The sequence below is a fragment of the Orcinus orca genome, chromosome 16, assembly GCF_937001465.1.
Source record: "Orcinus orca chromosome 16, mOrcOrc1.1, whole genome shotgun sequence".
NCBI lineage: Eukaryota > Metazoa > Chordata > Mammalia > Artiodactyla > Delphinidae > Orcinus > Orcinus orca.
The window spans coordinates 76,709,034-76,781,122 of NC_064574.1; positions in this window are offsets into that span (position 1 = coordinate 76,709,034).

Sequence of the window (72,089 nt, forward strand, 5' to 3'; positions counted from 1 at the left end):
GCAAAGTGTAATATTTTTATTTGCTAAATTCAAATTTTAGTACAGTGATGAAATATTTTATTAAGTGGGAATAATATCTTTAAAATTAAAATCTAATTTTTTAAAGTTGTTATTCTTATTCATTATTAAACCATAATGTTATTATTCATCACTGTGTCAGACCAATAAATAGATGTAAGTCTTCCCATTTTGTAAAAATGGGGTAGTGTAATTAAGAAGTATTAATACAGTACTTTGTTTCCCCCTTTTTAAAATAGATTTTATTTATTTATTTAAATTTTTAAATTTATTTTTGGTCTTCATTGCTGCACGTGGGCTTTCTTTAGTTGTGGCGAGCAGGGGCTACTCTTCGTTGCGGTACGCGGGCTTCTCATTGTGGTGGCTTCTCTTTGTTGTGGAGCACAGGCTCTAGGCGCACGGGCTTCAGTAGTTGTGATGCGCAGGCTCAGTAGTTGTGGCGCACAGGCTTTGTTGCTCCGCGTCATGTGGGATCTTCCCGGACCAGGGCTCGAACCCGTGTCCCCTGCATTGGCAGGTGGATTCTTAACCACTGCGCCACCAGGGAAGTCCTTGTTTTCCCTTTTTGTACTGTAATATTATTTACTTGTTTGTCTTCTTATGGCCTGATTTTATTTTATTTTTATTAAGGTATAACTGACACACAATAATATATTAGTGCAGGTGTACAACATAACTGTTCAATATTTGTATATTTTATGAAATGATCAAAACAATAAGTCTGGTTAACACCCGTCACCATACATTGTTACAGATCTTTTTTGTGTGTGTGATGAAAACTCTTAAGATCTACTCTCATAGCAACTTTCAAAATACACAATACAGTACTAACTCTGGTCCCCATGCTGTATATTGCATCCCCATGACTTGTTTATAACTGGAAGTTTGTACTTTTTGACTCCTTTCACACATTTTGGCTATCCCTCTTTAAATGACGGCACTCAAATGAATTTAGCCAAATAAATTCATATTTGAATACCCACGGAGGCGTTTAGTGTAAACTCGGACATAGAGTTTTCCCCCTACATTCAAAAGAGTTGTGGCTTCCCTTAACCATTCACAGTGCTAAGCATTACGTGTGAACGTGGGCAGAGACCAGTTCTCTCCTCTGGTTCCTCAGGCACCTTCCCCTGATCCCTTCCCGCAGATGATTCCGTGAATGACTCCCCCATCTCTGTGGATGATGGTCCCTTTCATGCCTCCACCAATCATGAGCCAACTGAATCCCTAGGGTGTTGTCTCTAAAACAGGATGGATGTTTCAGAATGGAAAACGGATCCCCAGGCTGTCAGAGAAGGGTCAGGTTTCCACAAATGTTTTAAATCCCGATTCCCCCCTCACAGCTCATTAGAGCCAGGTCCCCACGTGGAAAGTCCACCCACAGAGTGAGCAGAGCGGATGTCACCAGGCAGGTGTTAAATCAACAGTCCCTGTGCTCAGAGAGCCCCTTTGACCTGCACTTTTTGGAATGACCTGAGATCATTACAGACTCAATCGAGTGTGGCTGTGCGGATCTGGTTGGTGTCAGGAACCCTTATGCCCATTTATAATTCCTCATGTAGCTCTTCCCTTGTCCCCAAATTGGCCATCAAGTGGTTCAATTGACCTTGAAATGTAGATTGTAAATTGTGACTTGAGAAAACCAGAGATTCCAGAGTGATTTTTCCTCTGAATTTGGCCTTAACATGCCAAGCATTTTTTTTTTGTTACCCCAAGGATTTTTTTTCCTGCTCAGAAGGATGCACGGCATCTTACTCAGGCCTTATTAGCAAGATCTCTTGTTCAGAGTGTTCCAGCAATCCATTAAAATGAATGCATCCAGCTTCCTAGACCTTGATTAGAAGTTCACACAGTGTTAGAGAAAGTTTATCATAATTGCTATTGGAACGGGAAAATTTCTCCAACCTCTCTCCCCGGGATGGTAGAAATCTATGGGGAAACTTTTTCCCTTAAGATTCATCAGAAGATTTGCTGGTGTGTTTGGGAAGCTGAAGAGTTAAGCTAGGACGGTTCACTAGTTAACGCTTGGGCAGAGCTAACACTGTGTTTAAGGTTTCCATTAGAAACCTTCCCCCATGCTCTGCCTTGTCTGCCCCGATTCAAGAATTAGCTTAGATGTTTTCTGGTGCACTCTACCATCACCCAGGTAGAGATACCTTTTCTCTGCTTTTGCCTGTAGCCTGCCTTCTATAGTCCTTTATGCTCTGTCAGCTTTCAGGAAGTGGTCTCCGTACGGCATTTATGTCTGTCTCACTTGCACTCAGAGCCTGGCAGGTAAATTCTATTGAGTGGAAATGCATCCTTCAGTGCCTCCAGTTCTTCTGAATTAATCCAAGGGAGGGGGAATCCCAAATAGGAACTTGAATAATAATTCACGGATTCCTGGACCTTGAAAAATCCGGAGAAGGAATCTAGCCCTACCTTGTCATGTAACACGTAAGGAAACTGATGCACACAGTGGAGATGTGATGGGCCCAAGGCCACTCGAGTTGCCGCCAGGACTGCCACTGGGCCCCTCTGTCCAGTTCTCTCTCCATCTTTTCATGTTATGTATGAACGCTGGGCCACCGTGATTTGAACCCCGAAGCACTGAAGTTTATAAATTGTGGCAACTTGTAATTCAACAGAGATATTGGAAAAATCCCATTATAGTTGGACTTCATTTTGCCTGAGAGAAGTTGCATGTAAATCTAATCATATTTGAAAAACAGAAGGAAATTGCTCTATTTAAATGAACCCCATAGTCAAATCTTTTATGAAGCCAGGGATCCTTTTGTTATGGGAATAATTGCAGCCTAATTAATCTATTTTTGTTATGTTCAGTTTCTGGAAAGTAAAGTCCTCCTTATGAAAATGATCAAGAGGTGGAGGCGGGAGTTTGGGAAGCTCCACGACCTTTTTGGCACCAGGGGCTGGAACACAATTTTTCCACAGATGGGGGGTGATGGTTCAAGTGGTAATGCAAGCGACGGGGAGGGATGGGAAGCGGCAGATGAGGCTTCACTGGCTCACCTGCCACTCCCCTCCTGCTATGCGGCCCGGTTCCTAACAGGCTGTGGACTGGTACCAGCCAGTGGCCCAGGGGTTGGGGACCTCTGCTCTGAATGGTCTGTTGTAGGATTAGGGTATTTATTGGGATACCTTTCTCCCCTTCCCTTCCCTCTCCTTTCTTCTTCCTTCCCGTCTTTCTCTCTTTAATGGTATAAAGGTGAACATGTTACATGAAGCTTTTGTTATTTTCTGCCTCTAGTTTAAAGATAACCCCTGTTTTCTGCTCAGCTGAGGGGCAAGGAAGGGTGAAGGATGCAGGCACCTGGTACCGGCTGATGTGGCAGCCTCCCTGCGAGTATACAGTAAGTAATCATTAGTGCTGTTGTAGCTGGTGATCCAGAAAACTCCCACCTACCTCCAAAAATTCCAGAACCAGCATCTGTTTAGCATCTCTTCACACAAAATGCTTTGCTGAGGACTTTAGAAAGATGGACTTCCAAGGCTTCTTTCCCAGGCTTGTAATTCTATCCTTTCCTTCCACCTTGGAGGACTTAGGTCAGTAGATTCTCCTGAGGATCTGTGTCCAGTTTCATCACAGCCAAAGACAAAGAGATCTGGAAAACCTCAGACCATGTGTGAATGGGCAGAACCTCTCACCCAGAGGTGATGGCAGGAATTAAAGTGTAAACTGTGAAGCTGGACATAACATTCTTAGCAATTATCTCAGTTGTAGGAGTCACCCCGAGCTTTCAGCAACCACATATGAACTATCTCCTTTAATCCTGGTGGCTTCTCTTCCCTCTTTACCTACAGCTTCCCTACTTTCTAGCCTCTATCGCCTCTGACTTTGTTGCAGGAAGGGGGGACCCCTTCCAGCACCTGAGAATGAGCTCTAGTCTAACACTCGGAAATGAATTGTCTGAGGAGGCACACATTCTGACAAAGCAAGAGACTTTATTGAGAAGGGGGCCCCGGGCGGAGAGCCGCAGGGTAAGGGAACCCAGAAGTGTTCTGCCATATGGCTCACAGTCTAGGGGTTTATTGTGATGGGGTTAGTTTCCGCGTTGTCTCCGGCCAATTATCTTGCTTGGCCCACATTTGGTCTGACTTAGGGTCCTTCCTGGTGGTACGCACATCTCTCAGCCAAGATGGATTCCAGCACGAAGGACTCTGGGAGGTTGGTAAGACATATGGACTAGCGCCTCCTCCCTCCTTTAGGCCCCTCCCGAATTCTCCTGGTTAGTCTCTGGTGTCAGCACCATGTTCCTTATTGGGACCTCTTGTTTTGAGACAACTCATGCAAGTGGTTATCATCCTGCCTGCTCAAGGCAGGCAGTTTCGGCCAGGGGTTCCCTAACAGCTTTGCTCGTAATCCTCACATTCTATCCTTCCCTCTCCCTGCAACTGCACTAGTAGAAACTCAAAATTGCTTCAAGTTTAGGTGAACTAGGCCTGGACAGATGATGACCCTTTGATGCCAGTACCCAGTATCTTGTGGCAGAACTGTGTCAGCCATTCAAGAACACCCAGTAATGGTTAGGGTGAGGTACACTCTGGGAAGGGCAAAATGTCTCCTAGTCACACCGTTACTAAATGCATGTGCCTGACGCACAGTGAGGCCAAACAAACGGAAACGTTGGAGTTTGGAGCCGAGAAAGGTTTACAGCAGAGCCAAGCAAGGAGAATGGGTGGCTTGTGCTTAAAAAAAAATGAAATCCCCAATGGTTTTCAGGGATAAGTTTCTATAGACAAAATCTGGGGTGAGGGCTGCAGGGTGTGTGACTTTCTTCTGATTGGTTGGTGGTGAGGTAACAGGGCGGTGCTCCAGGAATCTTGTGCTCAGCCTGAAGTTTCCATCCTCCACCTGGGTGGGGATCTTAGTTCTTGCAGAAGAACTCAAAGATATTGCTTATGTCTATTCCTTGAGGAGGAACCAGGACCCTGCCCCATGCTGCACTCTTTCTTTATTGCTCTTCCTTTCTATCTGGATTCCCTCACTTCCCTGATTAGCGACTCTTTGAACCTGCCCTTTGGTACTCAGGGAAGGTCTAAGAGGCGGAAGTCTTTTTCCTACAAGCAAGAAATGGGGAACATGGAAAGGATTTGTACCCAGGAGGGTCCCACAGGGTCCTGCTTGGTTTCAGTACCAGCGCTCCTTTAAAGATTCCAATCAGGGAACAAGTCCATGGGAACTCTGGGCTGAGCAATGGAAAACCAGCTGTATTTTACATTCTTAGTAACAAACTGTGCTCCGTCTCCTTAAATCATATGTGTGCTGCTGGGTTTTCTCCAGTTTCTAAGTATGGTTCAGCGTGCAACCTGCTGGAAATGATGCTGGTGCCTAATTGTTCTCTCACTTCAGAATCCAATTGTTCCTCTTATTCTTTAACAGCTTATTCACTAAAGGACAAAGAGTGCCCTTTGATCTCCTGGAGGACCTGGGGACTCAACTGCTTTCCTAAAAGCAGAACATCTCTGTGACTTGAGTGCATTTTTTTTTTTTTTTCTTTGCGGTACGCGGGCCTCTCACTGTTGTGGCCTCTCCCGTTGCGGAGCACAGGCTCCGGACGCGCAGGCTCAGCGGCCATGGCTCACAGGCCCAGCCAATCCGCGGCATGTGGGATCTTCCCGGACCGGGGCACGAACCCGTGTCCCCAGCATCAGTGGGCGGACCCTCAACCACTGCGCCACCAGGGAAGCCCTGAAGTGCATTTTTAAGTGACTTTCAGCAGAGCGATCTCTGCCCTGGGCTGGTAATGTAGGTGCTAATGGTTGAGGACTCTGACCTTTTGGCCTGAGCCTATTGTTTTATTTAGTCTTTGCTCATCTCTGCTGCTCCGATGCTGAGTGATGTTAAGGCTAGCTATACAGCAAGATGCTCTGTCTGGGAATCATGGTGCAAACTTCCTAGAGCATTCTTCTTTAGGAATATTTTTTCTTGGATTGTTCAACAGAGATTCTCAAATCTCCTTGTCCAGCCTTTAGAGAAAACCAGTCTTCAAAGGTACTGCAAGGATGGAAGTTGAGCCCTTCGCAGAGCCAGGCCCAGGGGGCAGGAATCCAGAGGCTGGGAGGGGTGCAGCTGGGCCGTCAGGCTTTGCAGGGCTGCAGTGGGACAGAGGCAGGGCACAGGGGTGAGCATGAGCGATAAAGTTTAGAAGGCGAACTTAGAGCCCAAGGAGAACTGGGCAGAACCGAGCAGGACTCCTGTATGGACAGATTTGAGCAATGGGAGTTTTGAGGCAGAAATCCAGACAAACAGGCAAAGACAGCCATCACCTCCTGGAGGTGTGGACTCTGGTCAGACAGGGACTAGACCCACGTTGATGAGATGCCCAGCTGCTGCACAGGTAGAGGATTCCTGGAATTTTCTCCGACCCAGGGCAGGACTGGCTCTCAAACCTGGGTCAGCAGAGAGCAGGCAATTGCTTTTTTGAGCTTGTTCACGACCCTAAGTTTGCCATTGAGAGATGTGGAGGGAGGGAAAGGAGAAGGGTACCAACAATTAAATATTTCTGTGCTCCAAACCTGATTTTTTAAAATCGTAGATAGTTGATTTTTAAATACACGTCCTCTTCTACTGTTGTAAAGACCTGTAAGCTGCATGTTATCATTCCTATTGAATAAGTAGGGAAACCAAGGCTCAGAGAAGCTGAAGGTCATGGTAAAGTTGGAAAGTTCTTTTTAACATTTCATTCTTTTTAGAAACAATAATAACTAACAATGATCATGCTAACAACAAAGAAAATAAAACTAAAATGTCAAAGCCATTGTTTTTTCTGGCCCTGTGTTCATGACAGTAACCAACATTTGTTGAGCACGTACAGAACTCCAGGAATCATGCTAAATGCTTTACATGCTTTATTTTAACACAACCCAAAAAGACAAGTTCTCTCTCTCTCTGTCCCCCTGTCCACTATTGATGGAAGATCTGAAGATTAGTGGTGTACAATATCTTGCCAAGGGCCACAGTGGTAAAACCAGAATTTGAACCCCAAAAAGTGATTCAAAAGCTAGACTACTAAACACTATGCAATAAGCACGCATTTATTGTGTGTTTACTACGGAGACCACCAGGATTAATACACAATTCCTGCTCTTGTGAGCTCACAGCCTCTCAAAGGGAAGGGCATGAAAAGGGTTACCATTTTATCTTTTCCCACATGACTCTCCAGTTGTTCCCACATCACTTATTTGCAAAGCCGTATTTTCCTTAGAGATGTGAGATGGGTTTTTATCACGTACTGAATTTCCATATGTAGCTGAGTCTATTCTAGGTTCTCTATTCCGGCTCATTGGTCTATCTCTGTATTTGTTGGCAAGGACCACACTGTTTTAATTATACAGGCTTTACATTATGTTTTGATATAGGGAAGAGCTAGTCCTTATGGACTAAAATTAGATTAGGTGATAAGGGAAGGTACCTCCGAGGAGGGTGTAATTTAAGTTGAATTATGAATAACAAGAAGGAGTCAGTCCTATGAAGAAAATTCTATGCAGACGGGAAGAGTCAGAGTGAAGACAGGAAGAAAAGAAAAAGCTTGGAAATTATATCAGTGTGGAAGCCACTTTCAAATATTGTAGGGAGTTGGAGACTCCGCTCAAGAGTCTGGGTTTTATTGCAAATTCAATTAAAAAGTCACTGAAGTGTTTTAAATAAAGGGAGTGGGGCTAGAGGAGGAGGTGGGGAGTGACTCAATCTCATTTACATTTTCAAAAGCTCCTTTTGACCAAAGACTGGAGGATGGAGTCTAGGAGCCAGGAGAAGAAGCAGGGAAGCCAGGAAGAAGGCCATTGCCGTAGTCCACGGGTGACTTGGACGAGGGATTTGGCATTGGCAGTGAGGATGAATGACCAACAGGAGGGTACCGGGGTAGATACAGGGGAGCTGAGGATGCCTCCTAGGTTTTTGGTTGAGCAACTAGGGAGAGGAAGGAAGAGCAGTTTTGAAGATAAAATCTAAGTGTTCTGTTCTGATTATGTTAACTTTGTGATTTCTTCTATTAATACAGGTGGAAGTAGAAAGCCCAAGCAGGCAGTGAGGAGCACATGTTTGGAACTTAAACGAGAGATCATGAAAGTATAAATTTGGGAGTAACTGTTGTGCAATAATATCTGAACCATGGGACAGGGTGGTGTATCTAGGGAGACTTGAATAGTTAGTAGCTATTTTAATACTCCTATTGATATAGCTCAAGGCCACTTAACAGAATAGCCATCTCATTCATTCACGATAATTCAATGTATTTTGATGGGGTATAGATTTTTTTTCCGCATAAATATTTATTGAAAGCCTACTTTTCAAGAGACTGTATCTTCCTAAGTATCTGGCACTCTGCTAATCCCTAAAAGCAGGACTTAGACGAAGATGCTAAAAAATTTTGAATATGTATCCATGTCCTTAGGAAATTATATTCTATTAAAACACTTGAAAAGACATGAAGAAGCTCAGTGACGTATTTTTCTGTGGAACTTCAGCATTCAAGAAAAAAAAATGTGTACTAAGTTCTGGAAATAGGGGACTCTAATGTCTTCTCCTATCTCTTATTGAGCTTGCCTAGGCAAAGCCACAATGCCAGCCACTCTCATAGCAGCAATACAGTCAAGGGTCTCGGAAGTGGCTTCCTGTCCTGGATCTGTGAAATCCCCTGAGCCAGTTGGTTCAGGCGAAAGGCATTTGGTTTGGCAGTGGGGGTAGTGGTTGGTGGGGGGTGCGGGGGTTGGGATGAGTCAAATGAGTTTGTGTCAACATGCAGACTAAACAATGTGAGTTTCAGAACCAAACACTGATGAGTCCCAAGATTCCGTACTTGGCTCCATGTCTTGCTCTCCCTTTGGAATTTCAGTCCGCTCCCCTGGTTTTGATTACTGTCTATACACAAATGATTCCCAAATATGAACACCGTCCTGCTCATCTCTGAACTTAGAGCTCATGTATCCTGCTTATTCTCTAGGGAGCCTATCTATGTGAAAGTCACATGGGCCTCTGCAGTGTGCAGCCTATCCATGATGAAATTAATATTCCCTGCCACATGAACACACAAAGGGTCTGCCTCCTAAGCTCCCAGATTCAGTTTGTGTGGTCACCAGCCACGCTCACCATCACCAAAGCCCGGACTCCCTCCCCTCCTTGCCCAGATGGAGTTAATCACCAAGCTCCGCCAGGTTTTATCTCCTAAGCACTTCTTGAATTTCTTGGATTCTCTATCTTCTCTCCGAGCTTCCAACCACTGCTCTAATTTAGGCCTTTATTACTCCCACTTGGTCTATTGTTGTAACTGACTAACTGGTTTCTTGATGTTCATTTTGTTACCTTTACATCCATCCTTCACACTGCAGCCAGAGTGAATGGTCTCAGTGTCAGTTTGGACCACGTTTCATTTCTCCTCAGCGCCTCCCGTGACTGTCCGTTTTGCTCAGGACCATCCCTAGGCTTCTTGCCTTGGCTTTTAAGACTTCACTGATGGGCTTCTGCCTGCCACTCGTGCTCCATCTTTGGTCCCTTCAGAGTAATACCAAGCAGTTTGGTGCCTTGAACACGTCATGAATCGATGCTGTTCTTTCTGCTTCCTTCTGCTCCCCACCTTCCCTCTGTGCTTCTGCTCATTTTTGAGACTAAATGGGGCAAAGAGGAAACGCCTCCTGGGAGTCTTCTCAGAGCTACTGGACTCACCTCGTTACACTTGTATCTTAGCCATCTGCTGTAATGCGTTTAAATTTGCCTTTCATATGCTTCTTGGACCCCTGTAGACCTGGGCTGCCTGATAGAGATCTAATGCATGCCTCATAGGTAATTCTATTAAAACTTAAAAAAAATTTTTTTGGCTATTTTATTGAAGTATAGTTGATTTACAGTGTTGTGTTAGTTTCTGCTCTACAGCAAAGTGATTCAGTTATACATATATATGTATTCTTTTCCATTATAGTTTATCACAGGATATTGAATATAGTTCCCTGTGCTATACAGTAGGATCTTTTTGTTTAGCCATCCCTCATAGGTAATTTTAAAATTTCTGGTAACATTTTAAAAAGTAAAAAGAAAGGGGTGGAATTTATTTTAGTGATGCGTTTTTATTTGACCTACTATATCCAATTATCATTTCAACACGTGCCACTAGCCACATTTCAAGTGTTCAATAGCCACGAGGCTCTACTATGTTGGACAGCTCAGCTCCAAATGGAAGCTTCACAAGGGCTGGGTTGCATGCTGTTCTCTTAGTGATGCTGTTTCGCAAATTACACTTCCCTCATTACCTGCTTCAGAGTCACCTGGCCCTCAGTCGCCTTCCTGAACGTTTAAAAATGCTGATGCCTGAGTCACAGCCCATATCTACTGATTCTATTGGTGAAAGCCTAGGAGTAAGGCATTTGAAGCTAGTGACTCAAGAGATTCTTTTGCACACCCAGGTGTGAGGACCATAGGTCGTTGGAGCCATGTGTTTGTGTGCTGGAGTTCTTGCTTGGCTGTTTATTAGATGATGGACTTCAAGGCTTGGAGGTGATCTTGTCCAGCTTCCTCAAAGTGGGGATGATACTATTAGCCCAGCCATGTCAAGTGATTATTGTGAGGATTAGCTGAGACAGATGGGTATGAAAGCTCTTCCTACAGTATAACATACTCCATAAAAGTTAGTTTTTATGAGGCTGCCAGCTCCCAGTTGCAAGTTATAAATATCAAAGTAGAAGTGTGACACTGCTATTTACTTACCTCACTCGTGAGCCTGTTGTGAAGATTAAAGGACAAAAAGGATGGGGAGTGTGTGGCATTTTGTGTGCCAGCTCTCCATCAAGGCTCTTTCCAGCAGTCTCTGAAGGTTCCCATCTTTTGGGACCTGTGGGCTCCTGTAGGTCCGTGTGGGCTGCCCTCAAGGCAGAAACTGCTGCTGTGTGTCCTTTGAGGACTGGGTTCCCCCAGCCCCCTCTGGCTCTAAGTGGCCTCCCCTGAGCCCAGAGGCTCTGCGACCTGTGATAGCAGTCCGCACTGTGGAGACGAGAGACGCTGAGCTGCTGTCGCCTGGATGACAGGCTTAGCACCGAGCAGCGCGCAGCGGGGCTGGCAGCCTGCCAGCTCCTGGTTCTCTCTGTTTTGTGTTCCTCACTCATAACTGTTTATTGTGACAGGTAAACACTTGTTTTGAAAGCTTGCAGGCATACTATTAAAACACAAGTGTTCTTGACACAGTCAAGCTGGGCTGTAAAATGTTTATCTTTTTGAATGACAGACGCTGGCTTTTCTTCTTTCTTTCCTTGCTTGCTTCTCTTCGTTCTCTTTTCCTTTTTCCGTCTCCCCTGTCTTCCTCTTTTTCTTTCTTTGCTTGATCTATGTCCTTCTCCTGCCTCCATGCCTTCCCTCCCACTGAAGGGGTGGCCACCAGTGGCAGGTTTGGGTCTGTCATCTCGTGAGGGGAGGGTGACAGAGGAGGTGGACAGAGTGTGTGGGGAGGGACAGCCGATTACTTGTCTTGGTGTCAGATATATTGGGCCTGTGTAAGTGTGATTGATAATTGAATCTATAGATTGTCAAAGATTTTGTAAACATTCTGCTGAAAAATAAAGGAAATGAAAAAAATTAAATTCAACTAAAATCAAGGTTTTTTAAAAAAACTTATTTTGAAACAGGAGGTTGCAAAAAATAGTACAGAGAGGTCCTGTGTACCCTTCATCCAGTTTCCCCCAATGGTAACATCTTGTGTGACTATAGCACATCAGGAAATTGACGTTAGAACAATGTCATTGCACAGATTCACCTATTTTACATGCACTTGTGTGTGTGTGTGTGTGTGTGTGTGTGTGTGTGTGTGTGTGTATAAAGCCAAGAGGTTCTCTAGAGCAGTTCATCTTGCAATGGAAGGGGGTATGGTAGAAATCCCTCTTGTCTGCAAATGGGGCTTTGAAGGAAGAACTTTCAGTGGGTGCCTCTTTTTTTTTTTTTTTTTTTTTTGTGGTACACGGGCCTCTCACTGTTGTGGCCTCTCCCGTTGCAGAGCACAGGCTCCGGACGCTCAGGCTCAGCGTCCATGGTTCACGGGCCCAGCCGCTCCGCGGCATGTGGGATCTTCCCGGACCGGGGCACGAACCCGTGTCCCCTACATCGGCAGGCGGACTCTCAACCACTGCACCACCAGGGAAGCCCTCAGCCACGTGCTTCTTATCGAACGTGTTCCTTGCTCCCAAGCTCTCTCCCTGGAACACACCCCACTTTGCAGGTTCCTCTGTGCTATATTGATTGGGTGTCCCATTCTTTTAGGGGCTTGTTTTCTGCTTTGATAGGTGACAGCTAGTTTATGAAACTAATCTGTGCAAATGTGTGTGTAGGAACTAATAGTTTGAGGTGTTATGTTTTCTAGATCATTGGTAATAGAAATCCTCTGGAAAAGCTTCCCTTATCCTGAAGAAGTGACACGAATGGCAGGGACTCTAAGCAACATAGAAGACCATTTGGGGACATACTGGGTTGGCCAAAAAGTTCGTTCGGGTTTTTCTGTAAGGTGTTTCAAAAACGCGAATGAACTTTTTGGCTAGTCCTGTATTTGAAGCAGGCAAGTCCTAATGAGACTCAGTCTTCTTTTTATGGAGCCAAGTGGTCCATTGTCTAACATCCATCACTGATCTTAGCTCTAATTTCTGCAGATTGATTTACTCTTACTTCCACATGACAGCCCTTGAAATACGAGAAGACGGCTCCAAAGCCCTGTTTACATATTGATTTCTCCAGATTAAATATTTCTTCACCAGTTCCTTATGGTGAGAACTCTTGTCATTCTCCGTGGTTTCAGCTGCTGTTAATTGATGTCCCTCTTAAATTATGGTGCCCCGAAGTGAAGATGATGATACTGTGGGTACTGTTTGGCTCGTCTGGGTGTAAACAGGTCATGGTCTCTCTCTGGATGAGCTTTGTTCTGTACCAGCCCTCCTGGCAGCCGTTTCATATGGAGACTCACGTGTGGCTTCAAACACTCAAACCCTTGTGTGCACGCTTAAAGTGTAGCCCTGCTAAATGTTATCTTATGTCACCCCTTGCTGTAATCTTTTGAAATAATTTTCCATTATATTTCATGGAATCGTACTATGGGATTTTGTTGTGGTAGTTTTAGAATTCATCAGTAAAAAAATAATTTAAATAAGACAAAAGTGTGCCATTGTTTCCCTCATGGAGTGGAGCAATGCGTTATTGTGTGTGTGTAATTGACAGTGGAATCCATTATTTTGGTTTGGGTTTTGTTTTGGCTTAAAACAGCAGAAATGTATTCTTTCACAGTTCTGGAGGCTGGAAGTCTAAAACCAAGATGTCAGCTGGTCCATGTTTCCACTGACGGTTCTAGGGGGACAGTCCCATACCTTTCTCAGCTTCTGGAGTTGCCAGCTGTCTTTGGTGTTCCTTGGCTTGTAGACGCATTTGTTCTAATCTGTCTCTTTTATCACATGGCCTTCTCCTGGTGTGCACGTCTGTCTTTGCATCTTTTCTCCTCTTTGTCCCCCGAGAAGACATGTCCCAGTCCTAACCACTTTAATCTCAGAATGTGGCTTTATTTAGAAATAGGGTCATTGTAGACGTACTTAGTTAAATGAGGTCTTACTGGAGTAGGGCATATCAATATTACTTGTGCCTTTATTAGAAGAGTCATTATTTTATAAAAAACAGTATGGAGGTTCCTTAAAAAAACTAAAAATAGAACTACCCTATGACCCAGCAATCCAACTACTAGGCAAATACCCTGAGAAAACCATAATTCAAAAAGAGTCATGTACCCCAGTGTTCATTGCAGCTCTATTTACAATAGCCAGGACACGGAAGCAACCTAAGTGTCCATCGACAGATGAATAGATAAAGGAGATGTGGCACATATATACAATGGAATATTACTCAGCCATAAAAAGAAATGAAATTGAGTTATTTGTAGTGAGGTGAATGTACCTAGAGTCTGTCATACAGAGTGAAGTAAGTCAGAAAGAGAAAAACAAATACCATATGCTAACACATATATATGGAATCTAAGAAAAAACAAAAATGGTTCTGATGAAACTAGGGGCAGGACAGGAATAAAGACGCAGACATAGAGAATGCACTTGAGGACATGGGGAGGGGGAAGGGTAAGCTGAGATGAATTGAGAGAGTGGCATGGACATATATACACTACCAAATGTAAAATAGATAGCTAGTGGGAAGCAGCCGCATAGCACAGGGAGATCAGCTTGGTGCTTTGTGACCACCTAGAGGGGTGGGATAGGGAGGGTGGGAGGGAGACTCAAGAGGGAGGAGATATGGGGATATATGTACATGTATAGCTGATTCACTTTGTTATAAAACAGAAACTAACATACCAGTGTAAAGCAACTATACTCCAATAAAGATGTTAAAAAAATAAAAAACAAATTTAAATATCCTTCTGAAAAATAAAGGAGATTTCTAAACATTTAAATTCAAGTAAAATCAATTTTTTTGGAATTTGTTATTTTGAAATAATTATATATACATAGGAGGTTGTAAAACATAGTACAGAGAGGTCCTGCGTACCCTTCCCCCAGTTTCCCCCAGTGGTAATGTCTTGCCATGATTACAATACAACATTACAACCAAGAAGTTGATATTAGGATAATCCTCGGGCCTTATTCAGATTTTACCTGTTTTACATGCACTTATTTGTTTGCATGTGTGTGAAGTCAAGTGTTTCTAACACTTGAGGTCAGTTTGTGTGTGGGCAGGTTTTAGATGTGAGATCTGCCTGCTTTGATGGCATCGTGGTATCGCGACCAGAGAATAGGACTGGCTGTGAATGTCCCAAGGCACTTAGCGTGTTCCCTCATCTATAAAATGACCGTCATTGCATTGACCCTCACTTTCCACAGGGTTGAGATCGTGACCGGAAGAGCGCTTTGTAAAATGCGAGGCTCTGTATACGATTAGTCTTTCTTATTAGAATAATACTCTCTAAAAAGACACACACTCTACTCCCAACAAACAATACATTATACTTGTATTTAGTGTAAGGAAGCTCATCACATTTGATGCTCCTGAAAGAAATGGAATTTTCAGCCTGAATTCCCATATCCTTTCATGTACAAAATCATTCCTCTGGTAATTAAAATAAAACAGTCAAAGGAAGAGAAAATTAAAGTGCCCTGTTAACATTAAAGAGTGAAAGGAAGAAAGTTCGGTGAAGTAGAATGTTGAAGCTCTCATGGAGATGAATGATGCCTTTATGGTGGAGATGCTCTCATAGCAATTAAACTGGAATATCAAGTTGGGTTCAATGGCCACTCCAGTGAGACAAAAGAGGAAGGAATCACTCTTTCCAGTACTGCATTTTGATGTCTTTGGAGACATTTAGATGTTATATTGGAGGAGAGAAGTACTTGGAGTTTGGTCAGCAGTGGGAGCTGACAAAGGACCTGCTCTCAAGCATGGGGAAAGGTGGGCATGGAAGGTTCTCATAGCGGAGGAAAGAGGCTCTAGGGAGGGCCTCATGATGGAGCCTTCAGGCTTTCTGGCATCTGAGACATTACCGGACTCTGAGGGAGACTCATGATGGAATTACTTGGCTAAGGGATTTACATAAAGGTCCAGACTACTTTCAACCTTAATTATTGTCTAAGAAATATGACTCCATTAGAAGGTGAAAATATAACGAGCTTCAAGAAATGGTTTAGAGAAGCTAATGAATAATAGATCTATCGCGTCCTATGAAGGGGAAGTTAAGGCTATTCAAAGTGCTACCTTTGACGTTGATATCAAGAACTACCATGCCCTCCCACAGCACACCTCTGGGGGCGCCCTGTCGAATGGGGAACCCTAGATTGGGGGTCCAATGTGCTAATTGTGAAAGATAGTACAGAACTTACGATGGCTTTAAGTTTTAGCATGTCAAATTTAGTCAGAATTGAGAACTGTAATCTGTTGATTTATGGATTTAAAACCTCAGGCTTCTTCCCACAAAGGAAATAAATCTTCAGAGGAACCCATTTTTTAAAATATGTGATGGGACACCCTTCCTTCTACTAATCTCTCTAGGCTGGTTGAGATATAAGGAAGATCCAGGATTTAAGAAGAGAAATGGGCCTGGGTCCTCCCAGTGCTAAGATACCACCAGGCGGCTTCGTAAAGCATCTAAGGATTTAAAGGCAGTGAATGCTCTTCAGATATTAGACTGTAACTGAGAGGGCTGGTGGTAGGTTATAGACGTCACGTGCGGATCTGGTGACGGTAGCTGGCAGGATTTTAATTCTTGGGGAGCAAGATGAATCCTTCCTCCTCCCACAACATACATGAAAATCAAAGGGAAACGTGAAAACCAAATGATCTCCCAGTTTTCCCTACTCCCAGCTCCTTCTGTATCTGTCCTCTTCTCTACCGAGCGCAGAACCATGGAAAGCAGGGTGTCCGCTACCTCTGGCTCTGGCCCAAGGCTGTAAAGATGTATAAGTAGCAGAGACAGTTGGGACTGGATTACTTTTTAGAGAAAATTTAGTGAGGGGGCGTGGGTCAGGGATGCATTATAAGAGTCAAGGACTGGGGAGAGTGGAGGTGAAGGAGGCGTCAAAGGGAAGGGAGATGGGCCCATAGAGATACATGCTGCTAGATCCGCTTCAAGGAGACCATCTAGAGATCTGGGGATTGAGACCCCACACTTTTGGGTAGTGCAAGGGAACAGGTTAGCTAGACTAGGGTGAACTACACCTTTATGCTGCCGCCTCCTCGCAATCCTGTGTGCCACAGATTTTCTCTTTAGAGAGCTTGTGTGTAGCAAGAACAAGCATGGGGTAATAGAGATGAAACTGGATTTTCTAAAATTAAACTTACTTTCTTTCACAAGCCCCCATTCCACCCCATGGCAGGGATGGGAACTCAGTCAGTTTATGGTCCTCTTAGTCAGTTCTGGGGCGGGATGTGCGTGAAGCGGGGCCTTGGTAGTGCTGGCCCTGGAAGTGAGGGTCTCTTCTTGGTTATCTGTCTGGGACAGCATCCTCTGAAGCATCCCTCCACCCGTCTGGACTTCAGTGTTTGGTTCCTGTAGGTCATTCTCTGCAGCATCTCCCTTAACCAATCCACAGCCTCTGTGTTGAGGAGCCTGGAGATCCGCCCAGGTTCAATGATTCACTAGGAGGACTTGAAAGACCCGGCATATAGTCGTGCTCGTGGTTAAGATTTGTTACAGTGAACGAGTATAAAGCACAATCCTCAGAGCTCAAAGGCACACAGGGCGAAGTCTGAGGAAACCAGACTCAAGCTTCCAAGAGTTCTTTCCCAGTGGAGTCGCACAGTATGTGCTTAATTCCTCCAGCAACTAGCTGTGACGACACGTGTGCAATGCCGTCTACCAGGGAACCTCATTAGACACTCAGTGATCAAGGTTTTATCAGGAGCTGGTCACATAGGTCCCCTCTGCTTAGAACCTGCCAACATTCCAGGGTCCCAGAAGGAAAGCAGGCATTTAGCATAAAGCATATTGTACAAACAGTTTAGGCACAGAAAGCCTCTCTTATCCGTTAAAGCATGGGGAGACTCCTTCCAAAATCCCAATTCCCAGATGCCAGCCAGGGGCCAGCCTTGCAAGCTGGCCTTTCTAAGGAAAGCAGTCTCAGTCCTGCTAGGTTAGCTTTCTTCTGCAAAACCTCTTAGTTTCTCATGGCATTCTGTGCCGAGTCTGTGCTGCTGTTGAAATCCAGGAAACCTACATACCCTTCACCCAAGAGGCTCTGAGAGGTGGGAAAGCCGTGACGCTCCCTTAGACCCATGGATGAGATGCATCCAGCAGCCTTTTGTTCGCTGGGGTCTCGCTGCTTTTCTGAGCTCTGCCTGAAACGAGGCAGCCCTGTGGTTTCTGATTCCCCCAAACACCTGCTGGTTTTGTTGTTGTCCTTCTTCCACTTCTGGGATGCCGTCAAGAGAGGCAGATTGCAGAGTTCTCTCCCAGGAGCCCACCAACATCTAAGGATGCTTCCTATCCCTCAGCCATGCTCTTTTCTCCGTTTAGAGATTTCTTTTTTTAAATCCAGGAGCATCAATGGCCAAGACAATGAGGGAGGAAGGATTAGGGAGGGTGGTTTCCGTACCCTCCATCCGCACTCAGTCACCTCCTCTTCAAGCGCCAGCAGCACGGCAGCTACAGGTGGGCCACAGAGAGCATCTTCACCTGTCTGTGCAGGATGATCAGACAAAAGAAACAATAGGCTAGATTTTCCAGGACCAGGCTTTCTCTCCTCCCTAGTTCTCCCTGGAACCTCCCCTCCCATGCCTGGGGCGCTTCAGAATACATTTTGAAACCCACCGTACTCCTGCATTTGTCTTCCAGGAGCAGGTGGTGGTAGGAAAGACAACTTCCCTTTAGAACCCACAGCGGGAAATCTGCAAATGGCATTTTGTGTTGAAGAGAAAAAAAGCTCTGTTCAGAGGGCGCACAGGGCCTCGCCCTGCGGGAGGCTCAACCGGAATTCATCTTCTCATTACGACATTGGAAACCTAGATGAATTAAAGCAGCTCACAGACGAGGGGGCTGAATTTGCCCCTCACATTCCATGTTTGACTTGCCCTGTAGCATATATAAGTTTTTGACGTGTAAAGCTCGTGGACTTTGGCCCCATTTTAGTAAATACCAAGGTGCAGAAGGATGCTGTTTCTGCATACACAGTGGTTTGGATTGGGAGAAATGGATGAAACTATAACTCAGTTTTAGAATTCGGTGTGCATATGAGAATACAGACTAAAATGCACTTTATGTCTGATCATGATCGAATATGACTTGGTATGATTAGCGGGAACATTAAACATGTGATGGACCTTCAGTCTCTCGATTAAAAAAATCCCCTCAACCTGTGGAAACGCCACACCAAGTTCTTGAAGCATGGGTATTTTGAGTTCTTTTTCATGTTTTAGATTAAATTTTGATTCTTCATTAAATGATATCTTCCCCAGTACTTACTCTCCACATTTCCATTTTCAAAGGAACCTGTGGCAAAGGTAAATCACATAATAGTTGCTGAGACACAGAACAGCTGCGATTAATTCAAGTTGGTGTGTTCAAGTACAGTGTATTCCTCATCTATATCAGAATGTGAAGTATCTTCCAGCGGATGAAATTATCCCCTCTCTCCTTGCGTGGGGCTGTGATGTTGCCAGTGACGTGGAAGAGATAAGAATAAACGAAGCCTTTATAATCAAGCTTAGATAGAGACAAGCCATAAGGGACCATATTTGAGGTCGCTGGACCTTTCGAATCTGATAAACGTGAGAGCTGGTATTTACTAATCACTTGTATGGGTCAGGTACTGTGCTGAGCAGCAAACGAGAGTCCTGACCCTCAAGATGCTGAATGAGCAGCCCGAGGTCACACAGCGAGTGTCATTCCCTAGAGGTTGTGCACTGGACTGGACCGGAATCCACTGTCCTGCACCATCTCCTTCCCTGTCACAGTGGCCAGGTTCCACAGCGACCACAGCAGCTGGTAAGTCTAAGGAGGACCAGCAACCTGAGTGGTCTGGGGGCCATTGCTGACCGATGGAACCCCAGAGTGGTGAGGCTTTGGAGCCCAATCAGGGCCATAACTGGTCCAGAGGACGTTTTTGAGAAGCCCACTGTTGCATCTCATCCTGGCCACCTCCCTTCCCACCCTTGGACATAATTCTGTCTGTCTGGAAGCTGCAGTTGTCTGAGAGTGAGAAACACAGCTGATGTACACCATCAGGTGGTCAGGATGCACCCGCCCATGTTCTCCTTCCCGGCCATTTCTCAGTCCTTGGCACATCTTATGATCAGATTACTGGGCTTGCTCTGTGCTGTTCATATGCCCAGATGATTTACGTGTGTGTGTATGTTATCTATATATCTGCTATCTATCATCTATCTATCTACCTATCTATCTATCTATCTATCTATCTATGGATGTGTGTGTTATTAGTGGGGAGAAACACAGTCCCAGAAATGGGAGAAAGGAACATAGCAAAGAAAGAGTAGTCTTCGTGGCAAATTGCGACATTGAAACAGTTATCCTCAGTGGCCCCAGCTGTATTCTAATTCTTCCCATACTGTTGGTAGACCTCTGCCCCCACTTTAGATTCCATAAAAATCTAATACAAGTCATTTGAACTTTAGTATGTATTTTAGTCCCAAGAGGTACCTACAATTCCCATTGCAATTCCCCTCCCCTTTTCTTCCACTCAGGAAAACAAGTAGGATGGCTAAAGAGTGGAAAGGTCATCACAGAGACAGCTACTTTAATTTATGTTTTAACAAGGTCCTACTGTAGAGCACAGGGAACTATTGATATATTCAGTATCCTGTGATAAACCATAATGGAAAAGAATATAAAAATGAATATATATATGTATAACTGAGTCACTTTGCTGTATAGCAGAAATTAACACAATATTGCAGATCAACTATACTTCAATAAAATTTTAAGAAATTGTTTTTAAAATAAGCAAAATAATTCCCAAGTTTTAAATTTATTATCAGTAATGAATTAACTGCAACCAAGCTCCGAATTCATCAGGGTATACCAGCATGTTAGGCAGTTGCCATGGAGGCCTGCTGGATTAGAGTGTAAAACACAGGGGCCCGAGGTCCCGAGACCCAGTTCTAAGGTCCAGCTTTTGTCCTGGTGTGAGTCGCTGGGCCTGCATTTCCTCTTGCATAAAATGAGATGCCTGGACTGCTGAGTTTAATTTAGCTAGAGGAGTCTAAGACTCTGGGAAGGACCAGAATGATGGTATGTCATCTGTATCTGTGGATGCACTGCATTTGCGGCTTGCCACATAGGGTGCATCTCTGCAGAGCATGCTGGTTTTTCTCCATGGTCGTAGAGCCTCAGCCTGGCATTGATGCGTTTAAGCCAGCAGGTTGCCTGACAAGTGTTGGCTTCAAAAAGGAGCCCAAGACATGGTGTGCCAACTGTAGGTGAGTTCTTTCCTGTCCTTGGGGATAAACTCTATCAAGGACCTGGCACCCTGGACCTTGACAAAGGGATGGACAGACCATGATTGTAGATAGTTACACCAAAGCAGATTCATTTTTCCTTTCCCAACTGATGGGGCAATGTCATGGCCAAAGCTACAAGGCTATAACACAGGCAATTATGCCTCAGCAGTTCTGCCAACATGTCAGGTTAATTTCCTTTGCAGACCTCTGTTTGACGCAGAGCAAAAAGGAGAAAAAATGATTTAAACTTTCAGTAATCTCTTGGGGGTGACGCCTTTGGCCACCTAAAGGGAATAAAAAAATTCTAGAAATTTAGGTCTCTTTTTAAATTCTTCCCAGATTTGCTCCATCTATCAACGAAGCTGAAACTGCTCTTATGATATATTGTAGATGGAGACCACACTACATCATCGGAGTTCTGACATTGCCATGGTTCTGTAGTAGTTTATAATGCAACGTAACAAATTACAGTGGTGGACGTTGACAAATTCAGTTTTGGGGGAGTTTAAATTAATTTTGAGCTGCTTCATGTTGGCTTAGAAAGTAATTTTTGAATAAATCAGAGGTAGATGGGAAAAGAGAGCTCCAAGACTAATATGTGCACAGGAAGTTCAGGGCCAAATCTGGCTTTAGTCTTTGGGAGGAGTGGGAGCATCAATTAGATCCAGACACCTCACCTTCTATAAGAACAGAGGCAGCAGAGGGAGAAAGGGCTGATCTTAAAGGTAAATATATGAATGTCAATTAATGGAGTATGCTCTAGGACCAGTGGGCAGTGTTAGCCTGTCTTACTTCCTGGAGACAATATTGGGTTTCTTGGAGCGCAAGAAATAGAATGGTGGTATAGCAGCGTATCTGAAATAGTAGATAATGCTGCAAATAACATGCCTTTTCAGTATGTTACAGATCACAGAGGTGGGGTGGTAGAGTGCAAAGCACACAGAATTAGGAATCAAGAAACCTATGTGCTACTCCCATGCCTTACACCTGATATTGTGTGAACCTGGGTCTCTGTGAGTCTCAGTTTCTTCATCTGCTAAAGAGGGGAATAAATAAAGCATCCTATGTGCTTCACTGAATTTTTAGAAAGATGAGGGGTATGTATGTGAAACCCTCTACCCTTTGGGACTATAAAGAGAGCCAGACAATAGATTTACTGTTGTCGCTGTGATCATTATTTTTGGTGTATTTTACTCTTTTTTTATTGAAGTATAGTTGATTTACAATGTTATGTTAGTTTCAGGTATACAGCAAAGTGATATATATATATATATAAAATATATCTACATATATAAAACTTTTCAGATTTTTTTCCCTTGTAGTTTCTTACAAAATATTGAGTATATTTCCCTGTGCTACACAGTAGGACTTTGTTGTTTCTTTTATATATAGTAGTATGTAAATGTTAATCCCAAACTCCTAATTTATCCCCCTGCTTTCCCTTTTGGTAACCATAAGTTTGTTTCCTATGTCTGTGGGTCTGTTTCTGTTTTATAAGCTCATTTGTATCTTTTTTTTTTTTTTTTTTAGATTCCACCTGTAAGCGATGTCATGCACTATTTGTTTTTCTCTGTCTGACTTAACTTCACTTAGTATGATAATATCTAGGCCCACCCATGTTGCTGCAAATGGCATTATTTCATTCTTTTTACGGCTGAGTAATATTCCATTGTATATATGTACCACATCTTCTTTATCCATTCATCTGCTGATGGACATTTAGGTTGTTTCCATGCCTTGGCTATTGTAAATAGTGCTGTTATGAACGTTGGGGTGCATGTATCTTTTCGAATTATGGTTTTCTCTGGATGTAAGCCCAGGAGTGGGATTGATAGATATGGTAGCTCTATTTTTAGTTTTTTAAGGAACCTCCATACCATTCTCCACAGTGGCTACACCATTTTACATTCCCACCAATGGTGAAGGAGGGTTTCTTTTTCTCCACACCCTCTCCAGCATTTATTATTCGTAGAGTTTTTGATGATGGCCATTCTGATGGGTATTATTTTTGGTATATTTTAGAAGGCAAGGCATTCTGGCTTGATCAGGATCATGCTAACATAATATAAAATATATATCCACATTTCCTAACCTTGTGCTGAAGAAACAATGGGGGGTAGGAGTGGTGACTGGGTTGTGGAAAAGAAGACGCTGAGCTGGAACTGAGTGGGACCTTCTCACATACATAACTGAATGGATTCCACCGTATCCAAAAAAGGGAGAGATTGCCCACCATCTTGGAACAACACTGCATCTTTCACAAAGACAGAGGCAAAAAAGAATCCAAGTCAGTGGAGCTTTTTTTCCACAAAGAAATACTCATTTCTTAGTGCATGGGAGAAATCAATTAGCCACAGTGCCGTGTTCAGGTAGACTTTAGATTAGTTCGAGACCACTCCACTATAGATAATTAACCTTCGTACCCAAATTAGCAGTGAAATAAGCCAGTTATTAGTTTTCATAATGAACAAAATTGAGTATTTTGGAAAGTTAAACCCCTAGAGCTTAAATTAAAATAAGCATCTGGGAGAAATCCCTAAAGTATCCTTCAATTCATTAATACTACAAATTCCACAGTAGATTGAACTGACAATGTGCCTTCTCTAAAGGAAATTGAGTCTCTCAAATAATCATTTGGATTGACCTCAGAGAGTAATTCTACTTGATGCCTGGACTCTCAAAGACCAGCTGAATAACTGAGTAGATGTCCTTTTCTTGATAAGAGGCAAGTGGCAGGCAGACAAGAAGAGATGCTACACCTGGCACTAAAGCAAACAAATGGTTTTATTAAAGGTCTGAAAGAAAATTTTCGTAGCTCCAGCCTCGAGGACGAGTTCTGGTTGGCTTGACTTTCAGTGTGAGAGTTGGTGAAGATCCCTGGGTGAAGTGTCAGAAGGATGGGTGCTCTCACCTACTGGCCGTGTGACTTTGGAACAGCTATTGAACTTCTTCATGTCTCAGTTTCCTCCTCAGGAGACGGGAAGCAATACTGACTGCCTCATTTTACAGTTTTGAGGATTCACGTACACAAAACTCTGAACTTGGAAAAGTGCTGTAAACATTCACCTATTCTTCTCTTTTAGCTGGAAATAACCTCATATTCCCCATCCCCATCCCCCTAGGAAAATGATAACATGTCAAAATAATCAAGGACTTGGATATTAATGAACGTGTTTTAAAAATATTTGCTAAATATTTTGCAGGAATTATCTCTTTTATTTTATTTTATTTTACTTGCGGTACGCAGGCCTCTCACTGTTGCGGCCCCTCCCATTGTGGAGCACAGGCTCCGGATGCACAGGCTCAGCGGCCATGGCTCACGGGCCCAGCCGCTCTGCGACATGTGGGATCTTCCCGGACTGGGGCACGAACCCGTGTCCTCTGCATCGGCAGGCGGACTCTCAACCACTGTGCCACCAGGGAAGCCCCAGGAATTATCTCTTTTAATTCTCAAAAAATCCTATCAGTCCTAGCATGATGCTCATCCCCTAAGACCACTCAACCATCAAGGGGGAGAAACAAAATTTGAACCCAGGCAGGCCCACCCCTGAGGAATGTGCTCACCCCAGTGCTGTGGATCCAGGTCTGTGTGAAGATGAGCCTCGCTCAAGTCCAGGATGCCTGGAGGATCCTCTGTACTGGTGGAAGTCCCACCAAACCACCAACTACAGTGCCAGCTGTAGCATTGACCAGAAGGTCATCATCAGATCAAAAGCCAGGGAGAAGGGCGGACACCATGAGCAAATGCATCCTCGCATTTCCTTTGCAAGGCCATCCTGCTACCTGGCTTTCATTGTCTCTGTTTTACATAGGAGGGCATGGAGGAGGCTCAGGGAAATTAAATAACTTGTCCCGGACTGTGCATCTAGAAGCGGTGGAGCCTTTTGCAAACACAAGGGCCATGGTGATTCCTGACTCACTGACCTCGCAGTGAAGGACTCTGGCTGTCATTCCAGCTTGCCCTGCTGAGGGTTTCCCTGAGACCACATCATTTTAAAGGGAAATGCCTTAAAAAAAATTTTTTTTTTTAATTTTTTTGGCCACGCAGTGCGGCCTGTGTGATCTTAGTTCCCCGACCAGGAATCAAACCCGAGTCCTCGGCAGTGAAAATGCAGAATCCTAACCACTGGACTGTCAGGGAATTCTAAGGGAAATGCACTTTAGTTTTATGTAGGGGCAAAAAAAAAAAAAAAAAAAAAAGTCTCCTACCCTTAGTCCTTATTTGGATTGGCAAAGCATGAAATCCCTCCTTTTGGTGTGTATGGGGTCCCGTGGAATGCGTAAGGGGGTTTACCCTTGGAGTCATTCCTGACGTCTGTATGCTGCTTACGTTTTCTCTTCCAAGTGCCCGATACCGTGTTATATTATCGCTCCAATGAAACCCGAATGATCCTTCGTGTGTAAACAGCCATCCCCATCAGCCTCAGGCTTCTGGGACCCATATGAGACTGGAAGTTCTGGGGTGGCCCAGGCCCAGACAGGGCGGCTGGGGCCAGAGGGGCCATTCTGCCGTTCTGCTCAGCTTTGAGGTCACCTTTCCTGACTTGGGCAGAAGCGGGCAGGGCTCTGGGCTGGTAACTCTGTGCGGCTTAGTGTGCTCGGGGGCTGAGAGGTCTCTGCTTGGGTAGCCACCTTGCTTCCTAGAGCTCATCCATGCAGGGGGAAGACCAGCATAAACAAGGAACAAAGTTAGCCAACTTTCCTGTGGGCTACACAGTGCGCTGATATCAAGCAGTGACAGGAACGCGCCAACTATGGAAAACAATCAAGGTGAGGTTGCACAGGAGATGAAGGTAAATTCAGGGGGATTTTTCATGCACACGAAGAACCTGGGATTTGGAGAGGGAGACCTTGAAGAGGAGACAGGATAATTTATTGAGAGAGGAAGAAAACAATGCAACAGAAATTCAATGAATATTTGCCTGAGGATTCAAAAGGAGGCTGTAAGCAGATGCTTGGATTGAACACACGTCCCCAGGGGAGAAAGCAGTATAGAAAGAACTCAAGGCCGAATCGGAAAAAAGATGATGAAGAAATTAGAAATTCTAAAGGCAAACAGAACTGGGATGACCGTAGAATCTGTATGAGCATCTAGTGCCTGGGAAGATGGAAATGAATGGGTAGTTCTTCCCCTCCCTGGTCCTTCGGGCTGGATGGGGGTGTAGGCATCACTGAGCTGTCAGGCCGGGAGTCCAAGGGAGCCGCGCAGAGAGTAGGGAAAATAGCACAGGGCAGATCAGGGATCACAAGACCAGGAGTTTGCCAGAAGGGATTTGGCCTTCTGGGGTGTGGCAAGCTTCATTAGAAAGGCCTGATCAGAACAGATAAATGATCAGAATTCATGGCCAATTTCTGTGTCGCTGAGGGGCACGTAGGGAAACTCAGAGACTGAAAAACATGGTCCACAGCTGTGAGCTCAAATGACTGGGGGGAAAAATGGAAGCTGAATTCTATAAAAAGTCACTTCTAGTAGTTTCTCTCAAACTGTAGGAGTTATGTTTCTGTCCAGCGAGTCCCCAGCAGCACCACCTTCGTACAGTGGAGGGTTCTAAGATCTCATGAGGGAAACCAGGAAGATAGGATCGGTAGCAAAGATCTGAAAATCCCCAGAAATATTTTTTAAAAAATGAAAATAGATATTCTCTCTGATAGAGAGCATATCAATCTAACTTTATAAGCCTTAATTTAGTAACATGGCACTGTTGATTTTCATCCTTCTGCGCCCTAGACACTTTTTACGTTCTCCCTTCTTCGCCGTCTTACGTCTTAACTGAATTTGTTTTGCTTTCCTGCAGTGAGTGTACACGTTAAAGGGACTTACTCCAGATCTGATCCACTATCCAAACGTTCAATGTGTTTCTGATTTTACTGTGGCTGATTCTCTCTTTTTGGATCTCATGGTAGCACCTGGGTAACTTGGAGGCTTGAGATAGTCAACATCTTGCATAACCTTGTTTGGCTTGTAAAAGTTTGTAAGTCTTCCTCAAACCTTCACTCCACATATGCAGGTTCACACAGTAACTTGGAGCCCAAACACGGGCTGGCAGGCCCTTTACTCCTGTCTCAGCTCATACTTCTCTACCAGACATCATTTCCAAAGCTTGGGTTTATTTCCTCTCCATTATTTCCATGTCTCACTCAGATTATTGCTACACAAAGCTATAGCCTGTTGTATTAGTCTTCTACGACTGTAACGAGTGGCCACAAACTCAGTGGCTTAAAACAACACAGATGTATTCATGTATCACTTCGGAGGTCTGCAGTGCAATCTGGGTCTCACGGGATTAAATTAAGGTGCTGGCAGGGCTGCATTACTTCCTGTAGGGGATCCATTTCCTCGCCTTTTCCATCTTCCAGAGGCTGTCCACAGTCCTTGGCTTGAGGCCCCTTCCTCCATGTTCAAGGCCAGCAATGGCTGGTTCAGTCCTTCTCACACTCCATCACTCAAGCACTGCCTTTTCCATATCCCTCTTCCATTTACAAAGACACTTGTGATTACATGGGGTCCACTCAGAATCCAGAATAATCCTCCTATTTCAAAGTCAGCTGATTAGCAACTGTAACTCCATCTGCTTCCTTAGCTTCCATTTGCCATGTATCCTAATATACTCATAGGCTCCGTGGACATCATTGGGGTAGAGGGCATTTTTCTTCCTTCTACACATGCTCTGCGTTTCAGAAAGTTCCCAACTTCTGAGACTTGTTGATGTACAAAGACCACCACGCACTTCAAGGGCTGACAGGGCTGGACACTTGCTTTCTCAGACCCAGGCTTGTGACCTAGGTTCACCCATCAGAGGGACCCACGCTGGACTTGGGCTTGGGATGCATCAGAACAAGGGAGGGAACTTTTGCGTGAAGTGTGGGGCATTTTTCCAGCCTGCATGGATTTAAGATGGGTGCTTCCATCCTCTCAGTGGTTCCGTACGCCTCTGACACTGTCCCCCAAATTATCTTTTGCTACTTTTTCAATATATTTTAAAATAAATCTCTTTCTTGCTCACCCACAGCCCATAAAACTGTAAGCCCCAAATGACACCTACAAACTCTGTGACCTCTGGCAAGATGCTGAACTTCTCTGGCCTCAGTTTCTTTGTGTAACACCCACCTCAAGAGTTTTGGGGGAGGGTAAATGATGTAAGGTGTAAAGATTTGGGCACAGGGCTTGGCACCTGAAACATTTAATAGGTAGGGAAAGGAGGAGAGTGGAGTAATTTTTATGTCCTGAACTGAGGAATTAAAATCTCAAAATGACAAAAGCTATACAGCAATAAATTGGCACCTGGAATCATGCATTTCATTTCCAAGTTGTTTGTAGAGTTTGAAAATCACAAAGTACCATTCAGAGGTTATACATATACACCCATGCCGCAAAGACGATTGAGACACAACTGTAAAACGGGGCAAGTTGTCAGTTGAGACGTAATGAAAAAGGTCAAACGAACAGGGTATTATCATGTAGACAGAGTCTACAGAGAGCTACTGGGACTTCTGCCTCTGTGGGGACCACAGAGCCGGTAATCTGGAGCACCAGTCCCAGGGGAGCCAGATCTTCGCAGGGACCTCCCTCATCTTGAGCAGTAAACGCTGCTCACCCTTGAGAGTGACCCAGTATGAGTTCTTGGCAATGATGAGTGATGCCAGAGTCCAACGATGTGACTCTCTGAAGTCTTCTTTGAAGTGGCATCTTTTAAAATCGCTGACTGGCAGAGAAAACTTAGTCTAGTTGGTTAATCACATAAGAGCACTGCCTCTACTCCCCAAGTACAAAGCAGGGGAAAGGATTCCGGCCATAGCTAATATTTATTGAGAACTTATCGTGGGCCAACTCTGGGCTAAAACCTTCACCTTCATTATCTTATCATGGTCCTCCCAGGTAAGCACTATTAGTAGGTAGGCACCTGGGCCCTCTGGAAGCAGATGCTGAGGGGGAGTTAGGAGTGCCAAAGGTTTACTAGGAATAACATTTATGGACGGCTAAGTGGAAGGAAGCAGGATTAGACAGGGGGAGCTGTGGGACCAGCACAGAGCTGACAAAGCCTCTGCCAGCCCAGTGGGGAGTGCCAGAGCAGATTGCCCACTCAGGTAGTCCCTGTGGGGTGGAAATAGCCTGGCCTGAGTTGTGCTGACTTAGTCATTGGCCTGCAGATGCTCTGAGGACAGAGGGACCGCAGCCCCCTAAGCTGAGGTAGACCCTGGAGACATTAACAGCTGGAGGCTGTTGGCACTCTCTTCTTTTTTTTCTTTTTGGCCATACTGCACAGCTTGTGGGATCTTAGTTCCCCGACCAGGGATTGAACCCGCGACTCTGGCAGTGAAAGCACCAAGTTCTAACCACTGGACCACCAGGGAACTCAGTTGGCACTCTTTTTTTTTTTAATAAATTCATTTATTTTATTTAATTATTTTTGGCTGTGTTGGGTGTTCATTGCTGCACATGGGCTTTCTCTAAATAAATTCATTTATTTTATTTAATTATTTTTGGCTGTGTTGGGTGTTCGTTGCTGCACACGGGCTTTCTCTAGTTGCGGAGAGTGGAGCTACTCTTAGTTGCGGTGCACGGGCTTCTCATTGCTGTGGTTTCTCTTGTTGCGGAGCACGGGCTCTAGGCGCGTGGGCTTCAGTAACTGTGGCTCGCAGGCTCAGTAGCTGTGGCTCGCGGGCTCTAGGGCGCAGGCTTAGTAGTTGTGGCGCATGGGTTTAGTTGCTCCACGGCATGTGGGATCTTCCCGGACCAGGGCTCGAACCCGTGTCTCCTGCATTGGCAGGCGGATTCTTAACCACTGCATCACCAGAGAAGCCCTCTGTTGGCACTCTTGACTGCATCTCCACCACAGCACTGCCATCCTCCCTACCCAGGTGAGACCAGGGAAGCGTGGACGAGTTAAGGAACTTGCTTGCAGGTGCCCAGCCAGAAGAAGCAGCCTAAAGTCTAACCCTCAGGCCCTTCACCACCTATTGTGCCAGGAGACTCCTCTCAAGAACCTCACAGAGGTCTTACAGAGATTAAATGAGATAAGCCATTTGAAAGTTCTTTGGAAAGAATAAAGGTCCATAAACGTTCAAAGGATTAGACAAGGGGCTATTAAAGAACAATAAGCAATATCCTATTTATTAATTTTCCTCAATTTTCCCTGCCTGCTATTTGAGACATTTTGCTCCAGTTCCCAGAGAGGCAGGAAGTAAGACTTTTTACGGCATGTGAAAAGTATTAATAATTTGATATGGTCTTAATTCATTTTGTGATTCAGTTCTGCCGAATCTACAGAGATTGCTTCCAGCCTAGTAATTATAAAAGGTGCTTCCAGATCAGTTCTGACTTGATCTTACACTATTTGATCATTTTATTATTCCATTTTAATTTATTATTCGGTTTGATTTGGTTCTGTTAAGAAACCTAAGGCTACATTAGCTGTATATTTTATATCTTTAAAAGTTCTGTTGAGATAAATTCCTCTATAAAAAGGCTCTAATGATAAATCAATGTCATTTATTTTTAAGTCAGAGAATATTGCTCCAAGAGTAGAAATCCTCAATGCCAGTTACAGGAGCACGTGCCCATGCCGTCATATAATGGGTGTGACTAAATTTGAGTTATTCTCAAATTTATTTGAGTTATTCTTAAATCTGTTATTCATTCATTCAACAAACAGGTGTTGAGTGCAGCCAGTGTACAAAATATATCACTAAGTCCTGCAAGGTACGGAGGTAGGTTCGACCTATTCCTTGTCCTTAAGGAGATCATTGACAGCCTGATAAATCATGCAGTTTTACAATCTCATATCTTTCAGTCTAATCAGTGTCCATCTCATCTGGCCTTTAACAAATTAAGTTTCTTCATTCAAAAACACAGAGGTCAGTTAAGTCCGTTAGGTCAGGTCACCATTTGAATTACACAACTCTATCAAATGCGTTGAAGCCAAGGGCAGGGCACTTAAATTCCAGTTGACGCTCAGGCCGGGTGGTTGCAGGGGAAGGCGCAGGGAAAGGCAGAGAGGTGGATGTTTACAAAGTGTTTACAGAAGCTGTTTGAGAACCAGGCAAACCCGCTTTGTGATTGCTCTTGGTTTGAACAAGCCTTTGTTCTGATAACAGAAGGAGCCTTGGTATCCTTACGGGAAGAAAGGCTCAGTGTTTCGAATTTCCTATTACTGCATGTACGTGTCTGGCCACCTGCTCAAGCACCTGTACTCCTGGGAAAATATCCCTCATGTTTGATAGCATACTGACAACAAGAGTACTTTACTGTTTTGTTTTGTGTTTTTAATAAATAAGCATTTTCAAAGCCTCTTCACAGTCGTTAAGTGTATTTGAGTCTCAAAAACACTCCCATGCAGGTATCATGTCCTATTTGGTAAACAGGCAACTGACGCTGAGACAGGTAAGCAAATTTCTCAAGGTAGGACTGTTTCGGTAGAGTCCCAACTAAAACCACAACTAAAATCCATGTTTTCAGACTCTGACCTTCCAGTCATTTCTCTTGCAATACTCTGATTTAAGGCTAACTTCGAAACTAGACCACTTTTTTGTTTTCAATCTTCATAAACTTCAGGCTATTGAATGGGATTTATCAGAGTAGATATCTCTCGTCGGGAGTGGAAAATACCTGTTGGTATACTGCCCTTACCTAAGCCGAGGGCAGAGGGCACTCATCAACTTGGCACTCTCTTCCACTGGATTTAGATGTAGCCTGAGAAGCCCTCTTAGCATGGTGGGCCAGGCAGCTGCCATCCATTGGAGCTGAGCCACTGAGCTTCTTATTCCTGGATGTGTTCAAGCAGAGACTGGATGCCCACCAGTCACTCAAGTTATAGTGGGAATTTCTGCATTGAGTAGAAGGTTTGGGACATCAATAGTTCCCAAGCATGGCTGGACCACAGAATCTTCTGGTGGCATTCAGAAAGGTGTTCATTTATTTATTTTTAAATTGGGATTTCTGAGGTCCAGCCAAGGCCTGCTGAATCAGAATCTCTGAGGGTGCAACCCAGGAAACTCTCATTAGTAAACTGTCCTGAGCTGATTACGATGCAACAGGCCCATAACCCATTGCTTGAGAACTGGACCAAATGACTGTGAAGGTCACTTCTGAATTAGAAATCTGAATTTCCTAGCTCACCACAGCCCAGCACCAGGGACTTGATACAAATGTATCATAGGGCAGAGAGTTTCTAAATCACAGTAAAAACAATTAGCCAGAACAGGTGAAAGCACCAACTAGCCTGCCATCCGCATATTAGTGGCAAGTTAGACACCCCACGTTAGCTGTGTTCTTGGCGATATTAGTGTTACAAGCCCTCATGTATTGTATTTTATACTTCGGAGAGCTGGAAGAGAGTACTAATTACATGCAAGTTTTCCAAGATTTCAGCTGGGAGTATTTCACATGCAAGTTAATTGTTCTTTGGGGGTTTTACCACTGGTTTATCCAATTAACGTGGAGTTTGCCTATATATCATGGTTTTGCTTACAGAAGGGAAACCGTATTATTCACTTGGATAAAATGGGGCTTTTTGAAACGAGCCTGAGAGCTTCTGGAATGCCTACACCACTGTGTTCACCTGCTGCCTTCTGAGCTGGAATGAGGTTTGTTCTGCAGGGGAACTGCAGAAGTTGCTGATGAAACACAGTGATTAAAAAAGAGGGCAAGCAGATGTGCTTCCCAAGGCTTTTCCCTTACTTTCATCTCTGAAAACTTGGCAATGGAACTTAGATCAAGTGCAGGAGTGGTACTAACGATCCTTCCATTGATGTTATATATTATCCATTCACAACTTGTGTTTTCAACTCATCCCAGAAGAGTCTCTGCAGTAGGTATTATTATACCCATTCATTTTACAGGTCTCTGTGTACCCAGTATTTGCCCCTGTTTGTCCTACTCTTTTTAGAGAACTTCAGACATTGGTGTACAGTATTTTTTTAAATTGGCTCCACTGTTTCCCAGAGATAGTAGTGGTTATGGTTGGTGTGACCTTGAAGTTGAGGCCTTGAGGTTAAGACGGGGTGTCAGTCTCATCTCTGCTTGGCTGTAGTCAGGGTTGTGCATCTGCCTCAGTTCCTTTCCTCTTTGGAAGCTCTTGACATTCAACATGGTGTTGGCGTTGGGAAGGGTTCAAAGTCAGAAGTTCACAGGTCAGAGCTGGGTATCCATCTGTTCTACCATAGTCCACCATCTAAGCACACAATCAAGGATAAAACTGAGGGCTGTTACCAGGATGGAAAGCAGGGTGACAGTGAGGGGTCACCGAGAGCTGTAGGCCAGGGAGCAAGCCGATGGAGAAGCGCAGGTTACTACCAGCTTCTCAGGACAAGAACGTGTGATTGTTGCTAAGGAGTCAACCAGTGTTTCTCGTGGTGGGATTCCTTCTCGCCTGAGGGTTTTTACTGGGTAAGTATCACTCAGCACCTGATCCCTCCAGTGGGGTCCAGGTGAGGGTGTACAGTGTGAAGCCACTGAGAGGGAGAAGTGGAGTTGCCGATGGGATCAGCCCCAGGAGCCTCAAGTTGTGTCTTGATTAATTCCTCTTAGGAAGGGTCCACTTCATTGCCCACTGAGCGCCATTCTCAAATCATATTCAGTTCTCTAGATCTCATAGCTACAAATACCTGTGACTCTGCAGGTTGGGTATTAAGGTATCAGTGGGTATGAGTGGAGGTCTTGAATGACATGATGATGAGCTCTGTTGTTCAACCCCACACCCACCCTCTAGTCCAGTTTGCCATGCTGGAGCTGGGACTCAGCCACATCACATTTTTTTGGTCAGTTGGCTTTATGCTAGGCTTTACCAGTTGGGGTTACTGCAGGGAGATTGGACACCTGCAGGAGGAGTGCTGAGGCACGTGTGTTCCTCCCGGTTTTCCTCTCGTTCCAGTCAATGTCATGCTTTTCTTCCTGGGCCTCCAGTGGAGCCCAGAGAAACTCTCCTGAAAGCTGGCATCAGTATATGAACACTCATGCTCAGCTAGAGCACAGAACTGGACACTTGAACTACTGTGGTACCTCTTGCAGTACAGCACTCCTGGATCTCAAACACTTTCATATGGGCCACAGACACACCCAGGACACTGGGATCAGTTGGGACATGTTAGAGGCTCTAAGCAGCGCTAGTGGCATAAACATGATCAAACCCTCTAAGCCTGGTCCTTCCCTTGCTGGTAAGTGGAACCACCGTCACTCAATTATGAAAGCCGTTAACTTGGGGGGTTAATCTTATCCCCTCCCTTTCCCTCTTGCTCTATCTGTGAACCATCAGCAAGTAATTCTAACATACACAAACATATAAATATGGTCATGTCTGTCCACTAATGGCCGTCTCTACTCCCACCATCCTGCTGGAGTCACAGTGCTGGGAATGACCCTCCCAGGTTGAGATGATCACGTTTTCTCTTGGGTCCTCAGGGTCCCTCGTACCCAGCCTCCATAGAAGCCCGAGTTACACTGAATGACACTCGTTTGTTTCTACTTCTGGCTCTGCATTTGTGCTTCCTGGCCCCATCTCTGGCTCTGTCCGTATGACAGAAGGGAGAACATTGCTGTGTGTGTCTCTTTGTGACTTGCTTTATGTGCAGGGCACAAACAATCCTATTTTACTAATTCCTCTGGGTCCTGCGCAATGTCTGGTGCACGGTGAGGGCTGGATCAGTGTCTGAGGGGTTTGATGCAATGAAGCAGAAGTTGGCCTGCCCTGCTGCTGAAAATTGCAGAAGGCCAGAGGAGGTGGGGTCCCCTGTGAGCTACTCTGCAGAGGTCGGTCCTTAGGGAAAGAGAGGCACAGCCCACTCATCCTTAGATGAGGATGTATGGAAGCTCCTCTTACATGCTGGTCTCATCCACGTTTGGTTATGAGCCTTGATTATTGACCTATTGGTGTAGGGTGACCTTACAGGAATGAGCCACCCAGATTTCCCTTAGCACCAGGCCCCCCTGTAGAGAGTAGTTGCTTAACTATTTTGAGCCCTTGAAAAACCTCAGATAATAGAAAAGTTCTCATCCTTCCTGGGCTTCAGCCATATTTGTGAATTCTTTAATGTTGAATTGCCGTTTATATTGATGACATATAAATCGCACATTCATCCTTAACATCCAGAAATAGGACAAGAAAGGGAAAGCCCAGATAGCATGTAAGGCTGGTTAAATTTTCTTTCAGAGAATGTTTTGTCCTTATTTAACTAAGTAACAATCCTAATGGCTGGTGTTACTTCCCTTCTGGAGCCTGGAAGACTGGAGGATTTCACTCAGAGGATGACAGGCAGCAAAGACTGTTTGTGGTTGCCTGCTGTTTGAGAAGTCACCACTGAGAACTTGGTGATTGCCAGCGAGTACCAGCTGTTCATTATCAGACTGACTGAAAGCCAGCTTTCACTGTGTGACTGCCAAAGGGAGGGACAGACAGGCAGACAAAGAGAGGGACACAGCAAGGAAGGATGCTTTGTCCCTCCTCATGAAGGTTTTCTTGCATTTGGCAAGGAGCAGGTCTCCTGGTGGCTGAGATAGCCCTAGATACACTTTTTGTTGGTGGTGGTCTTTACCCACAACTTTGGAATAATTCAAGCTACTGACTCCAGAGAATTGGCTGGAAAAAGCCAACTACAGATTTAATTTGGGAGACTCTGTTCTCGCCATGGCCAAGACAGCTGATTGTGTAATGAGCTAATGCCGTTGAAAAGTAGCGCTCCTTATATAGTCAGACATTTAATTCACACTCCATACCAAGCAAAACTTAGCAGTGCGTTCTCTCCTCGGTCCACCGTGCCCAGTAGGCCTTTGGTGGTGTACCTTGGCACTCAGAGATCCCTGTGGTCTTAAGTGTCCAACTGTGATTAGAATTTAGAAGGACACAGTTAACCCCAAAATAGCAAAAAGGCGGGCGTTATTGCCCCCATGGGCTAAACTGTTAATAGTTAATCATAAAAGAAATAATTTTAATGTGCTCATTGGACATCTTCAAATCCTGGAAAAGGCACGGATTACTAGAACTGTGCGACAGTCTAAGAATTAGATGGAAAGCCTAAGGAAGGCTTATCTGTTTTGTCCACAACCTTTCACCCAGTGCCTCTCAACCAGGAACAGTCCCACTCCACCACCCACCCCCCCAGAAGCATTTGGAAATGTGCGTATGTTCAGGTGTGTATGTGTGTGTGAGTCCCAGTGACTGGGGGACATTACTGACCTTTACTAGGTGAGACCACAGATGCTAAGTGTCCTACAATTCCTAGGACAGTCCGAGAAAACAAAGAATTGTTTTATCTAAAAATGCTACCCAATTGAGAACATGAGACACCTTATAAAATTGCAAATATTGTACTAAAATGAAATACAAGCCCCATTCATGCTTTCCTGATAAACTCAAACCTATAAAGTAACAAACAGATATTCAGAAGGCAGCACCCCTTATTCCTGGCAATTGCTGTACCGAAATCTGCCTGAAGCCTGAGTCTGATACCGATCAGAGCTCTTGGCCTTCAGCAATCAACAGAAATTGATAAGAGGCCGGTCAAAAAATTCAGCCAAGTCTTTTGCGGGGCTCCAGCGGCCGCAGGAGGGAGCAAAAACAAGAGACAGGTTCACTTGCTCGCTCCCTGAAGTGGGGGCAGGCTGGTTCCTTACATGGTGGTAGGGTAGGGGTGTGTCCAGGGGCCGGGCTGGAGGCATGGCTTAGGTGGTCTGCCCACCGCTTTGGTGACATTGTGTGTAGGGGGCGTGTGCAGTACCCTGCTTTTGCTCCCAGCTCTTCAGAAGTGGCAGTTGGATTTTTTTGATCTTTTTGTATCTTCTTGTCCCGTAATTTGCCCCACCTGTGCATGCATACTGTTATTTTTAGTCCCTTACAGTTTCTTTGTATTTTGTTGCTCAAGGAGATGTTTGTCCAGGTGCAAGCATTGCAGCACTGCAGCAAGGGTCCCAGGTTCCAGCCTGTCTCATGACCATGCCTTATTTAACTTTGTTGTGCCCCATAGGGTATAGGGTGTGCCTGGCACACAGTAGGCACTCCGTAAGTGTTTAATGAAGTACTGAGCAGGTAAATAAGTTCATCAAGGCATCTCCAGTTTGGTCAAAAGGCCAGAACTGTGGGACTATAACAGTTTTTGAAGACCAGATGGATCTGAACCATAGTAATGGTGAACGAGGTGTTAATGGGTGGAATGGGCTTTGGCTTGTCTCCCAGCTTTCAAATTTTCACACCGTGTTCGGCAAAATAATGCTCCCATTTTAGGATTTCCACATCCTAATCCCTGGGACTTGTATGTTTTCTTATGTGGCAGAAGGAAGTTTACTGATATAATTAAGAATTCTGAGATGAGGAGATTATCCTGGATTGTTTGGGAGGCCCCACAGTAATCACAAGTGTCTTTATAAGAGGAAGGCAGGAGGCTCAGAATCAGAGAGAGATTTGAAGATGCTCGTGCTCCTGGCTTTGACGATGGAGGAGCAAGGGGCCTCGAGCCAAGGAATGCAGGCAGCCTGTAGTAGCTGGAAAAGGGGTGGAAACAGATTCCCTCCTAAAGCCTCCAGAAGAAATGCAGCCTTACCAACCTGTTGAGACATCTGAACTCTAGAATTGTAAGATAATGCATTTGCATTGTTTTAAGGCAATACGTGTGTGGTAATTATTTTACAGCAGCAAGAAGGCACTAATACACATGTGAAGAAACGTGAGTTCCAGAATACGTGGGTAATTTAGGTCATGCAATGGGTTAATACCAACATCAGCAAAAACCCAGGCCTGCCGATGATCATGACCAAGTTTTTTTCTGTATCATCATAGTGCTTTTTTTTTTTTTTTTTTTGTATCATTGAGAAAGAGTTGAGAGCAATCCATTCTGGAGAGAGTTGAGAGCTCTCAGCGTTCATAAGCCAATCTTCATAATGATCGTGCCTGTGAGACATAGTTTCTCAGAGCTCTGCTCTGCGTCAGATATTATCGTGCTAACCTGTGGATGGGCCACGGGCCACAGTCAGCCGGGGCACAACCCAGTGTGCAGGAGTATTTAAGCACAGGTCTGGGTGAAGATACCTGCTTGTTTATTTAGAGGCTTATTTTGCGTCTAGCTTTATTGAACAATTAACGTCATTGTCTGCCTGAGCGAGGGAATTTCAATTAAATGTCTTCTCCCTATCTGACTTTCTCTTGTTCTTCCTACGAGCATCGGCTGCAGGCAGAACATCCCTGGGACCTTGGCACTGAGTGGCATTGGCAAGACAGAGCCCATGGAACCATTTGATGCACATCTGCAGTTGTCACGCCATGTTCTGGCCTTCCAGTCAAAGGAATTTGGAGTTCAGTACAGCCCGCAGCCCTACCTGTGCCCTGTGGACCACTACACGAGTCTGCAAGGGGTGTTCTTGATAGAATTTGAGTTTTAGAAAATGTTATGTTTTGTGAGTTTGGCCTTAGGGTGCCAAGAGAGATTTTCAAAGATTAATAGTAGAAAGTGTTCTTGGTATTACTGATCTGTCCCTTTCTGCTGTTTCCCCATCTCTGTGTATCAGGAATTTTGGGGGGCTGATTCAACAGAGATTGGAAGTTACAATGGCTTGATAACAAAGGAATTTGTTTTTTAGTTTTTTTCCCAAGAAACAGAAGCACGGGGGTGGAGAGTTCTGGGTCGGCTGGCAGCTCACCTCATCTTCAGGAAGCTGAGTTCCTTCTATTTTCCTTTCTTATCATCCTTAGTGCATGGTTTCCATCTTCAAAGTCACCTCGTGACCCAAGGTGGTGGTTAGAGGTCCAGCCCTCTCATTCACATCCCAGGATGAGGCAGGAATAAAAGCAGATGGGCAAAACATTGCCCCAGCTCTCCATCCCTATTTAAGGAATAGTCCTGGGAGTCCTGCCCAGTACTTTCCACATCCTTCTGTTATCAGAACTCAGCCATGTGGCTGCACCAGGCTGCAAGGAAGGCTGAGTTCCATACTGAGGAAGAAGGGGAGAATCCGTAGTGGTTAGGTGGCCTGGTATCTCGGCCATTCCTTTTATGCCTGCACCCACGCCATGTGGTAGAGTTCAGACTCCTCCCTATGACTGTATGTATCTCCCTCCTTCCACGGAAAAGCCTGAAGGTCTAACAGAACCACTCTTACCATGCCAGCACCCCAGTGAAGAGTGGGGAGAAGAGAGTTACTCAGATATTGTTGGTGCTGGATTCATATAGCTGTGAACAGGCCCTGCCGAACTATGCCTGAGCCCTGCACTCCTGGAAACCAGCCAGGGAGGGTTAAAGAAAATCCCTTCACCCTTTGTGTTCTGGAGAAATGCTTACTGCAAAGGACCACCCTTCTCCACATGTCTTAGATAAGACCCACAGCTGCCCCCCCCCCCACTTGTTTACCAATGACAAAGCCAGACCCAGACTCTCCAAATTCTCATTCTTTGTCCCACAAAGGATTAGCTGAACTGTTTTATCCACACTGAGCCATTGGAACAAAATGCTTGTTACCCAAACTTTGGTTAAGCTCCCCTCCTTCCTCCACACCCTGGCCTTTGGCCCACGCTCAGCCCGAGCCAGCAGATGCCCCTCCTGAGAACAGGCTGGCCTCCACATGAAACCTTCTTTGATTGACTATCCAATCACGCCACCTTTTCATCTCACTCGCCCACATCTGGTCTTTCTAGGCTTACTTACCCTTCTCTATAAAAGAAAACTCTTTCTGCCTGAGTCTGAGCTGTGTGCAGATTTTATGGACGGCGTTCCTCTATTTCAATAGCCCCCCCCCCATATTTGGCAATAATCCTTTTGAATAAAAGTCTCTCCTTACTAAGTCCAGATTTGCTTTTACTTGACAACCTCTAAATATAGGGGCATTGGACAGGCCTCATGAGGACATTTGTGAATGAGGAGGCTGTGGGCTGATTTCTCTTCTCCATCATTTCCAGAAAGAGCTGAATCCCTGCTGTCCCGTGCAGACAGTGTTCCCCTATGACTCTTCCTAAGGCCCCACAGAAGTGGGAGGGAAAGTCAGCATGAGGACCCCAGCGGCCTCTACAGTTATAAATAGCTATAACCGTAGAGCCGGCAGTTCCACAGAGCTGCTGTTGCCTGGTATAAAGTGTTAGTTGTCAAAATGATTGGGAGACCCTGGGTAAAGCAAGGTTAAACAGGTTTCTTCACTGTGGGTTTTTCATAGGCACTTTGTGGAACTCTCAAGAATAGGATATAGGGCTTCCCTGGTGGCGCAGTGGTTGAGAGTCCGCCTGCCGATGCAGGGGACATGGGTTCGTGCCCCGGTCCGAGAAGATCCCACATGCCGCGGAGCGGCTGGGCCCGTGATCCATGGCCGCTGAGCCTGCGCGTCCGGAGCCTGTGCTCCGCAACGGGAGAGGCCACAACAGTGAGAGGCCCGCGTACCGCAAAAAAAAAAAAAAAGAATAGGATTTAGTACACGCAGCTTCCCCCAATTCTTTGACTGTGCGATGCTTTTATTTGCCAAACACCTAGAAATATGTGGAACGGTTTGGGAAATGCTGCTTTAAAGCCTTTCACATCTTCTCCTGTGATTGTCTAATGCACCGTGCACCAGATAAGCTTTGCCTTTGAGCTGTTTGTGGCGAGAGGGATTGATGCCTTGGAGCCCGTGGCTGATGTTACAGGTTGGAGTCAGACGTATTTGAGTGTCAGGCATCCTCTCCTTAAGCAGGAGGTGTGCTAAGTAGCCTTTATCCTGGGGGAAATGCAGTAAATGGGTCAGATTTCCCAACAGGAAGATGCTGTGTTTAAGACACATTTGATTTACTGCAGCTTCTGCTGTGACCTTGGCTTTCCAGTTTGCAAGTAATGTCACCAGGGTATCTGACTAACGCACGGTTGTGAATTTTTCATGGCAAGCCATGTATTTGTGCTATTGGTCTCCTGGGCAAGCAAAAAAGCATGGCACGTCAAGAGCAACATAAACTGTTAGGTAAATCTTTATCCCCCCAGACCTCCCTGCAAAGTTCCATTACTCGTGTCCCACTCAACCGTTCATTCATTTACAAACATTTATTGAGCAGCTTCCATTTGTAAGTACTGTGGGAGATACGAGGATGTATAAACCAGCCTGGGGACCTGAGTGTTGGGGCAGCAGGTGTGAACATGCTGAGAAGTAAAAGAGCTTCGCGTGGGGCTCCCTCTTTGGAGTGAGTATTCAGGCGTCTCAAGAGCCTGCACTGAACATGCTTAGCCTGTAAAAATAAGCCTTTCAGTCCTGTAAGACTCCCCTCTAGGGGCACCCCGTGGGAGCAAAGGCCAGGTGTCTCGTTGGGTTCAAATCCCAGCTGTGTCACCTTAAGCAAGTCTCCTAAAGCTTCTGGACCTCCTCCCGTTTTCTGTAAAAGAGGGGAATTGAAACAGATAGTTCTTAATGTTTCTGCAGCTCCAAAACAGTACACACACACACACGCACACACACACATATACATATACACATAGATATGTGTACACACACATTAGGGATATGATGTAATAGACATACAGACATGTAGGTGTTCGTATATACATATACACACATGTAAACATACACATGGACATGGTCGAGGGCTAAATTGCTCCCAGCTGGAGTGTGTAGGTGAGACTTGGGGTTGTAGGAAGATGAGCCTTTATGTGGGCTTTAAAAGAAACCCAAGGTTGGTTTGGAAGAGGTTATCTGCCTGGTGGCACACAGCTGGGAAGTGAGAGCGCCACCTCGAGGCCACTCTGCCCTTCTGTTGCCCCAACGTGATATTTGTTTGGCTGAGACTGGAATTGCGCTCCACACGCTGCTAGTGGAGAAAAGTTAAGATTCACCTCATCCGTCAGCCAAGAGAGCAGACCTCCTGGTCCCCTGTGTACCGTTGTCCCTGTCACTGTTGGGTGTCCTCCAACTCCCAATATGAATTTCAGACAGCTTTTTTTTTTTTTTTTCCTGGCTTCTACAAGCATCTAGAGAAGAAGACTCTCGGCTGGTTTACAGCACCTCGTTCAGACCCGTTAACTGTCTTCTTGCCCTAACCAGCCCTTGCCAATAATAGTTGTGTCGAATTCAAATGGTGTGAAAGACCTCGGATGTTTGAGAGGTAATTTCTCCCTGTGAAATTGCACTCTCTCTCACCCTCAGGGTTTCTGCATCAATCTCTCTCTCTTTCCCTCTCTCTCTCTCTCTCTCCCCCCTCCCTCTTTTCATACTGAGGTGGTACTATTTGCTTGTTTTGTTTTTTTCCCCTTCCCTCAGGAATATAAACTTGAATTGTTTTGTATAGAAAATCAAATTTTTGAATTACAAAAAAAAAGAGAAAGATCTATTTACTCCTTCAGAATGAAGACAAATGTACAGCTTATGATATAATGCATCAATTTGAGTAGTAAATACAGAAAACAGAAATGATATTTATATAGAGGAAAGGAATAAATATATCACATGACCACAGAGAACAGTAAAGATGAAGGAGGCAGCCTGGGTTAGGAAACTGATCCGTTAAACGTGGAGCCAAGGCCGTTCCCGCCCAGGGACGTGGTGGGTGGATTACGTGATGGAAACGGAGAGCTCTGGGGTTTGTGCTTCTGCTCTGCACCACCAACCACTCAGCTGCTTCAGGGCATGGGATTCAGCTCTGTGAAACTCACTTCTTCGCTTCTTTGGACAAAGCGTTGTCCATTTTTTGGTAATTCCCTGGTGGTCCAGTGGTTAGGACTCAGTGCTTTCACGGCCGTGGCCCAGGTTCAGTTCCTGGTCAGGGAACTAAGACCCTTCAAGCCGTGCAGTGCAAGCGAACAAACAAACAAAAATGTCGTCTACTTAAAAAAAAAAAAAAAACAAGTAGTAATACCTATAATTTATCCAGTACTTGCATACGAATTTTACATATATTTAATCTAATCTTTACCCCAGTCTTATGAAGTGGGTACTATGATGGTCATTACTAGTTTATGGATGGTGAAAATGCACAGAGAAGTGAAGTAACTTGTCCAAAGTCACACAGCAAATAAGTAACACAGCCTGGATTCAAGGCAGGCTGTTTGGTGCCATGGTGCATTCTCGTAACCGTGATGCTGCACTGCTTCTCCTCATTCCTGGGAGGGTCGCTGGGTCTGTCACTGTGGTAGAGCCCCTGATGGGCATGTGCTTAGTAGAGACATTAGGGACATCTCCATGTGTATCAGTGGGGCAGGTCCCTGAACCTTATAGGAAGGTGATCATGAGGGCCACCATGAAGCAACTGCTCCACATCTGCTCTGTAGTCTAGCATTGATTGGGCTTGGATGCCAGGTTAGCTAGAAACTGAGGTTTGAATACGCTCAGGAGGACATGCAGCCCATCTACTAAGCCGTGCCTGCTCTGATGACTGCGTGGCAGGGGCTGAAGGCACCTGACGATTCAGAGCATATTTTAAGTTGGGGGTTGCTTAGTGTCCTTGAAAGGAAGGGAACAGTATTGTAGGGCTTTGGTGGGAATTGTTTTACTTGGGTCCCAGGCCCTGAGAAGGACAAGGGCTGAGGTCCTCTGCTGGTGGCGGAAGCACTTCGTCTTCTCACCCAGAGGGAACTAGCCCCACTGTCAAGCCCCGGAGGAGGGTGGAGGGTGGACTCTGCCTGCAGGTGGGTGGGCTTCTCCCTGTTTTCCTACGCTGACCCTCGCCAGCTACTACCTTTAAGACCCTGCTGCCCTGGCCTTCCAGCCTTGTCTGGTCCCTGCCATCGGCTTTTGCCACTTTCACCTTTGACGTCTGCCTCACCCCTCCAGCCCTGCTGGGCACCCTGGACTCTTGGACACCTGTCACATCTATTCTTCCCTGTTGAAGCCCTTATGCTGGGCTGACACCAGATTGCTTATATGAAACGAGTGGAAGTTCTTGTTTCAGATCCCCCCACCTTCCCTCCCAGATGGTGCTTCTGGCCTCCCATTTCCAGATGTCACATTCCATCTTCCCGATCCTTCTCTCTCCATACGGATGGAACCATCCTGTGCCACATCCCCTTTGGGAAGACATACACGTGCCTTCCAAGTGGACAGTTTCTAAAGAAAAAAGAATGTCTGTACTAATAGAAGAGACCTTGGGATGATTCTACAGTGGCTGATACGTTGTGGGTCTGTGTCCAGCGCCTCAGCTGGTTTATTGTTGGACTTTGGGGCCCTGTAGGAGGGCTGTGTGTTAGGATTCCTTAACCTTCGACCATGCATCTACACATGCCTGATACATCTACAGAGCGTTTATTTCATTGAGTTTCATTGCACATCTGTTTATCTTTCTCATCAGATGATGAACTCCTTGAAGGGTGGGATTACATCTTCAGATCTCTGCAGGGCAGAGATAGCAGGGTATCTTGCCCTTAGCAAATGCTCAGTAAAATAGATTAATGTTGAATTTTGTAAACTAGTGGAATGTCAGCTAGCAGTGAAAAGATGACATGTCCCTGGCAGGCCAGTGCAGCACATGGACAGCCCTCTCCTGCAGAAAGAGAGGGGTCTTGTGTGATGGAGTGGTCCAAGAAGCTGACATGAGCACATCCATGAAAGCAGAGGCAAGGGCATCACAGGCAGGAGGAATAGTGTTCATGAACACACCGAGGAAGGGACCAGTGCACCAAGTGTAAAGGGAGGTGAGCTGTGGGTGAAACAGGTGGGCTGGAGCAGATCCAATGGGATCACTGAAAATATGTTTGACTGTAAAGTTTAGGGCTAGATTTTGAAGAGCCTTAAATTTAAGCTTATTTATAGATGATAATTAAACTTTTAAAGTATGAAAGTGATAAAAGGAGTATTTTTTAGGAAGTTGGGTGGAGGGATGAATAAATAAATGGACAGCCTCTATTTTTTTCCAGATCAAAGCCTTTTCTTGAAAAAATTCCAGCTCATCACTCCTCTTTGTTTCTTTGTCTGTCCGTCGATTTGTCTCTGGAAAGGAGTCTGGTTCCTGCAACCCCGAGGGAGGGTATAAGACAAGCGATAGAACTGAAGGCAGATGGGGAGTAGCTCATGAGAGTGAACACTTTTAGGGAATCCAAGCCTTCCTGCTGTCTGTCATCAGAAGCTTCCCAGTGGGAGCGCCATGAGGATGCTTCTGAACTCAGGCCAGCACGGGGGATCTGGGACGATGGCCCTGTAGCCTTGTGCTCATTGAGAAAGACAGTCTGATCTTGACCTTTTGGGGTTTACAATCTCTTCCAGTTTTTTTCCAGGAAGTGGGGGCAGTGGGGTGGGGAGGAATCACAGAGTCTCTAATCAGAAAGTGGCAACGGCACCACCCAGTGATGACTGTCACTTGCTGGGCAGGCTGTTTTGGTTGCATCAGCCTAGGGAGACATCCCAGCCAGGCAGTTGTTTCCCTTGGTGATGGTGGTAGCGGGAGAGTCAGCCATTCCCACATGTGGCAAATGTATGGTTTGGAGCGAAAATCAGGATGAATACGTTGGAAGCCTCTTTGCCTTGAGAAATGAATTCCTATTTCCTGTTGGGCCAGCCCAGGTTGGATACGAGTCCTTTTAAGGGAGCCCTCAGTTTCTCTATTGTAAAATTCATGTAACAGTAAAACTCACCTTGTCAGGATCTGGAGGGAATGGAAGGAATTAATACAGTTGAAGTTTTTAGAGCAGTGCCTGGCACATAGTATGTGCTCAGTAAACATCAGTTGTCATCATTGTTGTCACTTTTCTGGAGTAGACCACCAAGAGGTTGAAATTAGTTTCAGAGATTTTTTTTTTTTTTTCCAAAAGGCTGGTTTTATCTGTTTCTGAAAAGAAAATCTACTTTGAAAACATCTTAACCCTCCAGTTTATTCTAGTGGCTTGAAGTGGGTATAGAATTTCTGGATGAGGTGACAAGCAGTGCTCAGAGGATTGGTAGCACTACACACGATATTCCGCGCATTTCCAGCCCAGGGATCTCACGTTATATAATGATGCAGTATTGCTAAGTCGTATTATCGTATGATTGTATGCGGTTATTGTGGCTCTGGCTCAGAGGGTGCATGCCACCTGCTGTGCTTGCATTGTCTCATTTTATCCCTTTGGCAACACTATCAGTACGATTAACCGCATATTCCACCTGCGGAAACTGAAGCAGGAAGAGTTAAATAATTTGCCAAAGGGCACACGGCTAGCAAGGGATCACATCCAAGACTGAAATGTGGGCAGCCTAGGACTACAGCCTTATCTGCTACATGGCAGCTCTTAGGTGCCCTTCCCTTTCAAGTGACACAGAGGAACTCACATCATAAAGGGAAGCATGGGGCTCCCTCTCTTCCTGTCCACCCTCTCCTGGGGTCTGGGGGCGGACGCAGTGTACAGAGTGGGACTCGCTCTCTTATTGCCTTAAATGGGTCCTGGGATGTCCAGCTCCCTGTGTGTACTCATGCTGTTCTCGGGCTTAGGTGAGCTGCCTCGATATTACCTGGCTTTGGACGCTACCACCTCCACAGAGCCCTCTGTGACGCTTCCAGAATGAAAGCACTCACTTCTTGCTTTGTGTGGCCCTCCTCTGAACACTGGTTTTGGCATCTTCGCCTTCCACTTGATATTTTTCTATTACCATCAGTCATATACGTTTAGCATCTCTAGCTTTGTGAGAGCAGGCGCAGCATGTTACCTTAAGGAGGACCCTGTGATGTGGCTCATTTGACACAGCTATCTAGATGCACAGCGCTCTTATCCTATCCGCTAGTAACTGGACATAGACATCTTTGGTGAGAGTCAGATTTCTAAACCTCACTCATCCCTGACGATGACAATCTCTTCATGTTAACTGAGCATTTATTCTCTCCCAGGCCCTGTGCTGAGCACTTGATGTGCGTTATCACATTTATTTCTCCTGATCTCACACTGGGCCTATGAGGCAGATCTGTTCTTAATCACTTTTTACACAAGGGAAGCAGTTTTCAAGGACATGAAGCTGATAAGTGGCAAAGCCTGAACTTGAACTCAGAGCTCACAGTGAAGTCAGGCTCTAAGCCCTCCATCTCCGATCACGACCTCAGTCCTCAGCAGTGCGCATTCTGGACTCTCACCAAGCCCCTTGCTCCCTCCCTGAGCCCAGCATATATCTGAGTCTGATGACAACTCTGAGGGGCTGGTAAGACCAGTAGGGATGGGGTGGAATTGAGGTGTGGATTAAGAGGTGTTACTGAGTTACTCACCCCACAACAGGCCATACGTTGAGAGACGAGATGTTAGGGCCAGGAATAGCACTTTACTCAGAAAGCCAGCCAACTGAGAAGTTGATGTCCCAAAGAACCATCTTCCCCAAGTTAGGATTCAGGCTTCTTTTACACTAAAAGGGGACGGGGGTGTGGTTGGTTGTCGCAGACTTCTTGGTGTCAGAATCCTTTGTTCTTGCAGCTGTCCATGTAGGTCAGGTCAGGTCAGGTCATGTCAGGATGTTCCTATAAACCTCCAACAAAACAAATGTTATTCTCTGTTCTGCAACTTCTTAACTCTATATGAACAGAAAAGTGGTGCACCTTTAAAGGTCAGAGCCTTGAGAATGGGCTCTCTTGTGTATTTCAGGCTATAGGCAACATTCTTAACTTGTAGCAAAAGCAATAGAATACAGAGGTTAAAGTAAAAAAAACAGACCTAACACGGAGTCAGATTTGTTCTTCCCTATTTTACAGAGAGGCTGATGCACACAGAACACAGGGAAAAATAAATAGTAAAAAACCTTGTAACTTTAACAACTTGTTCCAGTGGCATCAGTGAGTTGTCAGGACAAAATGGTAGAATCACAGTAGCACCTCCGTTGTAACTGCGTCTCCCGTGGCAGAGCGTAGCAGCCTTCTGTGCAGAAGATGCTCATAAATACTTGCCAAATGAATGACTGCTTTTCTTCTATTGTGAAGTGGATGGATCCCTATGTGCCCGGAGAGCCTAATTTTGTAATTAATGAGGCATCAATTAAAATAGAACACAGGAATTGGAAGGACCTTTAGAACCCAACTAGTTCAACCATCTTGCTTTGTAGTCACGGTCCGGAGAGTGCTCTGGGACTTGTCGGCAGCAGGGAGCAGGGTGCTACCTCTGATCCCCTTGACATTTCTAGGTGGCCAGCCAGGGACAGAGGGGTTTAGGACTGATTCTGTGCTATTTGTTTGGAGACAGGTGCCAGCTCAAAGGGAGGAAGGACCCAAATGACTCCTTTTCTCCTCCTGTGTTTTTCAGTGCTGCATCCACCCATGCAAATCGCCTCTTGAAATGATGTGTTTTTGCATATGGCGACTTGCGTATCCCCAGCAAGTTGTTTCCATCGTGCCGGTGCCAGAGAAATTGACTCTCTCATCAGCGATGTGCTTGGAACCCACCTCTAGTGCCAGAAAACCCTTTTTATATGTGGGCTCACCATTTAGCTGTCCAAATACAGTATGATTCATCCGGCCTGCTGGGGAGAAGAGAGAAGGCTTGAACCACAAGAAGTGATGACAGTGAAGGGAATTGTTATGTTACCATGTCAATGATTGCCCTATAAGATTCAAGTATGAATTAAGCCGTGAACTGGCTCCCACCAACAGAGGCATAATGATACCCAGCCAGCCTTGGAATTCTGTTGAGATCCTGATCTGCAGTCCTTTTCTGGGGAAATGGCAGCTTACTTTATAAGCAGAAGGGCTACACGGGGCCTTTCTGAAACATTTCCCTACAGCCCAGAATTTAAAGTCTCGCTGGTACTAAACAAAACATTAGACTATGAAGTTATGAGAAAGGCTTCAATGCCACAGGCAGAAATCAGTCTAGTTTCATTGCTCTTGTCAGCCTTTGGGGTCTAACGTGAGTCATTGCTTAAGATCTTAGAAGTGAGGGATGCCTTCTGAGTTAAACTTTAATATAGATACATAATAGATCAGAGCAGAACAGGGCAAAGTCACCTTAAAGAGGCAGTGAGAACAGACAGCCACCTTATTATAGCAATTCACATATTCAAAGAAAGACCTTGGCAGTCGGGAGAATCCCTGTAGAAAATCAGGTCCCCTCATGGGGTGGGGGGACCCTTAGCAGAGGTCTTTTAAGTGTTTGTAGTGCTGGATACATAGGCACCACCAGCACGGAATGGATGGGAAAGTTGTGGTTAACCACTGGTCCCATTACCAAGGCCAACTCTTCTTTAATAGGAGGATCTCAAACATTCAGCCCATCGAATGAATTCTTCTTGCTTTGCTTATACGCTCCTCAAACCCTCTTCATGGCAGTTATAAATTTTCTCACTGTAAACTGAGAAACCACTATTTGGCTTTAGACATTAGGCCTGTAAGCTTGGTTAATGCTGAGTTTGCCCCTGAGCAAGGAATCTGTTCTACGTGAGTTAATAATACCACATTTCTGGGCAGGGCAGAGGCAAAATCCTGGAGGTGGGGGATTAAACAAGATCTGGACAGCCTCTTCGTGAGGACACTTCAGGAAGGAGAGCCGTCCCAGCTTCCATGGGGTAGGACATCTTCCAAGTTCATTCCATTGAGGCTGAGAGTAAAACACCTTTATCCTTTCTGCAATGTTGCCTGATAGAAATTCACCCTTAGATATTCTTTGAAGGGGTGGCTGTGATGAAATGTATGTGAAAATGCTAAGTGACTTATACATTGATGTATGGACATGAATTAAGACTGTTCCATGCAGTCTGGAGATGGATAAAGGCGAAGACTGGAAACAGGGGCGAGGCTGCCACTTCAGAGAGGAGTTTCATCCTGGACATATGTATTCATTCCTAGAGGCAGTTCTCCATCATTTAATTTCCCCTTGACAGACAAGAGAGACTTAAAAGAGGAAACTGCAAACTCTAAATTCTATGGTTCTACGGTTCCATTCGGTGGCACGTGGTGAAAAGTCAGAAGAGCATAATACACTCTGCTCTAACCTAGACCAGAAGAAAACAGTCCTCTGTGCTCTGCAAGCAACCTTCCTGCCCAGCAGCTACTTCAGCTGTCCAGCACTACCACCCCTCTGTGGTTTCAGTATGGCCCCTGTCTACTTTCCTGGCCACATTCCAGGTAGGAAGAAGGAAGAAGAGTGGGATGAGATGGTGTGTTCCAGCTGAGTGAGTCCCCTTAAGGAACTTGCCAGAAAGTTCCATTCAACACATATCTCATTGGCCAGAATGATGTTACATGGTGACTTTATCTGCAAGAAATTCTGGGAAAAAAAAAATATATATATGTACAGTTGATTTACAATGTTGTGTTAGTTTTTGGTGTACAGCAAAGTGATTCAGTTATATATATTCTTTTTCATATTCTTCTCCATTATGGTTTATTATAAGATATTGAGTATAGTTCCCTGTGCTATACAATAGGACCTTGTTGTTTATCCATTCTATATATGATAGTTTGCATCTGCTAGTCCCGAACTCCCAATCCATCCCTCCCCTGCTGCCCCTCCCCCTTGGCAACCAAAAGTCTGTTCTCTGTCTGTGAGTCTGTTTCTCTTTCGTAGATAACTTCATTTGTGTCATATTTTAGATTCCACATATAAGTGATATCATATGGTATTTGTCTTTCTCTTTCTGACTGACTTCACTTAGTAGGACAATCTCTAGGTCCATCCATGGTGCTGCAAATGGCATTATTTCATTCTTTTTTTATAGCTGAGTAATATTGCATTTTATATATGTGCCACATCTTTATCCATTCACCTGTCAATGGACATTTAGGTTGCTTCCTTGTCTTGACTATTGTAAATAGTGCTGCTATGAACATAGGGGTGCGTGTATCCTTTTGAATTAGAGTTTTCTGCAGGTATATATCCAGGAGTGGGATTGCTGGATCTTATGGCAACTCTATTTTTAGTTTTTCTGAGGAAACTCCATACTGTTCTCCATAGTGGTTGCACCAATTGACGTTCCTACCAACGTTGGAGGGTCCCCTTTTCTCCACAGCCTCTCCAGGGAAGGGCATATATGTTTAAAAGATGAGCACAGTTAGCTGGGTTTCTGATGGAAAGGAAGACAGGGAGAATGAAGAAGGGCTGATGACTGGCCATCTCTGGCATGGCTACCAAGCTAGAAACCTGGGACTCCATTTGGACTCCTCTATCCTCTCACCCTTTCCATTCAACCAACCAACAATTTACGCCAACACACCAACAGCTCACTCCCACATCTCCCCTCCTATCCATTCCTCCTGTGCTTGCCTTAGTTCAGGCCCCTCTGTGTTTCACCCAAACTGCTATATTATAGAAGAATGTCTGCTGGTTCCACAGCACTCAGTCTCATCTTCACGTCAGCCCTCCTCCGTTCTTAGCCCTTGCACGGCTCCCCATTGCCGTCTGAGAGAAGAGCACACTTCTCATGCACAGGTTTCCTCATGAGCTGTACTTTGTCCATGTCTCCAGCTTTATGTCCTTCCTTCTACCCTTATCCATTTCACTTCCCCTATGGTACCGAGGACTGTGTGCTCTTCATCAACTCTGACAGTTCTCTTTCTCCCACATCCCACATCTGATCCATCCATATAGCCTCCACCTTCAACATACATGCAAGATGTGACCCCCTCCCAATAGTAACTGTTGAATGAATGAGTGAATAGATGCTGGAAACATGGTCAGTGTTCCATAAATACTGATTTCCTTAAAGGTAACATGATGCATGTCCATGGTGGGGATAGTAATAACGGCTTTTTTTTTTATGTTTTAGTGCCAGGTGTGGCACATATATTATTTCCAATCCTCATAATCACCCTTCAAAGTAGATTTTTAAAAAACTGATACTAAAAATAGCATCATAATAGTTACTACTTCTTTAATGCAGACACCACACTGAGCCCTTGACATGTAATACCTGGTTTAATTCTCACCACACTCCTAGGAGGCAAGTTCTTTTCTTAGCCCTCCTTCTCCAGATGAGGAAACTGAAGCTAAGTGAGGTTCAGTGACTTGTCCAAAGTCACAGATGGGTTGGGCATTGCTTCTAATTTGCTCTCAGCATAATCATCTGTTGGATGGGGGCTGCAAAAATGTTGCTCATGGTTTTTCAGGCTTCTGCTACGAGGCAGGCATTTGGGGATCTTCAGTGATCCTTTAAGGTTTTGATGGACTTATCATGTCTTTTCTTCCTGTAGTTTTATATTTTCCCTGTAAACAATTAAAGCCTTAGTGAGTACCAGCCTTGGGAAGGAGACAAAGATATTTGTGCTAATTATCTTAAATAGTAATGTCTAGATGTTTCTTTTCAGGTCATCATCTTTTTCTGCTCCCTGAGGGAGAGAGTACAGGGCATAATTACAACAGTGAACACTGGAGTCAGACTGTCTGGTTTCAAATCTTGGTTCTAGTTTCGTGACCTTGGACCCGTTACTTACCTTCTCTGTGTCTCAGTCTCCTCAGACACAGTGTGAAGGGGATGATAGTACTTCTCTCCTAGGGTTGCTGTAAGGACAGAATTTTCGGTGGCTGTGACAGTGCCTGGCACGTAGAAAGCAGTGTGTAAATGTGAACCGCTAGACATGTTGATAGTAAGGTATTTCTGACCTCACCTGGTTTGGCCTCTATCAGAAGCTGTAGAGTGAATGTGGAGATTAAGATGGATTGTTTGTCCATTTCTCAGCATCAGAGGGAGACCTTGGGGCCTCTGTTGTGTTCATTGTTCATTTCAGCATCTTGACGGCTTCCCTAAAATGGGTCGGGATCTGTATCAAGGTCGTGAACCTTTGTGGTTTGTCCCTCAGAATCCACTCCTTTCTCTTCTTCTGGCACGAGTAGCCAGAACTTTCTTGGGGAACTTGTTAAAAATGCAGATTCTTAGACCCCACCCAGGCCTACTGCGTCAGAAATTCTGGGGGTGCGGCCCAGAAATCTTTATGTTCTTACCAGGTTTTCCAGGTGATTTGATGCACACCGAAGTCTTAGAACCACTGAGCTGAGGCCTTGCTACTCCAAGTGTGGTTGCTCAGACCAGTGGCTTCATCATGACCTAGGAACTTGTTAAAAATGCAGAATCCCAGTCCCTTTCCCAGACAGACTGAATAAGAGCCTGTATTTTAATAATATCTCCAGGTGGGTCACGGGGACATTAACGTTTGAACACACTGGTGTTGGGCACTGGTTCTGAAATGTGGCTTAAAATTGGAGTTACCTGTAGAGTTTAAAAGTCAACTGCCAACTAGGGCTCATTCTTAGAGATTCTGGTGTGATCTGGGGACGAGCCTAAGTAATGGGATTTTTTTTCTTTTAACTCTTCAGGTGACTCTCACAGGTAGCAAAGTTTGAGACCCTCTGACCTAGGGCAGGGCTCTCAAAGTGTGGTCCCTGGTCCAGCAGCTCCTGTCTCACTTGCCAACTTGTTAGGAACGGAAATTCCTGGGCCTCACCCCAGACCTCCTGAATCAGAAACTGTTGGATCGGGGCCCAGAAACCCATGTTTTATCCAGCCTTTCAGGTGATGCTGCTGTAAGCTGAAGTTTGAGAAGCATGATCTAGGGCCCAGGAGCCTCGTGTAGAGCTGACAGGTGATAGTGGGAGTGGGGGGAGATCACTAGGGCGACGAACCATTCCTGTTTGCCAGAGACTGAAAGAATTCCCAGGAAACAGGACTTTCAGTGCTAAAATCGGGACAGTCATGGACAAATTGGGATGGTTGGTAACCCTAGACCATGGAAGATTCTATTTTTATGGAAGTGTCACATAGTCCATTCCATTGGCTAAAACTCAGTCATTGGCCACAGCTTACTACAAGGAAGGCTGACAAATGTAGACTGGCTGGGGGCCCAAGGGAAAGAGGAAAGTTTTAGCCAGTCTCTGACCCAGCTCCTAATCACTCCGTAATGATCTCATCCTTTAAGTATGTACCGGGGATGCCAAAGTTTAAAGATGCCTCGGAAAAGTGCTTGTTGAGAAAGGATAGGCTCCTGCTCTCTGGGGTGCGCTCGCTGCTGGCTTTTCTCTGCCAGGGCTCAGGCTGTGACATCAGCATCTGGCATTAGCAGTTCAACAGGAAGGAAAGAAAGAAAAAAAAAAAAAAAAAAACCCAAAGCTTCCCCAGCAAGTCAGCTCCCTGTTTGCAGGAGGGCTGCAGCTGGGATGTGATGGAGTGAACATATGGCTTTAGGGAGGCCCATTTGGTTCACTTAGCAGAGTTCTGTGGCCTGTGAATGTTCAACACATTTTAACATTAAAGTCGTCAGGCAGCTGGCCCGATTCTGCCTCCCTCCCCGTGCTAGTTCTGAGGCTGGCTGTGCGGAAACAGAGGCAGAGGGCAGAGGATCTCCGGTGAGGGTGATGGGCAGGAACAGAGCAAGGCCCTTTCTGAATGCATCACCCACTCCAGAGCATCTCAATTCAGGCTTTATGCAAATGTCATGTCATTTGCTGAGGCAGGGAGGTTGCACTGCTTTGAATAGGAGAACCAGCCCTCTTTGGTCAGGGGGCTTTTTGAGGCAGAAAGAAATTAAGATGCGTGCCAGGCAAGCCTTGGCCTGCAATGAGGGAGAAAAGACAAACTCTGGAATACTTTGGAGCAGGACTTGCAGCTGGAAATGCAGTTGGATCTCTCTGGTTGGCAAGGTTTTAGGAAGAGTCATTTTTATCTCCCTAGGTAAAGCCCCCAAGCATCCTAATCTTTCTGACCTGTAGACAAGGAGGCATCGTGGGTGGTGGACAGAGCACTGTACAAGGACCACGAAGACATAGGCTCCAGCTCTTGCCCCCGCCCTCACTGGTTGAGAATGGCAGCTCAGGTGTCACAGGGGCTGCTTAAGCCCTCTGAGTTACCAGGACTTAGGCAGGGGACACTGGGGGGGAGATGGGGCGTAGTGAGGGTCAGATTCCTGGAAGGATGCAGAGGGGCCCTAGACACAAAAAAGCAGTTTCCAGATGTCAGCAGAGCAGGGGGAGTGTGTTCACTTACATACAAAGTGTAAGGGCCGGAAGGTGTGTGTGTGTGGGGGCGGGGGCGGGGGAGTGGAAAAGTCCTCGCCAGAGTTCGATGAAATTGACACACCATATTCTCACATAGGAGGCCCTTTCCGAGGACCGCAGTTCTCTACCTGGATAGATGTACTTTGATCTTTCTGAAAAGATCTTTTCTTTTAGGTACTTTTAGGTAAGGTATTTCTTACTTTTTTCCAAATGTGAAATAGAAATATCTTTGTCTTTTTCTTTCTCTTTTTTCTTCCCATCTATATTAGTTTCCTGTGGCTGCTGTTACAAATTACGACAAATCTGGCAGCTTAAAGCGACACAAATTTATTCTCCTCCAGTTATAGGGGCCAGAAGTCCAAAGTCAATCTCACTGGGCTAAAGGCAAGCTGTGGGCAGGGCTGGTTCCTGCTGCCTTTAGGGAAGAATTCATTTCCGTGCCTCTTCTACTTCCCGTGTCTGGCTGCATTCCTTGGCTCCCGACCCCTCCCTTGAATCACTCCAGCCTCTTGCTTCCATCCTCACATCCCTTCTTTCCTCCTTTGACCTCCCTGCCTCCTGTTTTTTTTTTTAATTTATTTAATTTATTTATTTTTGGCTGCGTTGCATCTTCGTTGCTGCACGCGGGCTATCTCTAGCTGCGGCAAGCGGGGACTACTCTTCATTGTGGTGCGCGGGCTTCTCATTGCTGTGGCTTCTCTTCTTGTGGAGGACGAGCTCTAGGCATGCGTGGGCTTCAGTAGTTGTGGCGCAAGGGCTCAGTAGTTGTGGCTCGTGGGCTCTAGAGCGCAGGCTCAGTAGTTGTGATGCATGGGCTTAGTTGCTCCATGGCCTGTGGGATCTTCCCGGACCAGGGCTCGAACCCACGTCCCCTGCATTGGCAGGTGGATTCTTAACCACTGTGCCATTAGGGAAGCCTCCTGCCTCCTTCTTATAAGCACCTTGTGATCACATTGGACTCACCTGGATAGTCCAGGAGCATCTCTCATCTCAAGACCACTAACTTAATCACATCTTCAAGTCCCCTTTGCCGTAGAAGGTAACGCTCACAGGTTCTGGGGATTAGGATGTGGGTAAGTTTGGGGAGGCATTATTCAGCCTACCACACCATCCTTCTTTCTTTTCATTCACAAATGCTTTATTGAAGACTTCTTACGTGTCAGGTCCGTGCCTGATGCTGGGGCTATGGGGATGAGCAGAAACAGACATGTCCCTGCCACGTGAGCTTACTCCAGAGGGGAAGACAGGCCTGATTCCAAGAGTCACACGAGTCAGTGTGGAATCACATGATGTAGTAACGGTCCATGGAGCTATGAGACTGGGTAACAGAGGAATTTGCTTGATCTGGGCTGAGGAGGGTGTGTAAGGGATAGTCAGCTGGTTTCTAATGGATTTATGGAAGGCCACAAAGACCAGGCTAGAAATTTTGGTCTTTTTCCCAAGAACAAAGGGGTGTCATTGGAATGTTTTAGGCAGGAGAACGGTATGACCAGATTTGCATTTAAAAGCTCACAGCAGGGCTTCCCTGGTGGCGCAGTGGTTGAGAGTCCGCCTGCCGATTCAGGGGGTGCGGGTTCGTGCCCCAGTCCAGGAGGATCCCACGTGCCGCGGAGCAGCTGGGCCCGTAAGCCATGGCCGCTGAGCCTGCGCGTCCGGAGCCTGTGCTCCGCGGCGGGAGAGGCCACAGCAGTGAGAGGCCCGCGTACCGCCAAAAAAAAAAAGAGAAGAAAAAAAGAAAAAAACAAAACTCAGTAATAAAAGCTCACAGCAGATACTGTGTGGAGAATAGGTTGGAGGCGGCTATTGCATCCATCCTGGTGAGAGTGGCCTGGGTGAACTGTTGATTCTGGGCATGTGGACATCTGGTGCCTGAGAGAAATTTTGTCTCACTCTTTCCCTCTCTCTCTTATTCTCTTTCTCAATGATCTATTATCCTAAGGTTGGTTTGTAGAAGAAGATTATTATAAGATTGCACACAGTGGTGCACTTTAAGTAATATTAGCTAATTTAATTTAATATGAACTAAGACCTCTGTGGCAACTAAGAGGATGGCTGGGCACAGACAGCTTAATCCCCAACAGAGGGTCCCAGCTGTAGCATCTATAGATGACGCCCAGGAATGCCATGATCTAGAGCTGGTCTGGAAAAGAGTCATCCAGTAGCCTGCATTGTTCAGAAGAGCTGAAAACCTCAGGTGGAAGTGCGGGCTGTGGGAGAATGAAGTTGTCTAACATGATTTCCCGGAGCACATGACAGCTAATGAACACATATGACTACCTAGGCATCATGTTCAACGTCAGCATCATTTGAATGGAAAGTCCAATAGGTGTGAAGGGTAGATCCCGGGAGTGGACAGTCATGAGACAGAGCCAATGCGATGGGCATTATCGACGCCCAAAGCATAGAAGGTATAGCTGAGAGAAAAGGAGACCTTTATTCAAATATTGACAGGGTTGCCACATGGAAGGAGGAATAGAATTATTCTGTGTAACACCAGAGGATAACCTAAGACAAACGGATGAACATAATAAGATTTTAGGTCAAAAGAAGGAAGAACATTCTAAAAACTAAAGCTATCTAATAATAGGATGATTCAGGGGAAAGTCTTCAGAGAGAAACCAGATCATCTGTCAGAGTTATTAATTCAGATAATAAGGCTCCTACTGTATACCAAGCACTGTTGGGGATATAGAGGTGAGGAAGACATGGTTCTTGTCCTTTGGTAGGTAATTTTGGAAGTTAAAGCAGACCTCTGGCCCTACTAAAGGAAGAGTATTTTACAGTAGAAGTATTTCAACAAGGCACTCTGAGGCCTTGCAGGAGTGGCAATTGAGTTAGCTTGACTTGGGGTTCAGGACAGATCGATGAAAGATGGGCACTGAGAATGGCCCTGAGCATTAGAAGGTGCTTGGGAATGGACATTCCTTGGGGGAAAGCAGGTCAGCAAAAGCCTGTGGCTGGGAAAATGCAGGATGTGGTTAACACACTGTGAACTGTCTTCTATAGACAAGGACCAGGAAAACACAGGAAGACAGCATAGCGAGGGCCTGCGTGTAGCATGTGAGGGGCTATAGCAAGCGAGGGCCTGAGTGTAGCATGTGAGGGGCTATAGCAAACCTGCCTTGTTTGATTCCCCCATCCTGCCATGCTAGTCTTCTGGAAAGGGCTGTCTTTTGACAGTTAAGTCATAATAGCAACATGTAATAAATAAAAGCAAAGATGTGTCTTCTCCAAGAGGCAGACTGTCTCCCAGGCCAGATTGAGACCTGATTGATTTTGTTAGCCGTCTAAATAAAGAGTCGCCCTTTAGCCAGTCACGAAAGCATGATGGGTGGGTCGCTGAGCAAACACGGGCAAGACTCCTGTGGGCACAGTTCCGTGGAAAGGGGCCTTGACCCAAAGACGAGATGGATCTGTTTTTGATGGCATGGACAGCCTTGCTGTGGAGACGATCACTCAGCTTATGGGAACCCGATGTCTAAAAACATACTGATCATAAAACAAGCAACCCCAGGTTTGGCATCCATGCTCCAAAGCGTCTGCAGATGATTTGGGGTCCCTAACCGTTTTCCTACAGGGAACTAAAGTTCAGGCCTGTCCATCGTCTCATCAGCTAGATGGTTACTATGTTTTTCATGCATTCGCTTCATTTCATCAGAATGAATATAATACGTGGTCAGAGGGAGGCTCTGAGGACCAGATCCTGCGCTGTAATGAATCCCCTGAGGCTCTGTCACTCTTTGGCCTCTTGGTGGCCACCTGGATGGACTCTTTCTAGTGACGGCAACCTCCCCTCAGGGCCATCTGTGCCAGTCATTTGATTGTTTGCTCTGGACCCATGACCTGCCCTTCTCTCACTCTGTAATGTAACAATGCTGCAGTTCCCAGGGAACCATCATGTGGCTTCTAGCTGGGCTCAGCCAGTAGGGGGCACCAGTGGGAGATTGGAGGACAGAGGACAGGATAGGCCAGGGTAGCCGCTGTTGCTCCTCCGTCACGCATCTCTTCCGCCCCCGTCACAGGTCCACCGTGGTTCCAGTTTCCGTCAATGGACCCAATTCCTGGGTTCTAACCCCTCTGCCTCTTCCCTTTGCCTCCAGCCCTGGGTGGTGGTGATGGGGGAGGGTAGTGCTTCCTGCTCTGACAATCTCTTAGTTGTTTCACTGTCCCGTCTTGATGTCTTAGTTCTTCCATGCCCTTTGTAATCGATTCCTTGTGTAAAATTCCTTTTTAAAATATTACTGGGAGTGTCCTCTGTTTTCCTGATCGGGCCCTGACTAAATCAACTTCCTCTCAATCTCCTAGGTTGTCTACCCTGTGGACCCTCAAATACTAGCTTGAAAGGTTCAGGATTTAACCCATGAGCCCATTCTTCTCATTTGAAAGCATGAAATAACCATTGTACATTTCCTTGGGTCATCAATTTTCTCTGCAGATTTAAGACAAACAAAATACCTGTGATTTTTTAATACGAAAACAAACAAGATATATTGTAGTGCAAAAGTCGTATGATTTTAAGATAAACATGGCGACATCGAAGTGTTTGTGCACTTGTAAGAAGACAATGAATGCCCTTTCGGGTTTGAAGTACTTTGGAGGAAAAGTGTTAAAAGCCCTGCCTTAGACCAGGGCTTGGAAAACTTTTTCTCTAAAGGGCCAGATAGTAAATATTTTATGCTTTGCAGGCCATACGATCTCCGTTGCAACTATACAAATCTGCCATGAAGCACAAAAACGGCCATAGACCCTATATACATGAATGACAATGCATGTGTGCTAATAAAACTTTATTACAAAAACAGGCGGCACACTGGACCTCCCCCAACCCTTGTACAAAGTAATAGCAGTGGTGGGGTTAAAGGCAGTTAGAGATTCCTAGCAGATAATTACCTGATTGAACCTGTGATGTGGGAATATTGATAGCAGTGAACATGGTTACTTGGAGGCAGAAGATAGTTAAACAACCATCCTGATGGTCACGTCAAGAGGTCTTGGCACATCTCAACCAGGTACAGACAGTCAGTTTGGGATAGCTGTCGATTCTATCCAGAATCTAGGGTAGATTCTTACCACCCTAATCGTCACTCCAGTGTTCCCTCCTCTCTATGAATTTTGGGAGCCCTTAGGCCATTATCACTCCATTCCTTTTCCCATGGTCCCGGCAGTTTTTTGCCTGCACCACCTGTTACCTCATTCTGTTCTCTGATGCACCACGTGGAAGAAAGCTGGGCTCTGAGCCACTGCCCTTCCTGTTCAATCAGTAGAGCGGCTCCAGGGCTTCTCTTCCCATTTCCAGTGACTGTCACATTCCACACGGGGCATCCCTGAATGAATGCAAGTAATTAGTATTTGCAAAGTGATTCCTGTGGCTGAGGTGAGAGCCACCCAGAAGGGCCAGGTATAATCACTGTTATATCTGTGGTTTACATAATTCCTGGTCCACCCTGGAATGATTTTTTAAGCCTTGGTAATTGGTGAATTACAGTGTGAGTGCTGAAAACCAGCTGCGGTTTTAAGTGCCTCGTACGTTTCTGTAGGTGGTATAGCACTGGGCGTAAATGTTGACGGATGTGTTAGGAAAATTACAGTTCAGGTTCGTGTGCAGCTGCTTTGAGGGAATATTGGACATTTCCAAACAGATGCGCAATCAGCACTTAGATGATTTAAAAAGTCATCTGATCAATATTTATGCCTGGGTAAGAAAAGATATTCCTTGTACTTCTGTGATCTGAGTGAGATCAGAACATCAATCTGTAATAAGCTCTGGGGCTAGAAGTTCAAAGACCCAGAAGCAGCTAAGCAGAAGTCACAGTGTTTTACACCTGGTAGGTGCTTGATAAGATCTGTGACCAGCTGAATGAATGAATGAATGAATGATGCTACTGAGCCCCTATCTATTTCCAAAGTCTCTTCCTTGAGAAAGAATTTTTTCACTGAGCATCATTAGACACCAATGAAGCTCCTTCACTGACTGGATGTTCCCAGATGACCTATTACAACAGCTCGATGCCTTTGTCAGAGGTCCACTCGCCTGGCTTGTTGGGGAGCAAGTCCTCAGCTACTATTATCTGCCTAGTGAAGGTGAAGTCTCTGGGAGACTTCAGAGCAGAGGAACCCAATGTGTGTTTGCTCCCCTATGACAGGCAGTGTGCTGGGCTCATCACAGAAGAGCTCCTGTAACCTCCCAATAGTGCTATGAGTCATAACGTTTCATAGCTGGGAAGTGGATGCTTAGAAGGTGAAGTGACATTGCCACAATTAGGCAGCAAGTAAGTGACAGAGTTGAGGATGGACACCCAGGTGTCTGCCTCTCTAAGCCAGATACTTGCCATTTTCCAGGGACGGCAAAACCAGCAGCCTCTATATAGTGGTCCGTGGGTGGATTTTTCGGAATAGAGATTTTTTTTCAAACTGAATTTGCATGCCCTTTGGAGGGGTGTGCATTCTGCACTTCCCCTACAGCTCACTCTCCCTGTTATTTTACAAAGGCTAGTTTCCCACATCTGTCTTATCTGTCCGGCCCTGGAGGTATCTGAGTTTGCACCTCCTGTGGAAGATGATATGCAGGCTCTTGGTTTTCCCTCCAGGGGTCACAGGGACCTTGCCTCCTGTGCCATCCTTGCGCTCCAAGGAAGGAATTCTTATATTCTCTTCTGGTCATTTCTGACACTTCTCTCATAGGCCAAAAGGTCTAACATCACCATGAGCGGTGGGTAGGGTCTGTAACCATCCGCACTCCATATTTGCTAGAGAAAAATGATCACCCCTCGAATTAAGTGGGTATGCTGCTCCGTCCAGTGTGTGGCAGGGGCTGCTGTGCCAAGATATCCATCAAGGCAAGAAATAAAACACGTGTTCAAGGGAAGCCAACCAATCCAAGGGGGGAGGCGGGGGGCTGAGGGTCGAGGTAGGGGCCAGGGACATGACAAGGGTGAAAAAAGGATGTTGATGGGTATGACTTGAAAAGACACAGAGAGGCAATGAGCCTGAGCTTCCAGCTGGGCTGTGCCAGACAGCTGGGCTGCTGACAGCCTGTCCCCTGCCCTCTCCCTCAGTCCTCCCTCAGGGCAGGGAGGTTGGTGCCCAGAGCTTTGACAGGTGCAGGAGAGGGGCAAGCAATGCTGGAGCTGGAGGAGAGAGCTGGTACTTTTTTTTTGGCTCATTGGCAGTCAACACATGATGAGTCTTGAGCTTAATGAATAAGGCAGACTAGCACTTCTCGTGGAACTAAAAGCCATTCATGGGCTCCCTCCTCTTGAAGGGACCCATCAAAAGGCAGCAGTGGGCAATGGGAACAAATCGTAGGCCCTCTTGTCTTCTTGTCCTTGGATGTTTCTTCCCCCAGCGTTGCATTTTTTTTTTGCCTGCATTAGCAGCGTGCCTCCAATAAAGCCATCGTGGAGATAATCAGCTTTGTTCTCTATGCAGACATTCTGGCTTAGGGCTGAACATGGACTAATGCCCATAGCAGGAAAGAACAATGATGACATTCATGAGTCAGCGTTAGTTCAGTACTGCTGCTGTCAAGGCTGATTATTTGTTGCTTTTAAGAGAGATGCTTTGCCTGCAGCAAAACCGCCAGCACCCACGGGTAAAGGCAATGCATGTGAATTTGCCCCAGTGTGTTTGAAGTCTGCATCTTGCACTTCTTGGCAGTCTAGGCAGTAAGACTGGGGGGGACTCAACTGCAACGCAGCCATCTGCTGGCGAGGCAGGTGCCCAGCCCTGCCTGGATTAGCAGCGGCATGTACCTTCCTGCTCTGTCTCAGCCGCACCAAGAAAGCTGTTCAGAGTTGAGGCAGAGAACAAACTGGTCTGGAGTCTGCAGGTTCTCAGTTCTGGGAGGGACCATTCAGGAGGCATCCAGCAGCACCAATAGGGAGAATCATTCCTGACCTTGCAAAACAGAGTTTTTACTGGTGCAGTCTTTCTAAGAACAATTTTGCACCATGTGTCAGATGCATTCACAATTTCGGGACCCTTTGATCCTTTAATCTAATGTCTACTAGGTAGAAAAATTCAGAGCTCCTTGGAAGGTATGGTGAGAGGCAGGGACTGAATAAGGCTCAGTGTCCTTCTTGGTGAAACTGACCTCTTGCTTCTCACAAGCGGAAGCTGTTGGAAGCACGGCCAGCCCTTTGACATGGGTGCCTCATGAGAACTCCCTGTAGCAAAAAATAAAAAGAATTATTTGTCCAAGTTGGGCTTCAAAGAGAGCTTTAGCAATTTGATTTTATAATTGTTCGTCCTGGTTATGGACAACCTCTGGTATCACACATTCGATAGATGAAATAAGTATTCATCGAAACTGCCCTTTCAGTACTCTGTTCAAGTTAGAAAAATGAAGATAGCAGCAAAAATCAATATAACTTGTTCCATTTCAATAGATGCCCCAGAACAGCATGTTCATCTATGGATGTGCGTACACTCAGCTGTGTTCACGAACGTCTCCCTTTTGCAGAGTGAAACACTGAGGCAGAAGAATGTCAATTGGTTCCTGGGGGCCCAGAGCAAGCAAAAGAACATCGGAAAACATATGGAAATCAAGGCCTCCTCTGCTCCATCTCCTGGCCAGCAGCTGTTAGGAGTTTACATTCTGTAGGGCCTGGAGAAACTTGAGCAATTAAAAACAAAAGCCTTCTATCCATCCGTAGCATTCCCCGGGCCTAGCTGGGTTTGCAGCTTGTAATGTGTTATTTATTTTTGGTTTTAATTGCTGGCAGTCCCAGAAACATTAGTGTTATATATAGTGCTGGGCTCAGCAGGAGTAATTAAAAGGCGGGGGCCCTCATGGTTGGTAGTAAAATACCAAGTGCCGGCTGTTTAAGAAAAATGTGCCATTGATTCGCCATCAGCAAAACACAGGGTGGTAGGAAAGGGACAGAGGAGTGATGCCAGGCAGAAAAATCACCCGGAACAGAAAAGGTTTATACACAGGCCAATGTGTACTGAGTTTTAGGAAAAATGTAACTGATTCAGATCAACCTTCTAAGCAGCACCCTAGGTAGAAAGAACCAATGTGTATTGAATGCAGTGCCGGCACTTAAATCTGCATAGTTTCATTTAAAACTCATGACACCTCTCCAGGCTGGTATTCCCATTCTTCTCCATCTTCATTACGTAGGGCACAAAACCAGGGACAGCTCTACCATACTCAAAAAGAAAACACAGCACAGCATTTTTATGGACCCTCTCTGGGAGATGGATCATGGGTGATTTTTTTTTTTTCTTCTGCTTTTGCTCTGATGCTTTGGGAGAGAGATGGGCAGAGAGAAGGGACACAAGACAGTAAGAGTGACAGAAGAACAGGAGCTTGTGTAGAGATCTAGAAAGAAGGGGGGAAGAACTGGTAGACACACTAAATATATTGCCTCATACGATTAGTACTCGTTTTCACAAATGCTGAGAATGAGGTTCACAGAGTTTAAAAGGAGCTTTCTATAGCATGTGAAATGTGATCCCGTTTACGTACCAATAATGCGTATATTCATACGAACATATGTGATACAGTCCTGTTTATGCAAAACCCGACTCCCAGCACTAAAGCCAAGTAGGAGGGGCTGACGCATGTCCCTCACTTAGAAGTATTTTGTGGCTTCCCACAGCTTTATTTTGAACAATTTTCAACCACACAGGAATGTTGAGAGCACATAGTAGAACAGTTCGCCGTGTCTGTTATTATAAAAGACCTTCCTTAGATAAACATAATAATAATATTTACATGCTAAGCATCACGTGGAGCAGGTACTTGTCTTCGTGCACTTTGTGCGCTCAGTTCATCCTCCTCCAAACTCTGTGAGGTTATTATTATTATGCTCACTTTATAGGGGAGGTAACTAAGGTACAAATTGCTTAAGAAACTTGCTCAGGCTTTCATGACTAAGAAAGGATGGGGCATGAATTGCAAAGCAGACAGCCTGGTTGCAGAGCAAGGTTCTTGGTCTCCCCACTCTATTGGTTATGAACAATTATTAATGATCTTTCCAGGGTCATGAATATTAGCATCTCAGGGAACTGGAAACGGGGCAGCGTGGTGGGCTTGCCCAAGGGTGACGAAGCTCTCCAAGGAAGTCCAGGTAGTGCCCCAGGGAAAGCAATGGGTTAATGATGAGTAGAGGCCCAGGTCATTTTGGAAGCCAGAGGCGGCCTGTCAATGGACTCTTCAGGAGCAAATACACAGGAGAGAGTCTAGGAAGGAGCCAAGAAAGGCCACCATTCCCTGAAACAGAGCCTCTGCTTATAATGGAACAGGTTGTGACCTGTGCGAGGACAACGGCTGAGGGGCGAGTGGGACTGATGTCCACTCTGGGTTCTGTTTGCCAAAGAACCAGATGCTCCCCAAGCTGTGGACCCTTGGAGCTCTCCCTACCCTGAGGAGTACCTTTTCTAATTTGCATAATGGAATTCTACAGACTAGCCCTTGGCCCAGATATACCAAGCAGAGTGCGGTGTTCCCCTGGAACTCACAAAGATGCCCAAGGCCTAGGAATTCTCTCTCCTTGATGTTGGCTCTTTGGCTCAATCCATCTCTAATGGTTGCTTAAGTGCCTGGCCCGGGGCCAGTGATGGGTTCCTAACTAGAGCTGCTGAAACAATGGCCGAGCTAAGGAGAAAGGGACTTAAATTGGCCTGGAATTTTAAAATCTCTATCATACGTTGGGTCTGCCTAGATTTTGGTGGCCCGTGGAAAAAGCCCACATAGCAAGCTTAGAGTCTGCTCTGCCTGGGTTAAATCGACGCCAAGATGTGGAAGGAGGTAAACACTGAGATGTTAGCACCACCTCGGTGCGTCGGCAAAACATGGGTCAAATGTGCAGGCTGTCACGTGTAAGGGCACAGGTCTCCCTGAGAAGCTCGGGAAATAGCTGGGGTACATATTGGTAGTCAGAGCATGTCAAAGGCCAGTTGTCCCAACAACTTGGGAGAATGGAGACCAGGATTTTAGAAGGCTGGGTGTACCACCCACTCCTGGCCCGTGAGTTCTGTGTCTCTTTCGTCTTTGTGTCCTTTGCTCCTCTTCTTTTTCCAGCCAGTGTCTAGCAAGGTGCGTGGCACACACGGGGACTCCCTCCATGTTTGCTGCCTGGGCTGCCTGTTGAGTGTTGGTCTGTAGCAGTTCTGGAGGGCTCCATTGTGCTGGGGTCTTCCCTGGGCCAGTCCCAGCAAGTGAGGAACACGGAGAGCATTGCCCACAACTACGTCTTTGAGGCTTGTCAGTCTGGGTCCCTTAACAGCCCAGTGGGGAAAAGCAAATGCAATTTCTCCTCTCAGTTTGCCTCAAATGCATTACAAATTGGAATCACTTCATGTCCGAATGCTCATTAGAAAATGTTTCTGAAAGGCAGCGCAGCCCATTAAGGCTCATTCTGAAGAGTGATTTTATGTTCTTCACATTTGTGTCTATATTTGTTGAAGATCAAGTTCAATTTTTGAAATTGCCAGATGTCTTGGCTCAGCTACACATCTAAGCCAGAGCTCTTGGGGGATACCCCGCTCGGTAATAATAAAGTTTCCTTCCCCTTCTGAATGCCTGACATTTTAGCCAAGGGAATCATTATTGCTGCTTAAAAACCAGAATTGCAGATTGAATTAATTTCATCGAAATCATTTTCTGTAAAATGACTGATCTCAGATTTCAGTGAATTTAATTGATCTCAGCTGTTGCATTTGGTGCCCATTGGTAACAGGGTAACTTGCCGGATGTGAATTCCTGGGTTTATCTCTGGAATTCTCTTCTTCTTCCTTCTTCTCCCCTCTCTTCCTCCTCTTCATCATTTTCAATCACAGGCATTTTCATCCTGAGTGGTACATTTTAGACATCTGATCTTTAACACAAACTAACATGGTGTATTATGATCTCCAGTTTGCTAGCGGGAAACTAAAGCAAAGTTAAGAAATGAGGCCAAGTCCTCCTGATGTCCAATAACTCCACACCTCTATTGTAATGGGCCAGGTCAAATTGTCTGAGACCACGGCCAAGGGGTGTCTGGGGATTAAGCCGGAGCGGGTGGGTGGCTCCTTGGAGTGGCCAGATGCTAATGAAGCCAAGAGGATAAGTGGAAATTGTGTGCAAGAAATAGTTCTGAGCGTCAGAAACCCAGAGACCTAATGCGTGCTCAGGACCCATGTTAAGTGAGGCCCTGGGGAAGCGTTACTGAGCCATGAAAGGTCAAAAGACAAATACAGCACAGGAAGGGAGAGGGCTGCAAGGAACAACGGGAGGATATTGCCGTCTGAGGACAGATGTTGGGCTACAATAGTGCTGGGGTGTCCACAGTTCTCTTCTGAGTCCTGGTCTTGATGACGGGTCTGCCTGGGTTAAACATTCTTGCTAGGTGCAGTGGCATCACGATGATAGCATTTAGACTAGAAAGGAGACCTCAGGCCTTTAGGGGTTTGTTTCTGTAGAGCGGTCATAAGATACAGTATACGTTACCTGGTCTCCAATATTTCAGTTGGTGGATGCCTTTATTCGCTATTAGCAGTTGGTCAGAGAAATTGCTCCAGGAAGGTAAGCCCAGAAGCCTTTGAATCCAACCAGCCAAATAAACGAACAAACAAATGAACAAGGAAAGGAATAAGCAATATTGCAAGTTTTGTAGCTAACAGGAATTCTAAAGATCGTAGAGCTTAGTTAGACCTTTAGAAATTACTTCTTCCAATTAAGCTCATTTTAACCATCAAAAGTAACAAACCCCAGAGACCCAGTGACACCAGCTGGTTGATGATGCTTCCTGGACCCGTGACCAGTTTTCCTGCCTATTTTAGATTTCTTGACTGCTGCCTCTTTTAATGAAGTTTTACCTTTTACCATGTTTACATTCTGATGTAATATACATCCAAACTCTCAGTGGAAATAGTCTTTCGAAGCTCTGTACGTTTGGAACATCATATTTTGCAACTGCCTGTGTTGTAGGGAAAATGATTCTTTATACTCTTTTATTTTTTTATCATCTTTATTGGAGTATAATTGTTTCACAATGGTGTGTTAGTTTCTGCTTTATAACAAAGTGAATCATCTATACACATACATATATCCCCATATCTCCTCCGTCTTGTATCTCCCTCCCACTCTCCCTATCCCACCCCTCTAGGTGGTCACAAAGCACCAAGCTGATCTCCCTGTGCTATGCGGCTGCTTCCCACTAGCTGTCTATTTTACATTTGGTAGTAGAGGCATGGTCTTAAAGAAGGCTGGCCCTTTCCTAGATAGGTGAGCTATGGGTGATTTTCTTAACCTTTAGCCACTGCAAAATAAGGAAACAGTAGTGCCCACATATTAGTATTTGGGGAAGGTTTAAATGTAAAACACACGCAAAAGCCCTCGGCTCTGTGTCTGGTACATAATAACAGTTTAAATGTATTGAGTAGTTCATGTTACTCTTTGTTCCCTGGAGAAATTCGAATTTCAGGATTTAAGGTTGTTAGTGAGGATATCCAAAAATTATCTCAAAGTGGTTTCCTGAAGATAAAGACACAGTAACACCTGTTCATGGCTTGCTACCTGCATAACTTGAGCAAATTTCTTATTCTGTTTTCTCAACTATATAACAAGGAAGATGCTTTCTCCATTTCTTGGGAAGTTTTAGTAAGGCCAAAGCTTACCCTAGGTACTCAAAAATTCCCTTCCATCTCCTACCTCCTAAACCTCCCCAAATCACTCCCCAGGTGTTATTTTTTACTTTTATGACCTGGAAATTTCCCCTCCTAGAAATGATTCCAGGACAACCCTGCTGGTCCAGCTCATCATCCCTTGCATCTTGGGCAGGCCTGGGCGGTTCTCCTCTGGTCTGGCCCAGGACCAACTACTGTGGGGAGACCCAGGAAAGCATTGTTATCCCACTGCTGGACGAGAGTGTGCCTCTGGCCTTGGGTAGATGGGGTAGACAGGGCCGCCCTCACAGGCATGCACAACGTGTAATCTCACAGGGGCCAGAAAGGGCTTCCACTTGGTTTAAGACTCTGCTGATGCTGTCTTGAAATTCTTAACAATTTAAACTTTGTATTAAATTCTCAATAATTTTTGAATAAGGGACCCCACATTTTCGTTTTGCACTGGGCCCAACAAATTATGTAACCAATCCTGGGGGTTATGTGATGTGAAGGCGTGATGTGATGACGTGGTGAGGCTGGATTTATTGATCTCTCCATGCTTGAATAGCCTAGGCCTGAGGACAGGATTTGTTGGTGGGTCGGGCGTTGAGAGGAAGGATGCTTTGGAATCCACAGCAGAGGATGTGCCTTGGTGGCCCTAGCAGGGAACACTGGCCTGATTGTTCTTTTATAGGGACTTATTTCTTTGGAGCTGAGACTCAGGGGATCAGAGGTCCTCTTGGAAGGGGCTTGTAGAAAACATGGAAGGAGGCAGATTCTTCAGCCATGAGGACAGCTGGGTGTTAATAACACCTGGCCCCATGCTCTTGGGAGCAACTGAAAATATTTCCCTTAGGAAGATTTGATTATGGTCAACTCAGGCACAAAGCAGCTTCCCAGATTAGGGCCCCCATGGTTTCTTGAACCTGGACAGGTTACAGATCTAAGGCTTATCACAGGAGCCGAGGGAGCTTGGCCATGAGCCAGGTTTGGGATGCTGATGGGGACTCTAGGAGTCTTGCACACTGCAGCCCTTCATACTCCAAATTCCTGTTGCACATGGGTCTGTGAGCCTGGGAGGACTCCCCAGGCCCACTGGACATGTTGAGTCATCATCTGTAAAGACTCTGCGAGGCTGCGTTTACTGATCACTCCCTCTTTGAATGGCCCAAGGAGATGACAGGTTCCTGTCTTTCCTCAACAAGGCAGCTCCTGGGAGGCAGTTCCTCCTTCCTTGAAGTGACTTGTCTGCCATTGATCTCACTCCTGCAGCCACTATCGGCAAACTACATCTTTCCCTCCTGTTCGAGAGTCTTAGCCTTGGAGCAAGATGCCGTTATGAGAGAGCTATTGCAGAGATAGATCTTTATGTCTGAAAGCATGGTGTACTTAAATGCAATCAGCTATGCCAACCAGATGGATCTTTCAAATCGTATTTGTTGGAGGGGGCACGTGTGTGTACGCAGAATGATGTTCCCTTGACAAGTGACTTTAGTGAAATTTCTTTATTGAGTTATTTAACCTGGTATATTTAAAATATATAGTTTCATTTACAAGAAAAATGAATTTATATTCCCTTCCTTGAGAAACCTTTTATTATTGCATGGGATAAAAATCCATCTGTATAGCAGAGTGTGGTGACAAAAGGATTACTAATGGACAAAAAGGGGTCTTTACCAGGATTTCTCAACAGCTGGGCTTTGCAATGAAGTGAGGATAAAAAAATAATACTAATTACACAAGTATGCCACAGATATACATATTTGTGTGTGTGGCGGGGGGTTAACCAAGCAACACAGAACTCAGAGATTAAAGCAGTTTGGTCTGTGGTCTTTTCGACCACTTGATATGTGTTTTCCTGTGTGGCGGACGTAAATCTAACCACACGAATTCAGATGTAGAAGAAATAGCATCCTTTCACACTCCATAACTCAGGGTAATATCTGATTTGAACCCCTTGCTCTGTCAAGCTGGCAGAAAATTTAATTGCCATTGCTGTGGGCCAACTGGTGGGTTTTATGTAGCTCTAAGGCATGGCAGGTGGCCGCGGGGTTTTGGTCATTGGCCCCCGTGTGTTACTTCTCAGAGGTCCCTTGTCCCTGCCCTCATGGTCTCCCTAAATTGTGGCTCCCGCTGCAGCCCTCCACTCTACTCAGGGCTGGGAATTCTGCAAAGGTGCCAGAATCAGGGCCTAAGGACCAGTCCATCCTGCTGCCTCTCCAAGTTTCGGCTGCATCCCTAGCAGGACTGCTGAAGCTCAGGACCTGGTTTCCAGTCCAGGCCCCTCACACTTCTCTCTTCCTCCTCAGCCTGGGGGAAGTGTCTTTTCTCTAGCTTTTGACCCTTGAGAGACTTCTGCTTTCCCCTGCTCCGGGACCCCACAGCATTTCCTCAATGAGGTTTGATCAGTCTTTTACACAATAAAAACGATCCTTGGACTGCCCGTGACTTGTTTCTGCCCTGGCTCTAGGAATTACAGAGTTTAGCTACCAGTTTGGATAGGAAGAAAAAGAGATGAGGGAATCTAGGGAAAACACATAAATTATCCACACATTTCTGTTCTCATTTTATATGTACATGGCCTCCCCTAATCCTGTTTCTTCCATGGTTTTTCCCCACCTCAGTTAATGGCCACTTCATTCTTTCATGGGCTTTGCGAAAAGAAAAGCTCTTTCTCTGTACTTCGTACTCACTCCTTTGCAAAATCCTGTTGGCTTGACCTTCAAAATGCAGCCAGAATTCACCCAGTTCTTGCAGTTACCCTGCTGTCATCCAAGTCACCAGCGTTTCTTACAGGGTCATTTTATTAGCCTCCTAAATGGTCTCCCAGCTTCCATTTCTGCTCCCCAGCAATCTGTCCTCAACACAGCAGCTGAAGTGGCCCAGATGAGACCGAACTCAGATCACATTATGCTTTGCCCAGCACTCCAATGGCTTGTTGGCTCATTCGGGGTGGAAGCTGGAATGGTCAGACTGGCGTCTGAAGCTCTGCGTGAAGGGGCCCCGCCACCTCTCTGTCCCTTTCCTCCTGCTCCCCTCTTTCCTCACTCTACCCCATCCCAGGCACTGTGCCCTTGGCAATGGCGAGTCCCTTGGCCTGGAATGCGCTCACTCCAGATGGCCACACCACCCTCACCTCCTTCAGGTCTCTGCTGTCTCTGTCATGCTAGTTAAATAGCAGTGTGCCCCCAGCCTTATTTTTATTTTTCTCCAGGTTCCTCACCATCATCTGATATATGGCATGTCCTACTTGCTTATTTGCTTCACGTCTGCCTCTTCCTACTATAATGGAAACTCTGGGAGGGTAAAGACTTGCTATTTTGTTCACTGTGGATTCTCTAAAACTCAGGACGTTGCCCGGCACATGATAGGAGCCGACAGATAATCGTTGACTGGTTGACTGACTGACTGAATGATTGTACAGAGATACAGTATTTTCTGCCTCTGTGTTTTACAAAAACTCCATCATACCACAGCAGTGTTTCTACAACTTGCTGTTTTTTTCTGTTTAATAATAGATTTTGATGGTCTTTCCATGACAGTACATAAAGAAACACACCGTTTTCTTTTAATGGCTGCAGTAGGATTCCACAGTACAGCTATAACAAAATGTGTTCAACCAGTCTCCTACTGATGGACTCGTTTGCAATTTTTCTCCATTACTAACAATGCAGACTTTTTGTGCATTCAGAATATTTCTCTAGGATAAACACCCAGAAGTAGAATTGCTTGGGGAAAGAAGTGAAGCAAATTTTGACAACCTCATTTGCATTTCTACGCTGTTTCCCCTCCTAGGTGAGAA